The sequence below is a fragment of the Nerophis ophidion genome, linkage group LG09 (assembly GCF_033978795.1).
Source record: "Nerophis ophidion isolate RoL-2023_Sa linkage group LG09, RoL_Noph_v1.0, whole genome shotgun sequence".
In the NCBI taxonomy this organism is placed as follows: domain Eukaryota; kingdom Metazoa; phylum Chordata; class Actinopteri; order Syngnathiformes; family Syngnathidae; genus Nerophis; species Nerophis ophidion.
The window spans coordinates 75,040,552-75,112,640 of NC_084619.1; the positions used below are offsets into that span (position 1 = coordinate 75,040,552).

The 72,089-nt window shown below is 41.3% G+C and overlaps 3 protein-coding genes across 3 annotated transcripts in view; 2 read left to right on the top strand and 1 right to left on the bottom strand.

The window, feature by feature from the left end:
- pcsk2 (proprotein convertase subtilisin/kexin type 2) overlaps positions 1–1,263 on the top strand; it is a 65,453-nt gene extending 64,190 nt beyond the window's left edge. Inside the window, exon 12 of the mRNA XM_061911777.1 lies at positions 1–1,263. This exon is cut by the window's left edge and continues 558 nt beyond it. The gene's annotated coding sequence lies outside the window, so the exon portion shown is untranslated.
- Positions 1,264–15,685: 14,422 nt separating this feature from the next.
- Positions 15,686–43,842, bottom strand: LOC133559733 (filensin). The gene is made up of 8 exons (XM_061911778.1): positions 43,314–43,842; positions 30,130–30,190; positions 28,512–28,607; positions 27,867–27,959; positions 22,561–22,674; positions 18,622–18,842; positions 17,033–17,124; positions 15,686–16,963 (listed from the first exon to the last, which is right to left on the bottom strand). The coding sequence occupies exons 1-8, from the start codon at positions 43,682–43,684 to the stop codon at positions 15,957–15,959; spliced, it is 2,055 nt and encodes a 684-aa protein (XP_061767762.1). The 5' UTR covers positions 43,685–43,842; the 3' UTR covers positions 15,686–15,956.
- A 24,367-nt stretch (positions 43,843–68,209) lies between these two features.
- The window catches only part of prokr1b (prokineticin receptor 1b), a 6,721-nt gene continuing 2,841 nt past the window's right edge, over positions 68,210–72,089 (top strand). Inside the window, exon 1 of the mRNA XM_061911779.1 lies at positions 68,210–68,725. Coding sequence (XP_061767763.1) covers positions 68,280–68,725 — 446 coding nt within the window. The 5' untranslated portion in view covers positions 68,210–68,279. The remainder of the gene's footprint in view (positions 68,726–72,089) is intronic.

The following is a 72,089-nucleotide window of genomic DNA, read 5'->3' on the forward strand; positions in this document are numbered from 1 at the left end:
CCTCACTCTGCTTTTTCTACCTTGCAGTTCCCACCTCCAATGAATGTTCAGTGTTAGCAATGACGGTGTACCCTTCAGTGATCGGAGAAACATCATTTTTACACTCGGACACGCGGTCCTGGTCAAAAGTTTACGTACACTGGTGAAGAACATAATGTCGTGGCTGTCTCGAGTTTCCCATTTAGTTTCTGCAACTCTTATTTTTTTTGTGATAGAGTGATTGGAGCAAATAGTCCACCATACCTACTGTCAAGCATGGTGGTGGTAGTATTATGCTCTGGGCTTGTGTTGCTGCAAATGGAACTGGTGCTTTACAGAGAGTACATGAGACCATGAAATAAGAGAATTACCTCCAAATTCTGGTAGCCATCCACAAGCTTCTGCTTGAATTCTGACTACTCTTGACAAAATTTGTGCAGTTCAACTAAATTTGTTGGTTTTCTGACATGGACTTGTTTCTTCAGCATTGTCCACACATTTAAGTCAGGACTTAGGGAAGGCCAATTCTAAAACCCTAATTCTAGTTTGATTTAGCCATTCCTTTACCACAAAAAAAGGAGCAGTTTGGCCACAATACATAGCAATATGTTTGGAGGAGAAAAAGTGAGGCCTTTAATCCCAGGAACACCACACCTACTGTCAAGCATGGTGGTGGTAGTATTATGCTCTGGGCCTGTTTTGCCCACAATGGAACTGCTGATTTACAGAGAGTACATGAGACCATGAAATAAGAGAATTACCTCCAAATTCTGGTAGCCATCCACAAGCTTCTGCTTGAATTCTGACTACTCTTGACAAAATTTGTGCAGTTCAACTAAATTTGTTGGTTTTCTGACATGGACTTGTCTCTTTAGCATTGTCCACACATTTAAGTCAGCACTTAGGGAAGGCCATTCTAAAACCCTAATTCTAGCCTGATTTAGCCATTCCTTTACCACCAAATATGGAGCAGTTTGGCCACAATACCCGGCAATATGCTTGGAGGAGACAAGGTGAGGCCTTTAATCCCAGGAACACCACACCTACCGTCAAGCATGGTGGTGGTAGTATTATGCTCTGGGCTTGTGTTACTGCCAATGGAACTGGTGCTTTACAGAGAGTACATGAGACCATGAAATAAGAGAATTACCTCCAAATTCTGGTAGCCATCCACAAGCTTCTGCTTGAATTCTGACTACTCTTGACAAAATTTGTGCAGTTCAACTAAATTTGTTGGTTTTCTGACATGGACTTGTTTCTTCAGCATTGTCCACACATTTAAGTCAGGACCTAGGGAAGGCCATTCTAAAACCATAATTCTAGCTGATTTAGCCATTCCTTTACCACAAAAAAATGGAGCAGTTTGGCCACAATACATAGCAATATGCTTGGAGGAGAAAAAGTGAGGCATTTAATCCCAGGAACACCACACCTACTGTAAAGCATGGTGGGGGTAGTATTATGCTCTGGGCCTGTTTTGCTGCCAATGGAACTGGTGATTTACAGAGAGTAAATGGGACACTGAAAAAAGAGGATTATCTTCAAATTCTGGTAGCCATCCACAAGCTTCTGCTTGAATTTTTGACCACACTTCTTGACAAAATTGGTGCAGTTCAACAACATTTTTTGGACTTGTTTCCTCAGCATTGTCCACACATTTAAGTCAGGACCTAGGGAAGGCCATTCTAAAACCCTAATTCTAGCCTGATTTAGCCATTCCTTTACCACAAAATATGGAGCAGTTTGGCCACAATACCCAGCAATATGTTTGGAGGAGGAAAAGTGAGGCCTTTAATCCCAGGAACACCACACCTACTGTCAAGCATGGTGGTGGTAGTATTATGCCCTGGGCCTGTTTTGCCCACAATGGAACTGCTGCTTTACAGAGAGTAAATGAGACCATGAAATAAGAGAATTACCTCCAAATTCTGGTAGCCATCCACAAGCTTCTGCTTGAATTCTGACTACTCTTGACAAAATTTGTGCAGTTCAACTAAATTTGTTGGTTTTCTGACATGGACTTGTTTCTTCAGCATTGTCCACACATTTAAGTCAGGACTTAAGGAAGGCCATTCTAAAACCATAATTCTAGCTGATTTAGCCATTCCTTTACCACAAAAAAATGGAGCAGTTTGGCCACAATACATAGCAATATGCTTGGAGGAGAAAAAGTGAGGCATTTAATCCCAGGAACACCACACCTACTGTCAAGAATGGTGGTGGTAGTATTATGCTCTGGGCCTGTTTTGCTGCCAATGGAACTGGTGCTTTACAGAGAGTAAATGGGACACTGAAAAAAGAGGATTATCTTCAAATTCTGGTAGCCATCCACAAGCTTCTGCTTGAATTTTTGACCACTCTTCTTGACAAAATTGGTGCAGTTCAACGACATTTTTTGGACTTGTTTCTTCAGCATTGTCCACACATTTAAGTCAGGACCTAGGGAAGGCCATTCTAAAACCCTAATTCTAGCCAGATTTAGCCATTCCTTTACCACAAAATATGGAGCAGTTTAGCCACAATACCCATCAATATGCTTGGAGGAGAAAAAGTGAGGCATTTAATCCCAGGAACACCACACCTACTGTCAAGAATGGTGGTGGTAGTATTATGCTCTGGGCCTGTTTTGCTGCCAATGGAACTGGTGATTTACAGAGAGTAAATGGGACACTGAAAAAAGAGGATTATCTTCAAATTCTGGTAGCCATCCACAAGCTTCTGCTTGAATTTTTGACCACTCTTCTTGACAAAATTGGTGCAGTTCAACAACATTTTTTGGACTTGTTTCCTCAGCATTGTCCACACATTTAAGTCAGGACCTAGGGAAGGCCATTCTAAAACCCTAATTCTAGCCTGATTTAGCCATTCCTTTACCACAAAATATGGAGCAGTTTGGCCACAATACCCGGCAATATGTTTGGAGGAGAAAAAGTGAGGCCTTTAATCCCAGGAACACCACACCTACTGTCAAGAATGGTGGTGGTAGTATTATGCTCTGGGCCTGTTTTGCCCACAATGGAACTGCTGATTTACAGAGAGTAAATGAGACCATGAAATAAGAGAATTACCTCCAAATTCTGGTAGCCATCCACAAGTTTCTGCTTGAATTCTGACTACTCTTGACAAAATTGGTGCAGCTCAGCTAAAAGTGTTGGTTTTCTGACATGGACTTGTTTCTTCAGCATTGTCCACACATTTAAGTCAGGACTTAGGGAAAGCCATTCTAAACCCCTAATTCTAGCCTGATTTAGCCATTCCTTTACCACCAAATATGGAGCAGTTTGGCCACAATACCCATCAATATGCTTGGAGGAGACAAGGTGAGGCCTTTAATCCCAGGAACACCACACCTACCATCAAGCATGGTGGTGGTAGTATTATGCTCTGGGCCTGTTTTGCTGCCAATGGAACTGGTGATTTACAGAGAGTAAATGGGACACTGAAAAAAGAGGATTATCTTCAAATTCTGGTAGCCATCCACAAGCTTCTGCTTGAATTTTTGACCACTCTTCTTGACAAAATTGGTGCAGTTCAACGACATTTGTTGGACTTGTTTCTTCAGCATTGTCCACACATTTAAGTCAGGACCTAGGGAAGGCCATTCTAAAACCCTAATTCTAGCCTGATTTAGCCATTCCTTTACCACAAAATATGGAGCAGTTTGGCCACAATACCCGGCAATATGCTTGGAGGAGAAAAAGTGAGGCCTTTAATCCCAGGAACACCACACCTACTGTAAAGCATGGTGGTGGTAGTATTATGCTCTGGGCCTGTTTTGCCCACAATGGAACTGCTGCTTTACAGAGAGTAAATGAGACAATGAAATAAGAGAATTACCTCCAAATTCTGGTAGCCATCCACAATTTTGTGGTTGAATTTTTGACTACTCGTCTTGACAAAATTGGTGCAGTTCAACTAAATGTGTTGGTTTTCTGACATGAACTTGTTTCCTCAGCATTGTCCACACATTTAAGTCAGGACTTAGGGAAGGCCATTCTAAAACCCTAATTCTAGCCTGATTTAGCCATTCCTTTACCACAAAAAATGGAGCAGTTTGGCCACAATACCCAGCAATATGTTTGGAGGAGAAAAAGTGAGGCCTTTAATCCCAGGAACACCACACCTACTGTCAAGCATCGTGGTGGTAGTATTATTCTCTGGGCCTGTTTTGCTGCCAATGGAACTGGTGCTTTACAGAGAGTAAATGGGACACTGAAAAAAGAGGATTATCTTCAAATTCTGGTAGCCATCCACAAGCTTCTGCTTGAATTTTTGACCACTCTTCTTGACAAAATTGGTGCAGTTCAACGACATTTTTTGGACTTGTTTCTTCAGCATTGTCCACACATTTAAGTCAGGACCTAGGGAAGGCCATTCTAAAACCATAATTCTAGCTGATTTAGCCATTCCTTTACCACAAAAAAATGGAGCAGTTTGGCCACAATACCCAGCAATATGTTTGGAGGAGGAAAAGTGAGGCCTTTGATCCCAGGAACACCACACCTACTGTCAAACATGGTGGTGGTAGCATTATGCCCTGGGCCTGTTTTGCCCACAATGGAACTGCTGCTTTACAGAGAGTAAATGAAACCATGAAATAAGAAAATTCCCTCCAAATCCTGGTAGCCATCCACAATTTTGTGGTTGAATTTTTGACTACTCGTCTTGACAAAATTGGTGCAGTTCAACGACATTTTTTGGACTTGTTTCTTCAGCATTGTCCACACATTTAAGTCAGGACCTAGGGAAGGCCATTCTAAAACCCTAATTCTAGCCTGATTTAGCCATTCCTTTACCACAAAATATGGAGCAGTTTGGCCACAATACATAGCAATATGCTTGGAGGAGAAAAAGTGAGGCCTTTAATCCCAGGAACACCAAACCTACTGTCAAGAATGGTGGTGGTAGTATTATGCTCTGGGCCTGTTTTGCCCACAATGGAACTGCTGCTTTACAGAGAGTAAATGAGACCATGAAATAAGAGAATTACCTCCAAATTCTGGTAGCCATCCACAAGCTTCTGCTTGAATTTTTGACTACTCTTGACAAAATTGGTGCAGTTCAACTAAATGTGTTGGTTTTCTGACATGGACTTGTTTCCTCAGCATTGTCCACACATTTAAGTCAGGACTTAGGGAAGGCCATTCTAAAACCTTAATTCTAGCCGGATTTAGCCATTCCTTTACCACAAAAAATGGGAGCTGAAGGAGTGGTGAAGAAACGAGAAAGAAACGAGAAGGAGACACGAGAGAACAAACGGTGCATGCAACGAGGAAGAGAGCGAGACACGGAGGAGCGAGCAGTGCAAAAGTCTGCCTTTTTAGAAAAAATAAGAGTCAAACCTGCTCAAAGCTTGTCCTTCCTGGGTGGTCCACTGAACCCGAGCGGCGACAGGGAAAGTCGTCCACACAGTGAAACTTGCAATAAGAGCTGTGTAGAAATGATTGGAAACTAAGGACAGCCATAACATTATGTTCCCCACAAGTGTATGTACATTTTTGACCAGGACTGTAACGGTACATCCCGCTTCGATCGCCCCGCGCACCTGTCTCGTTCTCTTTCCGCCGACCGTTGTACAGTTTGTGACTGTAAATGAGTCCATGTCCGACTTGGACTTGAACACACCGCCAACAGAGCGCCGATGCTTCGATTTCTGTTCCATTATTTTCTTGGTGACCAGCTCTGTTTGTATGAAGCCAAGAGAGGAAGGTGAGATTCCTTTGCAGCCTGTAGTTGATCAAACCTTTGATGTACACCATGATAATAAATCTATTTAGCTGTTTATTAAAGCACTCCAGTGATTTGGAAGCATCAAGTTCTCCATGAAGGGGCGTTGGGGAAATAATGGAAAACACCAGTGGGAAAGTAAGTCAAAGTATTTGTCATTTATGATGTTTAAATTTGTTTTTGAGCGACATTTTTTATCCTGAATATTTGCTTTAATATACTACTGATAATCATATGAAAAGTACAGTTTGGACACATTTTTTTTTCTTTTATATTATTTTTTTGAATTTATTAAATAACGTTTATGACAACCTTTTTTTTCCAAAACACAGATAGAGTGGCCGTGCTGGCAAGTTGAGGGTTCCAGGTTCGATCCCCGCTTCTACCCTGCCTTGGGCAAGACACTTTACACACCGGCTCCCAGTTACACCCACACTGGTTTAAATGTAACTTAGATATTGGGTTTCGCTACGTAAAAGTGCTTTGAGTCACTAGAGAAAAGCGCTATATAAATACAGTTCACATTTTTATGATTTGATGGGGTCCCAGGGACCCCATTTTACAAATTCCTAGCACCAACACTGAGTACAGGCCGAAAGTGTTGGTAGATTGGCCGTGCCAGCAACTCCAGGGTTCCAGGTTCGATCCCCGCTTTGACCCTGCCGTTGTGTCCTTGGGCAAGACACTTTACCCACTTGCTCCCAGTGCCACCCACACTGGTTTAAATGTAACTTAGATATTGGGTTTCGCTATGTAAAAGCGCTTTGAGTCACTAGAGAAAAGCGCTATATAAATACAGTTCACATTTTTATGATTTGATGGGGTCCCAGGTACCCCATTTTACAAATTCCTAGCGCCAACACTGAGTACAGGCTAAAAGTGTTGGTAGATTGGCCGTGCCAGCAACTTGAGGGTTCCAGGTTCGATCCCCGCTTCGACCCTGCCGTTGTGTCCTTGGGCAAGACACTTTACTCACTTGCTCCCAGTGTCACCCGCGCTGGTTTAAATGTATCTTAGATATTGGATTTCGCTATGTAAAAGCGCTTTATAGTCACCAGAGAAAAAGCGCTATATAAATATAATTCACTTCACATTTTTATGACCTGAAAGGGTCCCAGGGACCCCATTTTACAAATTCCTAGCACCAACACTGAGTACAGGCTAAAAGTGTTGGTAGAGTGGCCGTGCCAGCAACTTGAGGGTTCCAGGTTCGATCCCCGCTTCTACCCTGCTGTTGTGTCCTTGGGCAAGACACTTTACTCACTTGCTCCCAGTGCCACCCGCGCTGGTTTAAATGTAACTTAGATAGAGAAAAAGCGCTATATAAATATAATTCACTTCACATTTTTATGACTTGATGGCATTTTACAAATCCCTAGCGCCAACACTGAGTACAGGCCGAAAGTGTTGGTAGATTGGCCGTGCCAGCAACTTGAGGGTTCCAGGTTCGATCCCCGCTTCGACCCTGCCGTTGTGTCCTTGGGCAAGACACTTTACCCACCTGCTCCCAGTGCCACCCACACTGGTTTAAATGTAACTTAGATATTGGGTTTCGCTATGTAAAAGCGCTTTGAGTCACTAGAGAAAAAGCGCTATATAAATATAATTCACTTCTCATTTTTATGACTTGATGGCATTTTACAAATCCCTAGCGCCAACACTGAGTACAGGCCAAAAGTGTTGGTAGAGTGGCCGTGCCAGCAACTCCAGGGTTCCAGGTTCGATCCCCGCTTATACCTTAGTCACTGCCTTTATGTCCTTGGGCAAGACACTTTATTCACCTGCTCCCAATGCCACCCGCACTGGTTTAAATGTAACCTAAATATTGGGTTTCGCTATGGAAAAGCGCTTTGAGTCACCAGAGAAAAGTGCTATATAAATACAGTTCACTTAACATTTTTATGATTTGATGGGGTCCCAGGGACCCCATTTTACAAATTCCTAGCACCAACACTGAGTACAGGCCGAAAGTGTTGGTAGAGTGGCCGTGCCAGCAACTTGAGGGTTCCAGGTTCGATCCCCGCTTCTACCCTGCTGTTGTGTCCTTGTGCAAGACACTTTACCCACCTGCTCCCAGTGTCACCCACACTGGTTTAAATGTAACTTAAATATTGGGTTTCGCTATGTAAAAGCGATTTGAGTCACTAGGGAAAAGCGCGATATAAATACAGTTCACTTCACATTTTTATGATTTGATGGGGTCCCAGGGACCCCATTTTAATAATTCCTGGCGCCAACAGTGAGTACAGGCCAAAAGTTTGGACACACCTCCTCGTTCAATGTGTTTTCTTTATTTTCATGACTATTTACATGGTAGATTGTCACGGAAGGCATCAAAACTATGAATGAACCCATGTGGAGTTATGTACGTAATAAAGAAAACATGTTCTACATTCTAGTTCCATCAAAATAGCCTCCCTTTGCTCTGATTCCGGCTTTGCACACTCTTGGCATTCTCTCCATGAGCTTCAACCTGGAATGGTTTTCACTTCACAGTTGTGCTTGAAGTTCATCCAGAGAATGCTAAGAGTGTGAAAAGCAGTAGTTTGAGCAAAGAGTGGCTATTTTGAAGAAACTGCAATATATTGTTTCACTTTTTTTTGTTAAGTACATAACTCCACATGTTAATACAGTTGTGATGCTTTCAGTGACAATCTACAATGTAAATAGTCATGAAAATAAAGAAAACACATTACATTAGCAGCTGTGTCCAAACTTTTGGCCTGTGCTGTATTTTAGATGTAGAAAATATTAAATATGTAATATTATAAGAATAAACTTTATCTAAACTAAATTTGGTGATCACAGGTTATGATGACTATGTGCGTATGACGGTGCTGGATTTTGTGAACTCATACAAAACTTTTCTTTGTTTTGGCACTAAAATGTTACAACTGTGAGTTCAAAGAGAAACGTGTGAGAGATTCCGGAACTACTCATAAGCCACAACATATGTAGGGTTTTTACGATGGTTAACAATCGAACCTGGAACCTTGAAGTTGCTGGCACAGCCACACTACCAACACTTTTGGCCTGTACGCAGTGCTGGCGCTAGGAATTTGTAAAACGGGGCCCCGGGACCCCATCAACGCTTGGGGTGCGAGAGGTCTCGGCTTCACATCCCGGACAAGCCCCCAATTATGTTCCAGATGATCGGGACTTACTTGTTCGATGGACTGCTTATTTAGCACACAGACATTAGCGCAAGTTAAGCGAGTCGCGGTGAACAAGCGGGGGAGAGAGCTTCCGGCTCTACCTCCAGGGCTTTGACATCTGGGCACCACTCGACTGACCAATCAGAGCTTATAACCAATCGGTGAATTAGTGAAGTTAATTATATTTTATATAGTAACTCAGAGCACTTTTACACAGTGAAAGCTGATATCTAAGTTACATTTAAACAAGTGTGGGTGGCACTGGGAGCAGGTAGGCAAAGTGTCTTGCCCAAGGACACAACGGCAGTAACTAGGATGGCGGAAGCGGGGATCGAACCTGGACCCCCCCAAGTTGCTGGCACGGCTACTCTACCAAATAGATGAAAGACTCAGTAAATTAAATACGTGCGAGGTTGTTACCAACCAGAAAAATACTCGGAGACCACAGACCTCCACTCCCATTAGTAGAACCAATCCTGAACCCTGACAGTGATCCATTTCTCACAAAAATGTCATCACTTATTTGTTATCCTATTTCTGACATTTCCCGAAAGTTTAATCAAAATGTTATCTACAGCGGAATGAAAGAACCGCTGTGAACCCTCCTGTCAGGCATCTACCCTTTTTGTCTCTGTGGGTGGAGGTGGAGTCTCTAACCGACACCAACAGAAAAGTAGAGGCTTGTAACATAAACGTAAAGCGACGTCATAGAAATGATTCAGTTAGCCCCAGACAAAAGTTGCAAGATATACCATTTGGAGTTATGTTCCATCCATCCATCTTTAACCGCTTATACAGAATTGGGTCGCTGGGACAACAGCTCTAGCTGAGACCCCCAGACTTTCCTCTCCAGAGCAACATTAGCATCAACTTCCCCCTGGGGAATCCCGAAGCATTCCCAGGCCAGAGAGAAAATGTAATCCCGCATCTGGTCCTTAGCCTGCCGCAAGTGAGGTCCGTGGGGTAGAAAGAGAGGCGACAAGGTCTGTGTCCAGGTGGGGGTCGAGGATCGAGGGAGGCAGTCGAGATCCAGGGCAACGGAAGGAAATCACTGTGGGCACAAGGGAGAAGACGGGGGACAAATCACACCACGGAGAGGAAACGCGGAGAGAGAGCATGAAGCTTGTTGCTTACGGTTCACCATCGAGAAACTAAGGTCCCGCAAGGTCGTAAGGTCCACTGGTCCTTATACCGCTCACCCTCATCTTTCCCAGGTGTGCAGATTGCTGGTGGTCTGCAGGCTTGTCGCTGCGTGGACGTGCTGCGCTCAGCGTGAACAAGGGCGTGTCCGAGCGCGTTGCCAGTAGAGGTCCCAGCAGAGGAAGCAAAGAGAGAGAGCATAAAGTTTGTTGCTTACGGTTCACCATCAAGAAACTAAGTTCCCACAAGGATCCGAGTTTTCACTGGTCCTTATACCACTCACCCTCATAAATCCAGGTGTGCAGATTGCTGAACGCCTGCAGGCTTGTCGCTGCGAGGATGTGCTGCGCTCAGCGCGAGCAGGGGCAGCTCCGGCTGCTGAGGAAAAAACGGATTTAAGTCCATGCCGTGACACTCGGGATCTTTGTGTGTCGTCTGCATGTTCTCCCCGTGACTGCGTGGCTTCCCTCTGGGTACTCCGGCTTCCTCCCACCTCCAAGGACATGCACCTGGGGATAGGTTGATTGGCAACACTAAAATGTTCCCTAATGTGTGAATGTGAGTGTGAATGGTGTCTGTCTATCTGTGTTGGCCTTGCGATGAGGTGGCGGCTTGTCCAGGGTGAACGCCGCCTTCCGCCCGAATGCTGCAAAATGGATGGATGCATGGACTTAAAAATATCTCATTCTCACGCTACTAAAACCATTTTTTACATAGATTTTTATTTTCCTTTCCTGAAGTCCTCTCGTTTGAAGTCTTCATAAGGTGTGCTGGCTAGCTCCAAAGGGAATAAGCGGTAGAAAATGGATGGATGGATGGATGGATGGATGGATGGATGCATGGACTTAAAAATATCTCATTCTCACGCTACTAAAACAGTTTTTTATGCAGATTTTTATTTTCCTTTCCTGAAGTACTTCCATTTGAAGTCTTCATAAGGCTTGCTGGCAAGATCCAAAGGGAATAAGCGGTAGAAAATGGATGGATGGATGGATGGATGCATGGATTTAAAAATATCTCATTCTCACGCTACTAAAACCGTTTTTTATGTAGATTTTTATTTTCCTTTCCTGAAGTCCTCCTGTTTGAAGTCTTCAATGTTTATTTATATAGCCCCAAATCACAAATGTCTCAAAGGACTGCACAAATCATTACGACTACGACATCCTCGGAAGAACCCACAAAAGGGCAAGGAAAACTCACACCCAGTGGGCAGGGAGAATTCACATCCAGTGGGACGCCAGTGACAATGCTGACTATGAGAAACCTTGGAGAGGACCTCAGATGTGGGCAACCCCCCCCCCCCCCTCTAGGGGACCGAAAGCAATGGATGTGGAGCGGGTCTAACATGATACTGTGAAAGTTCAATCCATAGTGGCTCCAACACAGCCGCCAGAGTTCAGTTCAAGCGGATCCAAGATAGCAGCGAGAGTCCCGTCCACAGGAAACCATCTCAAGCGGAGGCGGATCAGCAGCGTAGAGATGTCCCCAACCGATACAGGCGAGCGGTCCATCCTGGGTCCCGACGAGCGGTCCATCCTGGGTCTCGACTCTGGACAGCCAATACTTCATCCATTGTCATCGGACCGGACCCCCTCCACAAGGGAGGGGGGGACATAGGAGAAAGAAAAGAAGCGGCAGATCAACTGGTCTAAAAAGGAGGTCTATTTAAAGGCTAGAGTATACAGATGAGTTTTAAGGTGAGACTTAAATGTCTTCATAAGGTGTGCTGGCAAGCTCCAAAGGGAATAAGCGGTAGGAAATGGATGGATGGATGGATGGATGGATGGATGGATGGGCAAGCACATAGCATCTGCCGGCATTTGTTTTGTTTTTTGTCTGTCAGTCTACCCCAGGGCAGCTGTGGCTACTGATGTAGCTTACCACCACCAGGTGTGAATGAATGTTGAGTCCTACTCTTGTGTGAGCGCTTTGAATGTTTAGAAAAGCACGATATAAATCTAAGTTATTATCATTATTATTATTATTGTGCTCCATGAAGTCCCCTCAGTATCACAGCCTGTCTAAACGGACTCATGGAGACCTGGTTGCTCTGCGTTTGCGGCTTTTACGGACTCTCAAGAGCACAGGAGTGGAGACAAGCGTTGCCTCTCAGCGAGAACAGGGGAAGAGGGGGGCTGGGGGGGGGGGGGGGGGGGTCATTACAGTCATTACATTAGTGGTTTATTTTTAGAGCTGCGTCAAAGAGCGCTCTTCGGTTGCTCCATGTCGTTCAACTTCTGCAGTGCACTCACACCAGTTTCTCAAGGACGTGTAGTGAGTAATGTTTCATTGCTTCGCCATGTTGCATTATGTCCTACTAGACTTGAACACTAATGCTGTTTTCGTCCATCTTCTTCCACTTACTTGAAGTCGGCCTAGTGGTTGGAGTCATACTAAGGACTTTAAGAATGGGACCCATTACCTCCCTGCTTGACAGTCAGCATCAAGGGTTGGAATTGGGGGTTAAATCACCAAACATGATCCCCGGGCGCAGACACTGCTGCTGCTCACTGCTCCCCTCACCTCCCAGGGTGGGATCGAGGGTGGTGGGTCGAATGCAGAGAATAATTTTGCCACACCTAGTGTGTGTGGGTGTGACAATCATTGCTACTTTAACTTTTTAACTTTATCCATTTCGAGGCATTTCCAGGCCTGCTGGAAGACAAACTGTATTTTGTGGACCATAGGGCGCACTGGATTATGAGGCACACTGCCAATAAGCGGGTCTACTCAGGTCTTTTTTCATACAAAAGGCGCACCAGAATATTAGGCGCATTAAAAGGGTCCTATTATGTTTTTTTCTAAATATAAAACACTATCTTGTGGTTTACATAACAAGAGATGGTGGTTCTTTGGTGAAAATGTTGCATAGACCATTTTCAATCAATCAATCAATCAATCAATCAATGTTTATTTATATAGCCCCAAATCACAAATGTCTCAAAGGACTGCACAAATCATTACGACTACAACATCCTCGGAAGAACCCACAAAAGGGCAAGGAAAACTAAGTGGGCAGGGAGAATTCACATCCAGTGGGACGCCAGTGACAATGCTGACTATGAGAAACCTTGGAGAGGACCTCAGATGTGGCCAACCCCCCCCCCCTAGCGGACCGAAAGCAATGGATGTGGAGCGGGTCTAACATGATACTGTGAAAGTTCAATCCATAGTGGCTCCAACACAGCCGCGAGAGTACAGTCCAAAGTGGATCCAACACAGCAGCGAGAGTCCCGTCCACAGGAAACCATCCCAAGCGGAGGCGGATCAGCAGCGTAGAGATGTCCCCAACCGATACACAGGCGAGCGGTCCATCCTGGGTCTCGACTCTGGACAGCCAGTACTTCATCCATGGTCATCGGACTAGACCCCCTTTCTTAAAAAAATAAAAAAACAAAACAAAACAAAGTAACAGGATGAAAATACATTCCCTTTTTTTTTTTTTTCCGTCACGGAATTTTCCGGTTGGTCCTTCAAGTTTGGCATTTTCAAGTAGCTTTCTGACAATCGCTTCAGGATGTGCTGTTTTGTGTGCGGGTTGTATTTACGTGGCTCACCTTCGACGGCGTCTTCTCCCAGTCATCTTTGTTGTAGCCGTGTAGCGTGCAAGGACGGGAGTGAAAAAAGTGTCAAAAGATGGCGCTAACTTTTTTAATGACATTCAGACTTGACTTCGATCAATAACGGAGCAGCATCTCCTCATCCGTGGTTCACTTGTGCAACAACAACACCCGGAAATGTGTCCCGTGAAAAACAGTCCGACTGGATCACTTTAATAACTAAAGTTACTTGGGTGAATAATGTAAACTCACTACACCGTGTAGCCGTGTAGCGTGCAAGGACGAGAGTGGACAAAGTGTCAAAAGATGGCGCTAACTTTTTTAATGACATTCAGACTTGACTTCGATCAATAACGGAGCAGCATCTCCTCATCCGTGGTTCACTTGTGCAACAACAACACCCGGAAATGTGTCCCGTGAAAAACAGTCCGACCGGAACACTCTAATAACTAAAGTTACTTGGGTGAATAATGTAAACTCACCACACCGGTATGTTTTAGCGTCATGGCGAGTCAACTGACAGATGTAAGTAAGAACTTTACACTACTTTATATTAGAAATGGCAACAGTAGTGAATGCCACATAAGAAGCTATAAATAAAGAACAAACGGTTCAGTGTCTACACGGACTATAATGGCGCACGCGCTCAAATTTTCAGGATTTATGCAGATCCCAAATACACATTAGCAGGTACAAGAAGGTAAGAAAAGTTGTTTTTGCATAATAGTGTGAAACAAAATGCAACTAATAGGTGCCATTTTGCGGTCCTTCTAGACACACCGTAATAATACTCGTATGTTTAATGTGCCAACAATCCATCAAACGGTGCGGCTTCATTGCTTACCGAAGTCAAACTCAAAATATTTTGACAGATTTTTGAGCGCCGTGTGCAGTGATCTACATTCTCAATGGTAGTGTTTTTTACCGGCGTCATCTTGCAGTTTACACGTATCTCTTATGTATGACTGCCATACTGGTCCAACTTATCATTACAGCATGTACCAAATAAAATTGCTTCGAGGTCAGTAAGCACAACCAGAAATATGCCGTACATTAGGCGCAACCCTATAAAGCGCACTGTCGATTTTTGAGAAAATGAAAGGATTTTAAATGTGCCTTGTAGTCCGAAAAATACGGTAGTTTCTCCACCGTGTCCAGGGTCTTCCTTGTGGTCTCCTACTGGTCGGACGCGCCCCAAACACCTACGGGGGAATTCTGACCAGATGCCCGGACCATCTCATGACGTGGAGGAGTAGCGGCTTTACTTTGAGCTCCTCCCCGATGACAGAACTGCTCACCCTATCTCTAAGGCAGAACCACGCCACCCGATGGAGGAAAACTAATTTCGGCCGCTTGTACCCGTGATCTTGTCCTTTCAGTCATAACCCAAAGCTCATGACCAAAGGTGAGAACGGGAACGTAGGACAACCGGTAAATTAAGAGCTTTGTCTTTCGGCTTAGCTCCTTCTTCACCACGACGGATCGATACAGGGCCTGCATCACTGCCGACGCCGCACCGATCCGCCTGTCGATCTCACCATCCACTCTTCCCTCACTCGTGAACAAGACTCCGAGGTACTTGAACTAGTCCACAAACCCTGGATGGCGCTCTACCCTTTTCCGACTGGGACTCATAAGTGGTGATTTTCACTCCAGTCGCTTCAAACCCAGCTGCGAACTGATCCAGTGAGAGCAGAAGACCCTGGTCAGATGAAACCACCGGGATCACATCATCCGCAAAAAGCAGAGACCTAATCCTGCAGAAACCCAACTGTGGTCTTTCCATATTTACCAAATATATCAACGCCTTTACCAAGCTCTAACAGTTGTTTCCTTGGCTTCCACCGGTTTGTCTTCAGCACTGATGTTCCGCATGGTTCAGTTCTAGAAGCATGCTTCACATACGTGAAGAAAAATTGTCCAAACATCACATTGGCAAGCACTTTAGTGATGGAGGCAAGGAGATCACTTTGATTATTAAACCGTAAATAAATACCATAAAATGCAGATTGCAAGTACTAAATGGGGTTAAGACAACAAAGCATCATTTATGTTTGAGTAGTCTTTATTGAAGATGTCCAAGCAAATTAATACACAGCAAAATGGTTGTGGGGGTGGGGGGGGGGGGGGTTGTGGGGGGACAGTGCAGGCATCCAATTAAACCAATGAGCTCAAGAGGTTAAAATAAATGGGAGAATTGGAAAACCGAAGGATGGCACAGTTTTTCAGCTGTCTTCGCATTCATCTTTTTTAAGGTGGTACAGAGTAAATGTTTTCTTCCAAGTTTTCAGAAAGTTAAGGACTAAAGCGAGAGCATGGCTGTCAGGTAGAACAATGGTAATGGATCCAGAGCCCAAGCTGGAAAGTGTGATGGATTCTTGAAGTTTGGTCTTTAATGTTTCCTCTTGCTGGATTTCTCGATGGTAGTTTCCACCACCATGGACGTCTCCTCGTAACCTTTGAGTTTGCGGCCGTCGGAGAACTTCTCCACAGACTCCACCACCACCTTTTCGTAGCTCATGGCATCTGGGGTAAAGCTACTGGAGCTGGAGCTGGAGCCGGAGCCGGAACTGGAGCCAGAGCTGGAGCTGGTGCTGGTGCTGGTGCTGGAGCTGGAGCTGGAACTGGAGCTAGAGCTGGTGCTGGGGGCCCGGGGTGTTGATTTTGGAGAAGCCCTGCTTGGTCCATCATCATCTTTGTTCTTCTTTGGCTTGGTGGGATCCCCAGTTGGGTCTTTAGGTTCAGGAGATGGCTGGACTGGGCCTGGATCTTTAGGTGGAGGGTCAGGCTCTTCATTCTTCTTGACCTTGCCTTTGCCGCCAGTGTCCTTCCCTTTTCCTCCACTGGCATCTTCCTTACTCCCCCCAGCGTTAAAAGGAGGGGTTGGACCAGGAAGTTTAGGCTGAGGAGGTTCAGGGGACAGTGTGCTCCGTCCTAGAGGTTGGTCTTTGATTGTGACAACGATGTGTCCGGAGGATGGTGTGGAAGTGTAGAAGCAAGGGTCCAGGTGGCTTCCTTCGCCGCTCACGAGGACGTAACGCCCCTTTGTGTAGAAGTCTGCGATCGGCTCAGGCTTCCTGTACTTCCTCATTCGATCCCTGACGATGTTGCACAGCGTGTCAAACGCCTTGCTGATCTGCGCTCCATCTGGCACATCCTGCGGAGATACTCCAGCAAACACGGGCCTCTCCTCGGTCCTGCTCACACTCTCCTCCTGGCCTTCAACCAAGGGCGTCTCCTTGGCATCTTCCTCTGGAGTCTCCCCAGCGGCGCCTCGGTCCACTTGACCATTGTCAATCACGTCTCTTGGGGTTAGCTCCTTCTTCTTTTGGACTTTCTTGGCCATGATCTTTTGACGGGGCTTTACGTTGCTGATGTCTTGTATAGCAAGAGTGATATCTATGAACACATAATGCCTTTTAGTGGTTAGCCAGGAGTAGATTTGCACAGTTGATATACAGCACTTACCTCGCCCCCTGTTTGAGGCGGAGGGGGTGTGAGAGTAGTGGTAGCTGGTGGTAAACAGGGTGATGGGGCTGCCGATTATTGCGGAGTTCAACCTGTGAATAAAGAAAAGACCAGAAGTTGTCAATGAACATTAGTACTGAAACCTTTTCTCACTGCCTTTGAAGTTCTAAATGAATGTCACCAAGGAATGGGGGAACGTTTAGACTTTTGGGGTGAAATCTAAACCGTAACAGAGCGTTTTCCGTTCGGGCTCCAGTACTCTGGAATGCCCTCCCGGTAACAGTTTGAGATGCCACCTCAGTAGAAGCATTTAAGTCTCACCTTAAAACTCATCTGTATACTCTAGCCTTTAAATATAACTCCTTTTTAGACCAGTTGATCTGCCGCTTCTTTTGTTTTTTCTCCTATGTCCCCCCCTCCCTTGTGGAGGGGGTCCGGTCCGATGACCATGGATGAAGTACTGGCTGTCCAGAGTCGAGACCCAGGATGGACCGCTCGTCGGGACCCAGGATTGACCGCTCGCCTGGTTCGGTTGGGGACATCTCTACGCTGCTGATCCGCCTCCGCTTGAGATGGTTTCCTGTGGACGGGACTCTCGCTGCTGTCTTGGATCCGCTTGAACTGAACTCTCGCGGCTGTGTTGGAGCCACTATGGATTGAACTTTCACAGTATCATGTTAGACCCGCTCCACATCCATTGCTTTCGGTCCCCTAGAGGGGGGGGTTGCCCACATCTGAGGTCCTCTCCAAGGTTTCTCATAGTCAGCATTGTCACTGGCGTCCCACTGGATGTGAATTCTCCCTGCCCACTGGGTGTGAGTTTTCCTTGCCCTTTTGTGGGTTCTTCCGAGGATGTTGTAGTCGTAATGATTTGTGCAGTCCTTTGAGACATTTGTGATTTGGGGGTATATAAATAAACATTGATTGATTGATGGTGTAACCGGTGGGTAAGTGTAATCCACAATTCCAGGACTGTGTCGTCAAATATTTTTCAGGGACTCACTTCACCCTGTTGTGCTAAAATTTGTTTCAGTCTGACAAGTATGCCGTCAGCTACATGAGCCACTGACTATTTTCTGCCTTAGGTTGGTTCTGTATCAAAGGCACAGGAGAATAAACGCCTTATTTGCAGAAACGTTGCTTGATTTCTGCGTGAAACAGGCTAAAACTTGAAATTGGATCTTTCTGAGACTTTTTGGACACCTGCAAGCTTGCAACTTTGTGGGATTTGTTTAAGTAGTCCTTCAAAGGGCCTGTTGCACAAAATGAGTTCGATGAAACCCAAAAAGCGAAGAACGAGCTGGAACTCAATTCTCTGTCACAGAGTTCCTGCATATTTGCCAAGTGTAGGCAGACATAACAGAGGTCCTGGCCTTTATTTGCCAAAGAACCCAGTGAAAGGTTAAAGTTAGGCACAACATGAGTATTGAACGTCATACCCTAATCCGAGGATCATATCTCAGGTTGTGTCGTTCAACAAGCGTGAAAGGGTTCTACAGATTGTAGTCGACATCCAGATAGTTCCTTCATATTCAATTGGACATTTCCCCAAAATGACGTGGCAACCCTCATCCGAGGTTTGCGCCTACCTGTTATCCTCGTTCTCGATGATCCTCTTGTATCGCTCCAGCTCGTTCTCCAGAGACGTCTGGTACATGGCCAAGTGGCGACACTCGCTGGTGAACTTTTCCAAGCACCTTTCCGCTTCTTCGATCTCCTTGCGCAGGGACTCGATTTGCTCGTTGTACAGCTGGATCTCATTGTCGAAACTCTCCTGGGTGCCCCTGATGGCCTGCTCCATCATGGCAGCCTGAGAGAGACACACAATTGTGCGTTTTTAATCAAGACTCTCTGATTGAGTTATTTGTGAGTGTTAAAAATGCCCGGGAGGATATTTAACACGGTCATCAATTCGGCACATGAGCGTTGTGTTGCTAATTCAGTATGGGGTGTGTCGAGAATTTGAGCATGACTTAGGAAGTACACCGTACACGGCGTATGGAAGTGTAGGGAAGCTAATTTTTGTGATTATTGTCAAGGCGTACATACAACACATAATTAGGTTATGCAGACATTTGTAACAAATTCGGCCTTGCCTGACATCTAGTGGTGAATGTTTGTTATTGGCATATTGGCAAGAAGGAGAAAACTGATTAGCCCATCCATCCATCCATTTTCTACCGCTTATTCCCTTTTGGGGTCGCGGGGGGCGCTGGCACCTATCTCAGCTACAATCGGGCGGAAGGCGCCAATATTTGTTATTATTTAATACGCAAAAAAGGGGGGAAATATCTATAAAATACTGTTAATATGGCAAGAAAAAATATGAATATGATGAATTTCAAATATATATATATATATATATATATATATATATATATATATATATATATATATATATATATATATATATATATATATATATATATATTAACAAATAAATGGAGACTAGCAACAACTTAATTTTTGTAATATTGCTACCAATCAGTCAGTAGCTAGTCTTGATTCAATTATTGTTTTGTATTTGTAATTTTGTATTAATACACTTGGATGTTATCCAAGTTACAGTATTCACTATGATTGCGGGATATTTTAATGTTATTGTGGTTTTGCTGACATCTAGTGGTGAATGTTTGTTATTGGCATATTGGCAGCAAGGAGAAAAAATATTTGGCAATATTTGTTACTATTTAATACACAAAGAAGCTGGAACACATCTCTAAAATATTGTTAATATGGCAAGAAAAAATATTGACATGATAAATTTCAAATATATTTATTAAAAATAAATGGAAACGAGCGACAACTTAATTTTGTTGAGCAATTGTTGTAATGTTGCTACCAATCAGTCAATAGCTAGTCTTTTTTAATTATTGTTTTTAATTTTTAATTACTGTACTAATACACTTTAATGTTATCCAAGTTACAGTATTCACTATGATCGTGGGATATTTTAATGTTATTGTGGTTTTTGCTGACATCTAGTGGTGAATATTTGTTATGGGCGTATTGGCAGGAAGGATACAAATAATTAGCCAATATTTGTTATTATTTAATAAACACAGAACGGGGGAGAAAATCTATAAAATATTGTAATATGACAACAGAAAAATATTGATTTAATTAATTTCAAATATATTTATTAACAAATAAATGGAGACTAGCAACAACTTAATTTTGTTGAGCATTAAGTTTTTGCTAGTTAATAAAAATATTTGAAATTAATTGTATCAATATTTTTGTTTTGTTGCTACTCAGTATCTGGTCTTGTTTTAATCATTGTTTTGCATTTGTAACTACTGTACTAATACAGTGTTACAATTGCATCCAAGTTGCAGTATGTAATATGATAGTGAGATATTTTCATGATAATTTGGTTTTTGCTGACATCTAGCGGCTGTTTTGTGCCACTGCACCATTATAAAGACAGGTCTGTATAATAAAGGACACATAAATAATAACAAATATATGAAAATATTACATTAGATATATTCTCATAATCATACAAAATAATTAAAAAATAGCTATGTTTCTCGCACGATTGATATAATTTCGCCACCATTGTGGTATTTTATTATTATTAATTAACTGGCAGTTAATTAGTTGGTTGTCTCACAAGAAGTTATACTGTACAGTTACTAGTGAAATACAAATAATATAACAAATATTATTTTTATCCAAGATGATGTTCATAATACAAACGAAATTATTATGACACAGAAAGGGATATAATAATAATAGTATTTAAGTCATACTTATTATTATTATTATTATTGTATTAGTGTTTTTTACATACATACAATAATAATATCAATATTAATGTGTGAGTTATAACAATAATAATCATATTTGTAATATAATATTATTACAAATTATTATAGTATTATTATTGTTATTTTTATAATAATATAATATTATTATTGTTTTATTTAAAAAAAAACACTTTACATTGAGTAAACAACCTCAAAGTGCTACAGTGTATTAAAAAAGTTAAAGAAAAAGGTAATAAAAATAAATAAAAACACAAACTAGTATGCATATATCTAAAAAAAAAGGCTTTTTTAAAAAAGAAGGGTTTTTAAGCCTGAGTACTTTTAAGAAAAAGAGCTTATCTACAGGGCTGTGCTGCCACACAAAACAGAGAAAGGACAGGGAAAGTCGACAAGGACACATCCAGACAGGTTAAAAAAAACGTATTTGGAGGAAACACCCTAAGGCGGGGCTGTAAACTCATTTTGATTGATTGATTGATTGATTGATACTTTTATTAGTAGATTGCACAGTACAGTACATATTCCGTACAATTGACCACTAAATGGTAACACCCCAATAAGTTTTTCAACTTGTTTAAGTCGGGGTCCACGTTAATCAATTCACTGACAACCTGGGATTAATCATGATTAGATTTTGGTACTTAGAACTTGCTTAAAAATCCTAAATAAAAGTGACAAGCAGATATAAAACTGTTTGTTTTCATCTCACAAAATAGTTTTGCAATACAGAATATAATAATAAAATTGGTGTTTGTTGTTTGGCTTTTGTGTATTTTCTGATTATGTTTGGACTCTGCCGATCCCTTTGTTTGTGCATTTCCTTGTTTATGTTCGTCACCATGGCTTCATCATCTGTTTCACCTGCACTGGGGCCAGGTGCACACCTGTCTTTGATTAGTGTTTGGTATTCAAGACCGCCTGGAGTTCTTTCTGGACGGTTTGTTTGCTCATGCCACAGTTACGTGTGTCTTCTCTGTTTGATTTCAGCCTGCTAAGTTTTAGCTTAGCTTCCTCACACTTCAAAGGACTTTGAACTCTATCCTTGCTAGCGATTAGCATTTCTCTGTCGGTGCTAAGGCACACCTTTATTTTACCCTTTTGTCAAGTGTTAATTTGTATTTTTATATTGAAAGCAGCTCCTATCTTCATCCTGCTTGCTCCTGTCCTGTGGCATCTTGAGGTGATACCACTCGCGCATCACAATGCGAGCCACACGTTACAATTGGCATCATCAGATAGTCTCGAAGTTTAAAATATGCATTTTTTTTTTCTGTCGAAATTTAAAGAACGAATGCATTTAGTAAAAAAAAAATAGTATTACATTGAAACCTATTTTTTCCCAGGCTTTGCAGGCCAAACAGAGTTATAAAATCATTATTTGAGCATATTAAGTATATAATTCATTATTAGGTCAGTGTTACAAGTAAGTAATGAATACACATTCTCATTAAGATAAGTGAAGTAAATTATATTTATATAGCGCTTTTCTCTAGTGAATTAAAGCATTTTAAATTGTGAAACCCAATATCTAAGTGACATTTAAACCAGTGTGGGTGGCACTGGGAGCAGGTGGGTAAAGTGTCTGGCCCGAGGACACAACGGCAGTGACTAGGGAATCGAACCCGGAACTCTCAAGTTGCTGGCACGGCCCCTCTAGCAACCGAGCTATAAACGGCTTTTTATTGTCCGTATTGAAGGAACGCAAAAAGATTAAATTGATGCAAAAAGCAGCAGTCGCCATGGCAACACGCTCACCTCGGCCTGCAGACGCTGCTTTTGCGCCTGCAGCTGACAGAGGGCGCTCTTGTACTCCTCCAGCTGACTCAGCAGGCCGGGCAGTCGGCGTTGGGCCAACAGCTTCTCTTCTTCCTTCACAGGGAGAAACCACAGCAGTGTTAAAATACAAAAAAAAACTAACAAAAAATGAAGATATTTCATGGGAAACAGCTCTCGCCACGGAGTCATCACGATTATGTGTCCTGACAAGGCGACGGGCAGGGTTTAGTGCGCCCGTATATCTGTTTTTAGCAGATAACCTCACAATAATGTCTGATTGAATGCTTAAAAAAGGAAGGGAATTAAAATAGTTTTTACCGAATGAGACACCTAGAAAGTACATGTAAATAAAGAATGTTTACAATATTCACTAAGAACGATAAAACACTGAATATTAACAACATATGAATATATGACACATTTTACAATCAAGCGAAAATGCAATAAACAGCAAAATATGACTCGCCACAGTCATCAGGATTATGTGTCCTGACAAGGCAAAGGGCAGGGCTTAGTGTGCCCGTGTACCTTGGCTAGCTTGTATTAATGCAGGTCTGGGCAGTTATTTTGACTCGGGGCCAAATTTCAAGGAAAAATGTGTCTGTTTTTAGGAACATTAATACAAAACTTCACAATAATGTCTGATTGAATGCTAAACAATGGAAAGGAATTAAAATAATTTTTACTGAATGAGACACCCAGAAAGTACATGTAAATAAAGAATGTTAACAATATTCTCTATGGAGGATAAAACACTGAATATTGACAACATATGAATATATGATAGACCTGGGCAAATTAAGGCCCGGGGGCCACAAGCGGCCTGTAAAACTTTTCAATCCGGCCCACCGGACAGTCCCAAATATTTCTTTTAGATCTTTAACTGTAAAGTGTTGCTGCCATTATGATGTGCAGTCATGTTTCAAATGAGCATAAGTCTTGAACTACACAGCATATTTCAACGGTTGGAGTCTGCGCTTTTGCTTGATATTTTAGTGACTAATGTTGTCCTTATACCAATATTATTTTGATACTTTTTCTGTACTTTTTCGATACTTTTCTAAATAAAGGAGACCAGAAAAAATTGCATTGTTTGCTATATTTTAACAAAAAATCTTAAGGTGTGGCGGACCTGTGCTTTTCAAAGGCGGTATGGTACCGAATATGATTCATTAGTATCGCTTTACTATACTAATACCCGTATACTGTACAACCCTACTAGTTACTATGGTAATCAGAGCGAGCCTGAAATGTGGCTGTCAGGGACAGACGTGAAAGGAGATTTTTACAAGAAAGTTCTAAAGCTTAGTGATGTTTCACATATATCAGATTGTAGGTGTTTTTTTGTTTTTTTACCCTTCACGTTTATATTTTGCTTTGTTTTTTGCTTTTTTGTTTCATTTAGAAAAATATGTCAATTAAGAGCGGATGTGTTCTCAATATTCAGGGTTTTATCGTTCGTAGAAAAAATACAATTCCATTCCCTTTTTTAAGGAGGTCTGTCTTAACATTTTTAGCATTCAATCAGACTTCATTGTGAGGTTTTGTATTAGTTTTCCTAAAAAATAGATATACCGGCCCCCCAGATACATTTTTTTCTCTAAATTTGGCCCCCGATTAAAAATAATTGCCCAGGCCTGATATATGACATATTTTACAATCAAGCGAAAACGCAACAAAAACGCAACAAACAGCAAAATATGAACGCGAAGGGTAAAAAAAGTTCCAAAAAACACCTACAATCTGATACATCGCTAAGCTTTAGAATTTTGACTCGGGGGGCCAAATTTCAAGGAAAAAATGTGTCTGGGGTCCGCTAGATCTGTTTTTAGGAACACTAATACAAAACCTCACAAAAACGGAATGGAATTAAAATAGTTTTTACCAAATGAGACACCCAAATGTACATGTAAATAAAGAATGTTTACAATATTCACTATGAACGATAAAACACTGAATATGACATATTTTACAATCAAGCAAAAACGCAACAAAAATGCAACAAACAGCAAAATATGAACGCGAAGGTTAAAAAAATTCCAAAAAACAACTACAATCTGATACATCGCTAAGCTTTACAATTTTGACTCGGGGGGCCAAATTTCAAGGAAAAAATGTGTCTGGGGTCCGCTAGATCTGTTTTTAGGAACACTAATGCAAAACCTCACAATAATGTCCGATTGAATGCTAAAAAAAACACCTTAAAAAACGGAATGGAATTAAAATAGTTTTTACCAAATGAGACACCCAAATGTACATGTAAATAAAGAATGTTTACAATATTCACTATGAACGATAAAACACTGAATATTAACAACATATGACTATGTGACATATTTTACAATCAAGCGAATATGCAACAAAAATGCAACAAACAGCAAAATATGAACGCGAAGGGTAAAAAAATTCCAAAAAACACCTACAATCTGATACATCGCTAAGCTTTAGAATTTTGACTCGGGGGGCCGAATTTCAAGGAAAAATGTGTCTGGGGTCCGCTAGATCTGTTTTTAGGAACACTAATACAAAACCTCACAATAATGTCTGATCGAATGCTAAAAAAAACACCTTAAAAAACGGAATGGAATTAAAATAGTTTTTACCGAATGAGACACCCAAATGTACATGTAAATAAAGAATGTTTACAATATTCACTATGAACAATAAAACACTGAATATTAACAACATATTTTACAATGAAGCGAAAACGCAACAAAAATACAACAAACAGCAAAATATGAACGTGAAGGGTAAAAAAATTCCAAGAAACAACTACAATCTGATACATCACTAAGCTTTAGAATTTTGACTCGGGGGGCCAAATTTCAAGGAAAAATGTGTCTGGGGTCCGCTAGATCTGTTTTTAGGAACACTAATACAAAACCTCACAAAAACGGAATGGAATTAAAATAGTTTTTACCGAATGAGACACCCAAATGTACATGTAAATAAAGAATGTTTACAATATTCACTATGAACGATAAAACACTGAATATTAACAACATATGACTACAAGACATATTTTACAATCAAGCAAAAACGCAACAAAAATGCAACAAACAGCAAAATATGAACGCGAAAGTTAAAAAAATTCCAAAAAACACCTACAATCTGATACATCGCTAAGCTTTAGAATTTTGACTTGGGGGGCCAAATTTCGAGGAAAAATGTGTCTGGGGTCCGCTAGATCTGTTTTTAGGAACACTAATACAAAACCTCACAAAAACAGAATGGAATTAAAATAGTTTTTACCGAATGAGACACCCAAATGTACATGTAAATAAAGAATGTTTACAATATTCACTATGAACGATAAAACACTGAATATTAACAACATATGACTTAATGACATATTTTACAATCAAGCAAAAACGCAACAAAAATGCAACAAACAGCAAAATATGAACGCGAAGGTTAAAAAAATTCCAAAAAACACCTACAATCTGATACATCGCTAAGCTTTACAATTTTGACTCGGGGGGCCAAATTTCAAGGAAAAAATGTGTCTGGGGTCCGCTAGATCTGTTTTAGGAACAGTAATACAAAACCTCACAATAATGTCCGCTTGAATGCTAAAAAAAACACCTTAAAAAACGGAATGGAATTAAAATAGTTTTTACCAAATGAGACACCCAAATGTACATGTAAATAAAACACTGAATATTAACAACATACGACTATATGACATATTTTACAATCAAACAAAAATGCAACAAACAGCAAAATACGAACGCGAAGAGTAAAAAAATTCCAAAAAACACCTACAATCTGATACATCGCTAAGCTTTAGAATTTTGACTCGGGAGGCCAAATTTCAAGGAAAAATGTTTCTTGGGGGCCGGTATATCTGTTTGTAGGAACACTAATACAAAACCTCACAATAATGTCTGATCGAATGCTAAAAAAACACCTTAAAAAATGGAATGGAATTAAAATAGTTTTTACTGAATGAGACACCCAAATGTACATGTAAATAAAGAATGTTTACAATATTCACTATGAACGATAAAACACTGAATATTAACAACATATTTTACAATGAAGCGAAAACGCAACAAAAATGCAACAAACAGCAAAATATGAACGTGAAGGGGAAAAAAATTCCAAGAAACAACTACAATCTGATACATCGCTAAGCTTTAGAATTTTGACTCAGGGGGCCAAATTTCAAGGAAAAATGTGTCTGGGGTCCGCTAGATCTGTTTTTAGGAACACTAATACAAAACCTCACAAAAACGGAATGGAATTAAAATATTTTTTACCGAATGAGACACCCAAATGTACATGTAAATAAAGAATGTTTACAATATTCACTATGAACGATAAAACACTGAATATGACATATTTTACAATCAAGCAAAAACGCAACAAAAATGCAACAAACAGCAAAATATGAACGCGAAGGTTAAAAAAATTCCAAAAAACAACTACAATCTGATACATCGCTAAGCTTTACAATTTTGACTCGGGGGGCCAAATTTCAAGGAAAAAATGTGTCTGGGGTCCGCTAGATCTGTTTTTAGGAACACTAATGCAAAACCTCACAATAATGTCCGATTGAATGCTAAAAAAAACACCTTAAAAAACGGAATGGAATTAAAATAGTTTTTACCAAATGAGACACCCAAATGTACATGTAAATAAAGAATGTTTACAATATTCACTATGAACGATAAAACACTGAATATGAACAACCTATGACTATGTGACATATTTTTCAATCAAGCAAAAACGCAACAAACAGCAAAATATGAACGCGAAGGGTAAAAAAATTCCCCAAAACACCTACAATCTGATACATCACTAAGCTTTAGAATTTTGACTCGGGGGGCCAAATTTCAAGGAAAAATGTGTCTGGGGTCCGCTAGATCTGTTTTTAGGAACACTAATACAAAACCTCACAAAAACGGAATGGAATTAAAATAGTTTTTACCGAATGAGACACTCAAATGTACATGTAAATAAAGAATGTTTACAATATTCACTATGAACGATAAAACACTGAATATTAACAACATATGAATATATGACACATTTTACAATCAAGCAAAAACGCAACAAAAATGCAACAAACAGCAAAAATCTGATACATCACTAAGCTTTAGAATTTTGTCGTAAAAATCTACCAGGTGGTGAAGCTTGATGTGTCCCCCCCCGGGGGCCTTAATTTGCCCAGGTCCGCATTAATGCATCAGGCAGCAACTCGGAGGCCAGTGACCTCATCAACGCCCGACTTGGCGTCCCGGGGGGGCTCGCGCTGGCAATTATTTGGCCGGCCTTCTCACCTCGGAGATGCCCGCTGACACGGGAGGGACGAGCGGAAGTGTTTGGTTGATCTGCTGCAAAATGTTCACGTAGGTCTGGATCTCTGCAAGGTTCTGTGGTGGGAGAAGAAGAAAAAACACTGAGTTTGTTATTTTATTATTAGGGACTGAATGACAGTGGACCCTATTGTTTTTCTAAGGTTTTATTATTCTTTATTATACCGCCGCCTCTTTGAGCTGTAATTTGACCCCCTTAACATAATTCAAAACTCACCAAATTTGTCACAAACATCAGGACTGGCGAAAATTGCCATCTAATCAAAGAAATTGCGTGAAGAAGCCTACAATAAAACAAGAACGGTTGTTTTGTTGTATATATTATTGTTATTACATATGTTGACCAGTGGGGGAGCACTTCTAAAACCGACACAGTCAATTCAAAAAATCCCGCCTTTTTGAGACCACCTTCATTTTGACAGATTTCACCACCAGAAGGCGCAAATGAGACATTTTCTTAGATGCAATGGTTTTCCGTATCGGGACCATGATTTATGTCATCACTTGTTCGCCGGTCCTCATATGGAAGATACTTTACAAAAGTACTTTTTTTAAGAAGGAAAAGTACGGTGCAAACTACTGATAAGGTTTTCCTTTAGTGCCGCTGACCTTCCTGTGCCGGTCTCTGGTGGAGGTGATGTCATCCTGCAGGAACTGAGACTGGATTTGATGCTCCAGATTTTTCAGCAGGGCGCCGTCGGCCTCCTGGGGGGGGGGGGGGGGGGGGGTCACCATAATTATTTTACATTTAAATATATTGCTTAAACCTAAATATATTAAGTTTGAGGGACTCTATATTTAGTTTAGTTTAAATTTATAATTTAATTAGGATTTTTTTTACCAGTATAATTGAACCAAAACATTTTTTTCAATTTGAATATTGACCGCAGAAGTAAATATTATACAAAACAAATAGTGATAATGATAATAATAACAGTTAATATATTGTATTTGACTTGTTTTTATTTAATTGCATTTAGCAAGTACTGTAAATGTATCATTATATTAAAAAAATAAAATGAACATTTTTAAAATGTTTTTTCAACAATAACTGATATTGTAATTATTCTTGTTTTTATAAATAACTCATTTTTCTAACTGCAGTCAATATAAAATATAATATATACTCAGGGTTTGGAGATATATTTTTGTATATAGTTTAAATAGTTATTTTACTTTTGAATATATGAATCAATCCTTAACTTTTTTTTTTAAGTTTGAGAAACTATATTTTTAGCTTAGTTTAAATTTATATTTCAATTAGGATTTTTTTATCCGTATTATTTAACTAAAAAATGTTTTTATTTCAATTTAAATATTGACCGGAAAGGTAAATATTATACAAAACAAATAGTGATAATGATAATCATAACGGTTAACATATTGTATTTGACTTTTTTATTTATTTAATTGGACTTATGATGTACTGTAAATGTATCATATTTAAAAAATTAAATGGAAAGTTTTAAAATGTTTTTTCAACAATAACTGATATTGTAATTATTCTTGTTTTTATAAATAACTAATTTTTCTAACTGCAGTCAATATAAATATAATATACACTCAGGGTTTGGAGATATATTTTTGTATACAGTTTAAATAGTTATTTTACTTTTGAATATATAATTCAATCCTTAACTTTTTTTTTTTAAGTTTGAGAAACAATATTTTTAGCTTAGTTTAAAATTATATTTTAATTAGGATTTTTTTTATCCGTATAATTTAACAAAAAAATGTTTTTCAATTTAAATATTGACCGGAGAAGTAAATATTATACAATATTATAGTGATAACGATTATCATAACAGTTAATATATTCTATTTTACTTTTTTATTTATTTAATTGGACTTAGGACATACTGTAATTGTATCATTAATTGAGTTGGTAATTTTGTTTTTGTAAATATATAAGCTGAAAGGATGGTTAGTATTTGAAACAAACAAAAAATACATAAATATATATGGTGTATGTTTATTTTCTGTAAAATATATTTTTATTCAACATTTCCTGTTACATTTACAATTAATTCATATATACATGATTAAAATGTTCAAAAATTGACTTTTTTAAGATTTTCATTAATTTTAGTCTGATTATATTTTTACATAATTTATCATGTAAAAATAGAATGATTCAAAACATTTAATAAGTGAAACAATCTTTGAGTGATGCTGTGTACTTTGTCCTACAAATATTGCAAATATTTGTTTTCTATGAGTACATTACCTTGTTCAGCTGTTCCAAAGTTCCCCTGAGCTGCTCTTGATAATCACATTCATTTCTGTATCTGCAATAAAAAAAGAAGAGAAAAAAACAATTATATTTTGTCATACGTTTGAAAAAATATAGAGCACACTATTTTGTTCGTTTAAAAAAAAACGATTGGGACATATCCATTTTTGTAAAAAAGGGTCTTGCACTTCATGAATACATGTCAATCCTAAGATTGCACAATGTTTTGATGCTTTAAAGTGATGTCTGTCAGCCCAAAGTGTTGCTTTTATACTCAGGTGCAAATTGACTTGTGTAACGTGATGGAAAAAAAATGGACGACAACTGTGGCCTTTGGTCCTGCTAGACCTCTATAGCCCTCGCAAAAATGACTAATGATCTATTGCTAACGATGGACTCTGATGCATCATCTATGTTGCTGCTCCTCCATCTTAGCGCTGCTTTCGATACTGTCGATCATAATATTTTATTAGAACGTATCAAAACACGAATTGGTATGTCAGACTTAGCCCTGTCTTGGTTTAACTCTTATCTTACTGATAGGATGCAGTGTGTCTCCCATAACAATGTGACCTCGGACTACGTTAAGGTAACGTGTGGAGTTCCCCAGGGTTTAGTCCTTGGTCCTGCACTCTTCAGCATCTACATGCTGCCGCTAGGTGACATCATACATGTTAGCTTTCACTGTTATGCTGATGACACCCAACTCTACATGCCCCTAAAGCTGACCAACACGCCGGACTGTAGTCAGCTGGAGGCGTGTCTTAATGAAATTAAACAATGGATGTCCGCTAACTTTTTGCAACTCAACGCCAAAAAAACGGAAATGCTGATTATCGGTCCTGCTAGACACCGACCTCTATTTAATAATACAACTTTAACATTTGATAACCAAACAATTACACAAAGTGACTCGGTAAAGAATCTGGGTATTATCTTCCACCCAACTCTCTCCTTTGAGTCACACATTAAAAGCGTTACTAAAACGGCCTTCTTTCATCTCCGTAATATCGCTAAAATTGGCTCCATTTTGTCCACTAAAGACGCTGAGATCATTATCCATGCGTTTGTTACGTCTCGTCTCGATTACTGTAACGTATTATTTTGGGGTCTCCCCATGTCTAGCATTAAAAGATTACAGTTGGTACAAAATGCAGCTGCTAGACTTTTGACAAGAACAAGAAAGTTTGATCACATTACGCCTGTACTGTATATACCTTTATATACATATATACATACATATATACCTATACTGTATATACCTTTATATACATATATACATACATATATACCTATACTGTATATACCTTTATATACATATATACATACATATATACCTATACTGTATATACCTTTATATACATATATACATACATATATACCTATACTGTATATACCTTTATATACATATATACATACATATATACCTATACTGTATATACCTTTATATACATATATACATACATATATACCTATACTGTATATACCTTTATATACATATATACATACATATATACCTATACTGGCTCACCTGCACTGGCTTCCTGTGCACTTAAGATGTGACTTTAAGGTTTTACTACTTACGTATAAAATACTACACGGTCTAGCTCCATCCTATCTTGCCGATTGTATTGTACCATATGTCCCGGCAAGAAATCTGCCTTCAAAGGACTCCGGCTTATTAGTGATTCCCAAAGCCCAAAAAAAGTCTGCGGGCTATAGAGCGTTTTCCGTTCGGGCTCCAGTACTCTGGAATGCCCTCCCGGTAACAGTTCAAGATGCTACCTCAGTAGAAGCATTTAAGTCTCATCTTAAAACTAATTTGTATACTCTAGCCTTTAAATAGACTCCCTTTTTAGACCAGTTGATCTGCCGTTTCTTTTCTTTTTTCCTCTGTCCCACTCTCCCTTGTGGAGGGGTCCGGTCCAATGGCCATGGATGAAGTACTGGCTGTCCAGAGTCGGGACCCAGGATGGACCGCTCGCCTGTGTATCGGTTGGGGACATCTCTGCGCTGCTGATCCACCTCCGCTTGGGATGGTTTCCTGCTGGCTCCACTTTGGACTGGACTCTCACGGTTATGTTGGATCCACTATGGATTGGACTTTCACAATATTATGTTAGACCCACTCGACATCCATTGGGGGGGACCACATATGCGGTCCTCTCCAAGGTTTCTCATAGTCATCCTTGTCACTGTCACCGATGTCCCACTGGGGTAAGTTTTTCCTTGCCATTATGTGGACTCTACCGAGTAGGTCGTTGTGGTTTGTGCAGCCCTTTGAGACACTTGTAATTTAGGGCTATATAAATAAACATTGATTGATTGATTGATGACCCTGATCAGAACCCATCATGTATAGCGACGAGCGTGCTTCTTATTTGTGCAGTAAAAATGTGCTTCTTCAAAGGAGATAAACAAGACATTCTCGCTGAAGAGGAAGCCTGAAAGCATTTTATATTCTGCTCAAGTCGTCGATGTCGTGTTCCGCGCAACAAAAGGATATTCTGTCGTGGAGCTGGGGATGCATGACAGTTTTCTACAACACGACACTTTAATGTGCAGCCTGCATTCTTATTTTCCACTTGACGTTTGTGACACGGTGGCTGTTGGGGTGTTTACAATCCCCACGGAATTTGATATGCCTTTTTAGCCGCTGCCAGACATTAGCAAGCCCAACTAAATGGAAAGTATTGTACACACTTTCAACAAGAACTGCACTTTTTTTAAAACTTGGCTTATCGTTTATAATCAAGAACACTTTTTATTTTTCAATGTTTTTATTTTTATTTTAAAGACTATAAAGGCTTGAATTGTAGCCTTCAAAGCCCTCGAAGACAACTTCAAAACCCTCCATCAATGTTTTATATCCACACTGCAAGTCTACATTTAAAATAGTAACAGACACCTTCATAACAATATGTAATATGTACAATATACACACTGCAAGTCTATATATAATGTAGTAAAAGACACCTTCATAACAATATGTAATATGCAAAATATACACACTGCAAGTGTATATTTATAATATATGTAGCAGTAGACACCTTCATAACAATATGTAATATATTTTGTATATGCACTGCAAGTATATATATATAATATACTAAAAGACACTTTCATAACACTAAGTAATATGTACAATATCCACACTGCAAGTCTATATATAATGTAGTAAAAGACACCTTCATAACAATATGTAATATGTACAATATCCACACTGCAAGTCTATATATAATGTAGTAAAAGACACCTTCATAACAATATGTAATATGTACAATATCCACACTGCAAGTCTATATATAATGTAGTAAAAGACACCTTCATAACAATATGTAATATGCAAAATATACACACTGCAAGTGTATATATATAATATATGTAGCAGTAGACACCTTCATAACAATATGTAATATGTTTTATATATGCACTGCAAGTATATATGTAATATACTAAAAGACACTTTCATAACACTAAGTAATATGTACAATACACACACTGCAAGTCTATATATAATATTTCCTTGAATTGCCGCCGGGGTGCTAATTAATATAAAATCCCTTCTTACTCCTGCGTTTACAAAAGGCATGCGGTAAAAGTAAGCATGCGCTAATTATTTTACGACCTCTTCTCACTCCGACACTTACCAAAGGCATGCAGTAAACATTTGAGTGTGATGTAAGCATGGACCTTCAATCCTACTAAATAGCTCCTAATCTTCTTCCCTTTACGCGATTTAAATTACCGGTATTGAAATCATCCTCCTCCATTTTGAAAATGATGACAGGGGAATTGTCACGAGTTTGACCAGGCGGTAATACTAAGCATGCGCTAATTATTTTTGGAAGCGAGTTTGACTCGGCAGTAATTCAGGGCAGGCGCATACTATATGTCCTGCGGCAATTCAAATAAATACGGTATACATATATGATGTAGTAACAGACACCTTCATAACAATATGTAAAATGTACAATACACACACTGCAAGTATATATGTATGTATGTGTATATATATATATATATACATATATATATATGATGTAGTAACAGACACCTTCATAACAATATGTAATATGTGCAATATACACACTGCAAATATATATATACATATATATATATATATATATATATATATATATATATATATATATATATATATATATATATATATATATAGTAACAGACACCATCATAACAATATGTAATATGTACGATATACACACTGCAAATATATATATATATATATATATATATATATATATATATATATAGTAACAAACACCATCATAACAATATGTAATATATTCCATATTTACTGTATTTTGACCATTTTAATCATTTCTGGGACTGATTTTGTCCGTGTATTAATTTCTGTTTCCATAGCAACACACCTCTGACTTCTGGCAACAAATTTGTGTCCAACGTCTGGACTCAAACACGAGTGTGTTTTCTAATGATTGCAGACTGGGTAGCAGACAACGAAGGCAGCTCTTTTTGGTCAAATGAGGATTCACCACCTTATCTTTTTGAAGCTGAACATACTGCAGCTTATAGAAGCGAGCACGAAGGCAGAGTGATCAACAATTATCAGGACAATTTTTACATGTTAGACTACAAAAAAACCAACAACCCTTTTGTCTTCTTGTCTGTCATGATCATTGTGAACTTTAGACAAAATCCCCCCCAAAATTGCATCTCACCATTAACCATAGGGCCGGGCGGGGTTTGTTATCGGGCCGCAGTGGTGCTCGATTGTAATGATGGCCGTAACTACCGTTGAGGACAACAAGGTCATGTCTTTAATGTTTTTTTAGGTGATGAAAGAATGACGACATGACTGACTGTAAATATATTTTGGGAGGACAAAGGAGTGCTAAGGAAATCTTGGGTCCCCAGTCATGGTTGAAAGTTGGTATCTTTTGTAAATGTATTTATTTATAATGTTTGAATCGTAGAATATGCTAAAATTCAGGTTATTAATAGAAAAGTGGAATTTAAAAAAAAAATCATGCTAATTATCAAAAATGTTGGATGAGCGATAGAGAGTTAGTCCGACATCAGACTGTTATAATTGTTCCTTTTTGACTGTACTTAAATGTATAATAGACTGTATTTACATTATTCACAGGTGAATATTGCTGTATAATAGACTGTACCTAAATTATTCACAAACTGTAGTTGCTGACAGTTGTTTTTTGAAGTGTTCCTGAGCCCATGTGGTGATATCATTTACACACTGATATCAGTTTTGATGCAGTACTGCCTGAGGGATTGAAGGCAGTGATTTCTCCAGATTTTCTGAACCTTTTGACGATATTACAGACCTTAAATGGTGAAATCCCTAAATCCCTTGCAATAGCTCTTTGAGAAATGTTGTTCTTAAACTGTTTGACAATTTGCTCACACATTTGTTCTCAAAGTGGTGACCCTCAGCCCATCCTTGTTTGTGAATGACTGCTTTTATACACGATCATGGCACCCTCCTGTTCCCAATTAGCCTGTTCACCTGAGGGATGTTCCAAATAAGAGTTTGATGAGCATTCCTTAACTTTTTTGCCACTTGTTACAGCTTTCTTAAAACATGTTGTAGGATTCAAATTCCAAATGAAGTAAGTATCTTGTCTTTCGACTCTGTTCGATTGAATATAGGATGCAAAGGATTTGCAAATTATTGTATTCCGTTTTTATTTACTATTTACACAACATGCCAACTTCACTGGTTTTGGGTTTTGTACTTTAAATACTCGAGTTTATTCTTGCCTCCAATCCAAGCACCTCTCCCCACCCTTGCCCTTGAATCGGCGCATCGGTTGGCTTACTTGTTGGTACTTCAGGGGTTTTGGGTTTTGTACCTTAAATACTCGAGTTTATTCTGGCCTCCTCCCAAATTCTTGAATCGGCGCATCGGTTGGCTTACTTGTTGGTACTTCAGGGGTTCTGGGTTTTGTACCTTAAATACTCAAGTTTATTCTTGCCTCCTCCCAAATTCCAAGTATCTTTCCCCACCCTTGCTCTTGAATGGGAGTATCAGTTGGCTTACTTGTTGGTACTTTGCTGGTTTTGTGTTTTGTACCTTAAATACTCAAGTTCATTCTTGCCTCCTCCCAAATTCCAAGAACCTTCATCCACCCTTGCTCTGGAATCGGCGTGTCGGTTGGCTTACTTGTTGGTACTTTACTGGTTTTGAGTTTTGTACTTAAAATACTCAAGTTTATTCTTGCCTCCTCCCAAATTCCGAGCACCTTTCCCCACCTTTGCTCTTGAATCAGCGCATCGGTTGGCTTACTTGTTGGTACTTTGCTGGTTTTGAGTTTTGTACCTTAAATACTCAAGTTCATTCTTGCCTCCTCCCAAATTCCAAGCACCTTTCCCCACCCTTGCTCTTGAGTCGGCGCATCGGTTGGCATACCTTTTGGTACTTTACTGGTTTTGTGTTTTGTACCTTAAATACTCAAGTTTATTCTTGCCTGCTCCCAAATTCCAAGCACCTTTCCCCACCCTTGCTCTTGAATCAGAACATCGGTTGGCTTACTTGTTGGTACCTCACTGGTTCTGGGTTTTGTACCTTAAATACTCAAGTTTATTCTTGCCTCCTCCCAAATTCCAAGCACCTTTCCCCACCCTTGCTCTTGAATCAGCGCATCGGTTGGCTTACTTGTTGGTACTTCAGGGGTTTTGGTTTTTGTACTTAAAATACTCAAGTTTATTCTTGCCTCCTCCCAAATTCCGAGCACCTTTCCCCACCCTTGCTCTTGAATGGGAGTATTGGTTGGCATACCTTTTGGTACTTTACTGGTTTTGGGTTTTCTACTTTAAATACTCAAGTTTATTCTTGCCTCCTCCCAAATTCCAAGCACCTTTCCCCACCCTTGCTCTTGAATCAGCGCATCGGTTGGCTTACTTGTTGGTACCTCAATGGTTTTGGGTTTTGTACCTTAAATACTCAAATTCATTCTTGCCTCCTCCCAAATTCCAAGAACCTTATTCCACCCTTGCTCTTGAATTGGCGCATTGGTTGGCTTACTTGTTGGTACTTCAGGGGTTCTGGGTTTTGTACCTTAAATACTCAAGTTTATTCTTGCCTCCTCCCAAATTCCAAGTATCTTTCCCCACCCTTGCTCTTGAATGGGAGTATCAGTTGGCTTACTTGTTGGTACTTTGCTGGTTTTGTGTTTTGTACCTTAAATACTAAAGTTCATTCTTGCCTCCTCCCAAATTCCAAGAACCTTCATCCACCCTTGCTCTGGAATCGGCGTGTCAGTTGGCTTACTTGTTGGTACCTCACTGGTTTTGGGTTTTGTACTTAAAATACTCAAGTTTATTCTTGCCTCCTCCCAAATTCCGAGCACCTTTCCCCACCTTTGCTCTTGAATTGGCGCATTGGTTGGCTTACTTGTTGGTACTTTGCTGGTTTTGAGTTTTGTACCTTAAATACTCAAGTTCATTCTTGCCTGCTCCCAAATTCCAAGCACCTTTCCCCACCCTTGCTCTTGAGTCGGCGCATCGGTTGGCATACCTTTTGGTACTTTACTGGTTTTGTGTTTTGTACCTTAAATACTCAAGTTTATTCTTGCCTGCTCCCAAATTCCAAGCACTTTTCCCCACCCTTGTTCTTGAATCAGCGCATCGGTTGGCATACCTTTTGGTACTTTACTGGTTTTGGGTTTTCTACCTTAAATACTCAAGTTTATTCTTGCCTGCTCACAAATTCCAAGCACCTTTCCCCACCCTTGCTCTTAAATCAGCGCATCGGTTGGCTTACTTGTTGGTACCTCAATGGTTTTGGGTTTTGTACCTTAAATACTCAAATTCATTCTTGCCTCCTCCCAAATTCCAAGAACCTTATTCCACCCTTGCTCTTGAATTGGCGCATTGGTTGGCTTACTTGTTGGTACTTCACCGGTTCTGGGTTTTGTACTTTAAATACTCAAGTTTATTCTTGCCTCCTCCCAAATTCCAAGCACCTTTCCCCAGCCATGCTCTTGAATCGTCGCATTGGTTGGCTTACTTGTTGCTAGTTTGCTGGTTTTGGGTTTTTTACCTTAAATACTCAAGTTCATTCTTGCCTCCTCCCAAATTCCAAGCACTTTTCCCCACCCTTGCTCTTGAATCAGAACATCGGTTGGCTTACTTGTTGGTACCTCACTGGTTCTGGGTTTTGTACCTTAAATACTCAAGTTTATTCTTGCCTGCTCCCAAATTCCAAGCACCTTTCCCCACCCTTGTTCTTGAATCAGCGCATCGGTTGGCATACCTTTTGGTACTTTACTGGTTTTGGGTTTTCTACCTTAAATACTCAAGTTTATTCTTGCCTGCTCCCAAATTCCAAGCACTTTTCCCGACCCTTGCTCTTGAATCGGCGCATCGGTTGGCTTACTTGTTGGTACTTCAGGGGTTTTGGGTTTTGTACTTAAAATACTCAAGTTTATTCTGGCCTGCTCCCAAATTCCAAGCACTTTTCCCCACCCTTGCTTTTGAATCAGCGCATCGGTTGGCTTACTTGTTGGTACTTTGCTGGTTTTGGGTTTTGTACCTTAAATACTCAAGTTCATTCTTGCCTCCTCCCAAATTCCAAGAACCTTATCCCACCCTTGCTCTTGAATCGGCGCATCGGTTGGCTTACTTGTTGGTACCTCACCGGTTGTGGGTTTTGTACTTTAAATACTCAAGTTTATTCTTGCCTGCTCCCAAATTCCAAGCACCTTTCCCCACTCTCGCTCTGGAATCGGAACATCGGTTGGCTTACTTGTTGGTACCTCACTGGTTTTGGGTTTTGTACTTTAAATACTCAAGTTTATTCTTGCCTGCTCCCAAATTCCAAGCACCTTTCTCCACCCTTGCTCTTGAGTCGGCACATCGGTTGGCATACCTTTTGGTACTTTACTGGTTTTGGGTTTTCTACCTTAAATACTCAAGTTTATTCTTGCCTGCTCACAAATTCCAAGCACCTTTCCCCACCCTTGCTCTTGAATCAGCGCATCGGTTGGCTTACTTGTTGGTACCTCAATGGTTTTGGGTTTTGTACCTTAAATACTCAAATTCATTCTTGCCTCCTCCCAAATTCCAAGAACCTTATTCCACCCTTGCTCTTGAATTGGCGCATTGGTTGGCTTACTTGTTGGTACTTTGCTGGTTTTGGGTTTTGTACCTTAAATACTCAAGTTCATTCTTGCCTCCTCCCAAATTCCAAGCACTTTTCCCCACCTTTGCTCTTGAATCAGCGCATCGGTTGGCTTACTTGTTGGTACCTCAATGGTTCTGGGTTTTGTACCTTCAATACTCAAGTTTATTCTTGCCTGCTCCCAAATTCCAAGAACCTTTCCCCACCCTTGCTCTGGAATCGGAACATCGGTTGGCTTATTTGTTGGTACCTCACTGGTTCTGGGTTTTGTACTTTAAATACTCAAGTTTATTCTTGCCTGCTCCCAAATTCCAAGCACCTTTCCCCACCCTTGCTCTTGAGTCGGCACATCGGTTGGCATACCTTTTGGTACTTTACTGGTTTTGGGTTTTCTACTTTAACTACTCAAGTTTATTCTTGCATGCTCCCAAATTCCAAGCACCTTTCCCCACCCTTGCTCTTGAATCGGCGCATCGGTTGGCTTACTTGTTGGTACCTCAATGGTTTTGGGTTTTGTACCTTAAATACTCAAATTCATTCTTGCCTCCTCCCAAATTCCAAGAACCTTATTCCACCCTTGCTCTTGAATTGGCGCATTGGTTGGCTTACTTGTTGGTACTTCACCGGTTCTGGGTTTTGTACTTTAAATACTCAAGTTTATTCTTGCCTCCTCCCAAATTCCAAGCACCTTTCCCCAGCCATGCTCTTGAATCGTCGCATTGGTTGGCTTACTTGTTGGTAGTTTGCTGGTTTTGGGTTTTTTACCTTAAATACTCAAGTTCATTCTTGCCTCCTCCCAAATTCCAAGCACTTTTCCCCACCCTTGCTCTTGAATCAGCGCATCGGTTGGCTTACTTGTTGGTACCTCACCGGTTTTGGGTTTTGTACCTTAAATACTCAAGTTTATTCTTGCCTGCTCCCAAATTCTAAGCACCTTTCCCCACCCTTGCTCTTGAGTCGGCGCATCGGTTGGCATAGCTTTTTGGTACTTTACTGGTTTTGGGTTTTCTACTTTAACTACTCAAGTTTATTCTTGCCTGCTCCCAAATTCCAAGCACATTTCCCCACCCTTGCTTTTGAATCAGCGCATCGGTTGGCTTACTTGTTAGTACCTCAATGGTTTTGGGTTTTCTACTTTAACTACTCAAGTTTATTCTTGCATGCTCCCAAATTCCAAGAACCTTATCCCACCCTTGCTCTTGAATCGGCGCATCGGTTGGCATACTTTTTGGTACTTTACTGGTTCTGGGTTTTGTACTTTAAATACTCAAGTTTATTCTTGCCTCCTCCCAAATTCCAAGCACCTTTCCCCACCCTTGCTCTGGAATCAGAACATCGGTTGGCTTACTTGTTGGTACCTCACTGGTTCTGGGTTTTGTACTTTAAATACTCAAGTTTATTCTTGCCTGCTCCCAAATTCCAAGCACCTTTCCCCACCCTTGTTCTTGAATCAGCGCATCGGTTGGCATACCTTTTGGTACTTTACTGGTTTTGGGTTTTCTACCTTAAATACTCAAGTTTATTCTTGCCTGCTCCCAAATTCCAAGCACCTTTCCCCACTCTTGCTCTTGAATTGGCGCATCGGTTGGCTTACTTGTTGGTACTTCACCGGTTCTGGGTTTTGTACTTTAAATACTCAAGTTTATTCTTGCCTCCTCCCAAATTCCAAGCACCTTTCCCCAGCCATGCTCTTGAATCGTCGCATTGGTTGGCTTACTTGTTGGTAGTTTGCTGGTTTTTGGTTTTTTACCTTAAATACTCAAGTTCATTCTTGCCTCCTCCCAAATTCCAAGAACCTTTCCCCATCCTTGCTCTTGAGTCGGCGCATCGGTTGGCATACCTTTTGGTACTTTACTGGTTTTGGGTTTTCTACTTTAAATACTCAAGTTTATTCTTGCCTGCTCACAAATTCCAAGCACCTTTCCCCACCCTTGCTCTTGAATCAGCGCATCGGTTGGCTTACTTGTTGGTACCTCAATGGTTTTGGGTTTTGTACCTTAAATACTCAAATTCATTCTTGCCTCCTCCCAAATTCCAAGAACCTTATTCCACCCTTGCTCTTGAATTGGCGCATTGGTTGGCTTACTTGTTGGTACTTCACCGGTTCTGGGTTTTGTACTTTAAATACTCAAGTTTATTCTTGCCTCCTCCCAAATTCCAAGCACCTTTCCCCAGCCATGCTCTTGAATCGCCGTATTGGTTGGCTTACTTGTTGGTAGTTTGCTGGTTTTGGGTTTTTTACCTTAAATACTCAAGTTCATTCTTGCCTCCTCCCAAATTCCAAGAACCTTATTCCACCCTTGCTCTTGAATTGGCGCATTGGTTGGCTTACTTGTTGGTACTTCACCGGTTCTGGGTTTTGTACTTTAAATACTCAAGTTTATTCTTGCCTCCTCCCAAATTCCAAGCACCTTTCCCCAGCCATGCTCTTGAATCGCCGTATTGGTTGGCTTACTTGTTGGTAGTTTGCTGGTTTTGGGTTTTTTACCTTAAATACTCAAGTTCATTCTTGCCTCCTCCCAAATTCCAAGAACCTTTCCCCATCCTTGCTCTTGAGTCGGCGCATCGGTTGGCATACCTTTTGGTACTTTACTGGTTTTGGGTTTTCTACTTTAAATACTCAAGTTTATTCTTGCCTGCTCCCAAATTCCAAGCACCTTTCCCCACCCTTGCTCTTGAATCAGAACATCGGTTGGCTTACTTGTTGGTACCTCACTGGTTCTGGGTTTTGTACCTTAAATACTCAAGTTTATTCTTGCCTCCTCCCAAATTCCAAGCACCTTTCCCCACCCTTGCTCTTGAGTCGGCGCATCGGTTGGCATACCTTTTGGTACTTTACTGGTTTTGTGTTTTGTACCTTAAATACTCAAGTTTATTCTTGCCTGCTCCCAAATTCCAAGCACCTTTCCCCACCCTTGCTCTTGAATCAGAACATCGGTTGGCTTACTTGTTGGTACCTCACTGGTTCTGGGTTTTGTACCTTAAATACTCAAGTTTATTCTTGCCTGCTCCCAAATTCCAAGCACCTTTCCCAACCCTTGCTCTTGAATCAGCGCATCGGTTGGCTTACTTGTTGGTACTTCAGGGGTTTTGGTTTTTGTACTTAAAATACTCAAGTTTATTCTTGCCTCCTCCCAAATTCCGAGCACCTTTCCCCACCCTTGCTCTTGAATGGGAGTATTGGTTGGCATACCTTTTGGTACTTTACTGGTTTTGGGTTTTCTACTTTAAATACTCAAGTTTATTCTTGCCTCCTCCCAAATTCCAAGCACCTTTCCCCACCCTTGCTCTTGAATCAGCGCATCGGTGGGCTTACTTGTTGGTACCTCAATGGTTTTGGGTTTTGTACCTTAAATACTCAAGTTCATTCTTGCCTCCTCCCAAATTCCAAGAACCTTTCCCCATCCTTGCTCTTGAGTCGGCGCATCGGTTGGCATACCTTTTGGTACTTTACTGGTTTTGGGTTTTCTACTTTAAATACTCAAGTTTATTCTTGCCTGCTCCCAAATTCCAAGCACCTTTCCCCACTCTTGCTCTTGAATTGGCGCATCGGTTGGCTTACTTGTTGGTACTTCACCGGTTCTGGGTTTTGTACTTTAAATACTCAAGTTTATTCTTGCCTCCTCCCAAATTCTAAGCACCTTTCCCCACCGTTGCTCTTGAGTCGGCGCATTAGTTGGCATACCTTTTGGTACTTTACTGGTTCTGGGTTTTCTACTTTAAATACTCAAGTTTATTCTTGCCTCCTCCCAAATTCCAAGCACCTTTCCCCAGCCATGCTCTTGAATCGTCGCATCGGTTGGCTTACTTGTTGGTAGTTTGCTGGTTTTGGGTTTTTTACCTTAAATACTCAAGTTCATTCTTGCCTCCTCCCAAATTCCAAGCACCTTTCCCCATCCTTGCTCTTGAGTCGGCGCATCGGTTGGCATACCTTTTGGTACTTTACTGGTTCTGGGTTTTCTACTTTAAATACTCAAGTTTAATCTTGCCTGCTCCCAAATTCCAAGCACCTTTCCCCACTCTTGCTCTTGAATCAGAACATCGGTTGGCTTACTTGTTGGTGAACTCGTCCAGCATGCGGCAGGCGTCCCTCAGCTCCCTCTCCAGCTTGCCGTGGTCGGAGGTCAGCTCTCGGATGCGCTGCCTGTTGACGTCAATCTGCTCCCTGAAGGTCTCCTCCAGGCCGCTGGCCTCCTCCATCCTCTGCAGGGTCTCCAGCTGCTTACGGAACACGGCGTTGCGCTGCTCCAGCACCCGAGCCCGGTTGATGTAGCGGGCGAAGCGGCTGTTGAGCTCCTGGAGGTTCTCCCAGCCTTGGATGGCGGAGATGCCGGCCGAGTCCTCCTCGGGCTCCTCGTGGGAGACATCCGAGCGCTCGTACTTTTCCTTGCGCACCTCCCTGCGCAGGTAGCTGGTCTTGAACATGGTGCTCAGCGTCGGTTGGCGTCTCTTGCTCGTGTCGGCTTCTTTATCGTGCGAAAACCAGGGTGCTCACCCTCGGCTGTCTCATGCTGGACTAAACGCCGCTCAGCACTGGTTGGCAGCGAAATAGCTCCCAAAAAGCTGCCCCCCGGGCAGTGGTGGACACTTGTTATGAGCCTGGGGCCTTCCAGAGTTGATTGTTGTCTTTTGTGGTGCAGATTACAAAAGCCTTTCCAATGATGACAAAGCACAACGGCTAAAAAACCCCACAAAGCTCTGGGGTCTTTTGTTGTGCTTGTCGGTCAGCTGCTTTCTAGATCCGTGGATGATGAGGCAGGTTTGAGAAGTTTCATGCATGATGTTTGTGTGGACAGCCGAGTAAAGATGCAGCGTAATCTTATTTAGATGCAGAACCTTCTTTGGAGAAGGACAAAAAAAAGTGTTGTGAGGCTTATTTATTTCAATAACATTGAATCAACTTGGAATTTTATGAATTTGTCCCAAATGTTGTTTTAAGGGGACTGCACATTTTGGGGAATTTTTAATATCGTTCACAATCATTATGAGTATGGCTGGGCGATATGGCCTTTTGTTAATATCTCCATATTTTGAAGCCATGTCACGATACACGATATATATATCTCGATATTTTGCCTTATATTGTGCATATAATCACAGCAGTATGATGATTCTATGTGTCTACATTCAAACATTCTTCTTCATACTGCATTCATATGTGCTCATTATAAACTTTAATGCAGAGAAGGAAAGCACAATAAAGTCAATTTTATCAAACAGTTATTAAGCAGTGGCACAATCTTTCATGTCATTTCCAAAACAGAAAGAGCAAGATTGTCAGAGACATTTTAAAACAAGCTATTAGTGCACTTTTGTGCATGATGTCACTAAGATGACTAATCAAAACAACACTAAAATAAAGTGCGCTTTTTGTACAGAACGCCACTACAATAGTTTAAAACAAATAAAGTGCACTTTTGTGCATGATGTCACACAAGATATTTCCATCCATCCATCCATTTTCTTCAAATTATCTCAGGTTGAGTCGCGGGGGCAGCAGCCTAAGCAGGGAAGCCCAGACTTCTCTCTCCCTAGCCATTTCGTCCAACTCTTCTCGGGGCATCCCGAGGCGTTCCCAGGCCAGCCAGGAGACATAGTCTTCCCAACGTGTCCTGGGTCTTCCCCGTGGACGTGCCCTAAACACCTCACTAGGGAGGCGTTCGGGTGGCATCCTGACCAGATGCCCGAACCACCTCATCTAGCTCGGCTTTACTTTGGCGGAGCTTTTCACCCTATCGTCAAAGGGGAACATTATCAGCAGACCTATGTAAGCGTCAATATATACCCTGATGGTGCAGAAAAAAGACCATGTATTTTTTTAACCGATTTCCGAACTCTAAATGGGTGAATTTTGGCGAATTAAACGCCTTTCTGTTTATCGCGCTGGAGGCGATGACGTCAGAATGTGACGTCGCCGAGGTAACACACCCACCATTTTCATTTTCACATTACAAACACCGGGTCTCAGCTCTGTTATTTTCCGTTTTTTTGACTATTTTTTGGAACTTTGGAGACATCATGCCTAGTCAGTGTGTTGTCGGAGGGTGTAACAACACTAACAGGGAGGGATTCAAGTTGCACCACTGGCCCCAAGATGCCAAAGTGTCTGCCGCCAGACCCCCATTGAATGTGCCAGAGTGTCTCCACATTTGACCAAAGTGTCTGCCGCCAGACCCCCATTGAATGTGCCAGAGTGTCTCCACATTTGACCGGCGATGCTAAAGTAGACATGGCACACAGATGTATGGATAACCTGCAGATGCATTTGCAACGATAGTCAACGAAATCACAAAAGTGAGTTTTGTTGATGTTGACTGCCAGCTAATCGATGCTAACATGCTACGCTAATCGATGCTAACATGCTATTTACCGGCAGTGCTAAAGCAGACATGGTACAGAGATGTATGGATAACCTGCAGATGCATTTGCAACTATATTACGTTTCCTTCCACCCACATTTAATGCGAAACAAACACTTACCAATCGACGGATTTGAGTTGCTCCAGTGTCAAAAGATGCGAAAGTCCTGATCGTTTGGTCCGCACATTTTACCGGCGATGCTAACGCAGCTATTCGGCCATGCTATGGCTATCAATAGCGTCAATAGCTATTTGCTTAATAATTTCAGTTTCTTCTTCAATATTTTCATACTCCAACCATCTGTTTCAATGCATTCGTAATCTATTGAATCGCTTAAGCCGCTGAAATCCGAGTTTGAATCCGAGCTAATGTCGCTATATCTTGCTGTGGTATTCCCATTGTTTGTTTACATTGGCAGCACTGTGTGACATCACAGGGAAATGGATAGTGGTTTCGAAGATAGCGAAAATAAGGCACTTTAAAGCTTTATTTAGGGATATTCCGAGACCGGTAAAATTTTGAAAAAAAATTCAAAAAATACAACAAGCCACTGGGAACTGATTTTTATTGTTTTTAACCCTTTTGCAATTGTGATAATGTTCCCCTTTAAGGGAGAACCCCGCCACTTGGCGGAGGAAGCTCATTTGGGCCGCTTGTACCCTTGATTTTGGCCTTTCGGTCATAACCCAAAGCTCATGACCATAGGTGAGGATGGGAATGTAGATCGACCGGTAAATTGAGAGCTTTGCCTTCCGGCTCAGCTCCTTCTTCACCACAACGGATCCATACAGCGTCCGCATTACTGAAAACGCCGCACCGATCCGCCTGTCGATCTCACCATCCACTCTTCCCTCAATCGTGAACAAGACTCCTAGGTACTTGAACTCCTCCACTTGGGGCAGGGTCTCCTCCCCAACCCGGAGATGGCACTCCACCCTTTTCCGGGCGAGAACCATGGATTCGGACTTGGAGGTGCTGATTCTCATTCCGGTCGCTTCACACTCGGCTGCGAACCGATCCAGTGAGAGCTGAAGATCCCGGTCAGATGAAGCCATCAGGACCACATCATCTGCAAAAAGCAGAGACCTAATCCTGCAGCCACCAAACCAGATCCCTTCAACGCCCTTTTGCCTTCTTGTCATTATTAATGATTGTAAACGTTAGGCGCAATTCCAAAAAAAAGAGCAATTCACTATCAATTATTTCTTAAAATTCCCCAAAAAATTATGTATTGTTTTTTTTTAACTCGTTTTAAACCAAAGGAGAACTTCACTCCTCGGGGAATGTTGCCCTATAATTCCCAATCTTTATGAGAGACAAGAACACATTTGTCTTTTTTTTTAAATAAATGTAAATAAAAGTCTGCTTACAAGGAACAGATGGAGCCATGATGTCATAGTGTTTATTCTGAACATAAAACCCAATAAATAACCATCTAAAAGCACCAACAATACTGCATATACATTTTTTTGGGGCGATATTGTTATGATAAGCCATAACATTAAGGAGTTTTAGCGATGACATCGTCAGCTGGTCAACTGCTTTCCTGTCTGGAATCTTGTGTCAGTAATTATCGATTTTAAATCACTTTGATAGTTAAATGATGTGGAAATAATCGTTCATATTGGTGGGTTGAAGCCCCCCTTTTTTTGGGTGGGGATTATGAGTCATTCTTCATCTAAACCAGGGGTCACCAACACGGGCACCAGGTCGCCCGCAAGGACCAGATGAGTCGCCCGCTGGCCTGTTCCAAAAATAGCGCAAATAGCAGCACTTACCAGTGAGCTGCCTCTATTTTTTAAATGTTATTTATTTACTAGCAAGCTGGTCTCGCTTTGCTGGACATTTTTAATTCTAAGAGAGACAAAACTCAAATAGAATTTGAAAATGCAAGAAAATCTTTCACTCTTCAGGAGTTCTTTAATAGCCTTCAAAATTGGCACAAATAAACCACTTCCACAGAAGTCGTATATTATTTGTCTTGTGCATATTCTCCATAAGACACCAGAGAGCTTTGAGTCCGTCCATATTTGTTAGTTACGAGAGGCCGCAAAAAGTGGAGCGCGGCTTAGATTAGCGATCTTGGCCGGTTGACGGAAATAAAAGCTGCTGTTTAGCCCGACGTTCAGGGCTTCTGGGCCGTCAGCGAGGATGAGCAACTAGCCCCCCGATGTTCTGCAGATAATAAAATCTAATAGGGACACTTTGAGCCTGTAGTCGTGACTCGAGTGCGTTGGGAGTACGAAGATTGACGGTCACTTCATTTTTCTTTCAGAATTTAGACCGTGTCCTAAATGACTTGAATCGTGAAAGGTGGAGTGTTCACTGGAGAAAGACTAGCCACACTCTTGAAAATAAGGTAGTTAGTCGACTCTGGACAGCCAGCACTTCCTCCATGGCCACCGGACCTGTGTCGTTCCCCTTCCAGAAGGGAGAGGGGGGCAGAATAGAAAAAAAAAAGAAACGGCAGATCAACTGGTCTAAAAGGGGGTCTATTTAAAGGCTAGAGTATACAAATGAGTTTTAAGATGGGACGTCAATATTTCTACTGAGGCAGCATCTCGAACTGTTACCGGGAGGGCATTCCAGAGTACTGGAGCCCCAATAGAAAACGCTCTATAGCCCACAGACTATTTTTGGGCTCTGGGAATCACGAATAAGCCGGAGTTGTTTGAAGGCAGATTTCTTGCCGGGACATATGGTACAATACAATCAGCAAGATAGGATGGGCTAGACCGTGTAGTATTTTATACCTAAGTAGTAAAGCCTTAAAGTCACAGACTCAATGGTCTTTCGAGACCGCGATGACCGATGATGAAGGGGCCCTATAATCCGATGAAAAAAAAGCAAAAATAGACCATTTATCGGCAGTACGCTTTATAATCTGGTGCGCCCCATGGTCCTCTAAAATACGGTGTATAAAGCTGTAATTTTGGCCAGAATGCAGTCGCAATATTACAAGAAAAATGGTATTGTCATGTCTTTGTGATCATCAATCAATCAATCAATGTTTATTTATATAGCCCCAAATCACAAATGTCTCAAAGGACTGCACAAATCATTACGACTACAACATCCTCGGAAGAACCAATGTTCTTCTTAATTATGTTCTGTTTTGTTTTTGACTCCATTAGTTACTGTTTTTTGCACACTCTAGTTTGTTTTAGTTTCCATGACAACCATCAGTTTCACCTGGCTCATTTGTTTGGACTCACGCACCTGTCAATAATCACAGCACTATTTAAGCCTGTAGTTGCCAGGCAGTCAGCCTGGTGACACACCTTGTTAATCATGCTGATGATCCATGCTGCGCTTGTTCATACTCTTTTCTGGTTTCAAGTAAGTTTTCGTTATTCAGGCCATAGTTTTGTTTTATGTCCATAGTTTACGTTATAGTAATAGTTTTTGTTTTCTCAGCCAAGTTTCGTACCTGTAAGCGCCATTCGTTTGTTCCTTTTTTTGAGTTCAGATTAAGAGATGTAATTACCTTCACCTTCAGTCGATTTGCACCACGGGGAAACAAACCGCACCATAGTCTACACCTTGACAGATGTAATTTTTTCAGAAAAAAATAATTAAGCAGTTCCAGTCTTAGGAGAAAAACGTTGACTTTTTCTTTGTAATGTTATGATTTTATTGGTGTGGTGTACTAGTGGAGACGGACGACATTGATCCCACAAGCCTGTTTTTGTATTGCAATGGTTTTGCAATAAAAATATACCGTATTTCCTTGAATTGCTACCGGGTATATAGTATGCGCCTGCCTAGAATTACTGCCGGGTCAAACTCGTTTCGCAAAATAATTAGCATATGCCTAGAATTTCCGCCGGGTCAAACTCGTCACGTCACGAGTGACACTTCACCTGTCATCATTTTCAAAATGGAGGAGGCTGATTTCAATCATTTGAAATCGCATAAAGGGAAGAAGATTAAGAGCTATTCAGTAGGATTTAAGGTCCAAGCTATTGAATATGCTAAAAAGAACAGTAAGCAGCTATGTTTTATTAATATACCGTAGCTGCGTGTGTCAAATATGAGTCATTAAATGACTCCCGCCTCCTGGTGGTAGAGGGCGCTAGTGAACCTTCTTGCGACTACTCGGCTGCAGAAGAAGTGACAACAAGCAGCGATCGTTTATTTTTTCCTCTCGCTTGCACTTTTAACATGGAGGATTACATATCTAAAATAAAACAGTTTTCTAAACTGGACTTTCAATGGAAGCAGGAGGTAATAAAGGAAGATCTCCATTGAGACGGAGAGACTTTTAAAACTGAAGAAAGATAAGGAAGACTACCATGAACAAGTTATCGATGCTTTTGATCAGAAGGAGCTGCGCATGGACTTCATTTATAAGTAAAGGTAAGACCATAATTGTTGCGATCCGCTACTTGGATCACCACATATGGTTTATACTTCCAGTTGTTGTATCACTGTTATTCTACACTCTTACTTCCTGTTTTGTCAGTCACCATGGTTCACTCATCAGTCCACCTGCTAGTCTCGCCCCGCACACCTGCTAATAATTATCACCCTCCTATTTAAGCTCACTTTTTCTGTTTACTCATTCTGGGACTCTAATTTGCCTTCGAGCAACATTCACGACTGTTTACTACCCGCATGTATTTTCTCGCTAGCTCTTACGCTAGGCCACTCGATATTCCAGCTTTCATGCTGAATATGTTTTGTTTTACTCTTTTGTGTGCTTCGTGCCAAGTATAGTTTTTGTATTTTCTATTCCTAGTTTTCATGCTAGCGCCCTTGGTTTATTTTTGTCTGTTAGCTCCAGTGTTTTTTTTTATAGTCTGTTTTTGTTAAGTGTAATAAATCATTTACACTTACCGTTGCTGTGTTCATGCCGACGCATCCACGAAGGGACCAATTTGGCATCACTATGCCAACCAGTCGTAACAATAATAACGTTTTTTTAATAAATGTGCTTTTAATGATGGTATCCTTACATCACACTCAAATTTTTAAGCGCAGGCCTAAATTTACCGCATGCCTTTGGTAAGTACCGGAGTGAGAAGAGGTTTTAAATTAATTATTGAAATTGAAAGAAATACGGTAGTCGCTACCAAACTCCATCTGTCTTTTGTCAATATACTTCTGGTTTGTAACCACACAAAACAATCCTCTTAACCACATTCACCTGACTACTGATGACTGATCAGACAGTTAGAGAGCAGGTGAAGGAGTGTACCAAGCAGAGTGGGGAGTGGGTGATTTGTCCTCATAACTATTACATGACTGCACACGGTCAGTTCGATCGCATGCTGCTTGAAAGCAATCTTTGGGCAAATGGGACGAAATTGTAGGAGCGTGGATGAAACAAAGAAGAGTGGTGCTCCTGGCTTTCCATCACAATAAAGAATTGATCGGTAGAAGTCATCAGCGCTCCTGCCTGTCGCTTGTTATCTGACGTTCCAAATGGTTTGACCGCAAAGACGTTGGTTTGCAGCATCCAGACACTCTCCTCCCCCACTGCGCTCCTGCTTCTTTCGATGAGTTGCAACTTGAATTAAATATTCCCACTCACAAGATAAATGACATAATTTGATGCAAATTAGGTGTTAAGAGTCTCATACTTGAGCATACGATTATGTCGCCAAGCGCTTTGATGGCGACCTGTGACAATATGAACACTGCCCGGAAATAATCACAATTAAGAACAAATGCAAATGGATGCTGGATGCTGTGGGGCTGTCTTGGTTGACAAGACTCTGCAGCATCGCGTGGACATCGGGGGCGGTACCTCTGGATTGGCAGACCGGGGTGGTGGTCCCTCTCTTTAAGAAGGGGGACCGGAGGGTGTGTTCCAACTATCGTGGGATCACACTCCTCAGCCTTCCCGGTAAGGTTTATTCAGGTGTACTGGAGAGGAGGCTTCGCCGGATAGTCGAACCTCTGATTCAGGAGGAACAGTGTGGTTTTCGTCCTGGTCGTGGAACTGTGGACCAGCTCTATACTCTCGGCAGGGTTCTTGAGGGTGCATGGGAGTTTGCCCAACCAGTCTACATGTGCTTTGTGGACTTGGAGAAGGCATTCGACCGTGTCCCTCGGGAAGTCTTGTGGGGAGTGCTCAGAGAGTATGGGGTATCGGACTGTCTTATTGTGGCGGTCCACTTCCTGTATGATCAGTGTCAGAGCTTGGTCCGCATTGCTGGCAGTAAGTCGGACACGTTTCCAGTGAAGGTTGGACTCCGCCAAGGCTGTCCTTTGTCACCCATTCTGTTCATAACTTTTATGGACAGAATTTCTAGGCGCAGTCAAGGCGTTGAGGGGTTCCGGTTTGGTGACCACGGGATTAGGTCTCTGCTTTTTGCAGATGATGTAGTCCTGATGGCTTCATCTGGCCGGGATCTTCAGCTCTCACTGGATCGGTTCGCAGCCGAGTGTGAAGCGACCGGAATGAGAATCAGCACCTCCAAGTCCGAGTCCATGGTTCTCGCCCGGAAAAGGGTGGAGTGCCATCTCCGGGTTGGGGAGGAGACCCTGCCCCAAGTGGAGGAGTTCAAGTACCTAGGAGTCTTGTTCACGAGTGAGGGAAGAGTGGATCGTGAGATCGACAGGCGGATCGGTGCGGCGTCTTCAGTAATGCGGACGTTGTATCGATCCGTTGTGGTGAAGAAGGAGCTGAGCCGGAAGGCAAAGCTCTCAATTTACCGGTCGATCTACGTTCCCATCCTCACCTATGGTCATGAGCTTTGGGTCATGACCGAAAGGATAAGATCACGGGTACAAGCGGCTGAAATGAGTTTCCTCCGCCGGGTGGCGGGGCTCTCCCTTAGAGATAGGGTGAGAAGCTCTGCCATCCGGGAGGAGCTCAACGTAAAGCCGCTGCTCCTCCACATCGAGAGGAGCCAGATGAGGTGGTTCGGGCATCTGGTCAGGATGCCACCCGAACGCCTCCCTAGGGATGTGTTTAGGGCACGTCCAGCTGGTAGGAGGCCACGGGGAAGACCCAGGACACGTTGGAAGACTATGTCTCCCGACTGGCCTGGGAACGCCTCGGGATCCCCCGGGAAGAGCTAGACGAAGTGGCTGGAGATAGGGAAGTCTGGGCTTCCCTGCTTAGGCTGCTGCCCCCGCGACCCGACCTCGGATAAGCGGAAGATGATGGATAATTGGATGGATGGATGCAAATGTAAAACCCTCACTTAATCATAACAAAACTGATGGAACGGAGTATAAAAGTGTAAAGATGATGACTATGGTGCGGTTTGTTTTCCCGTGGTGAAAAGCGACTGAACCGGACACGAGGTGAAGGCAATGACGTCTTTTAATGAATCCATCAAAAAGTGAAAACAAAAGGCGCTCACAGCGAAGGTACAAAACTTGGCTAAGAAAACAAAAACTATTACTATAACGTAACCCAGGGGTCAGCAACCTTTTTGAAAGCAAGAGCTACTTCTTGGGTACTGATTAATACGAAGGGCTACCAGTTTGATACACACTTAAATAAATAGCCAGAAATAACCAATTTGATCAATTTACCTTTAACTCTATGTTATTATTGATAATTAATGACATTTATCTTTGTGGAAACACTGATCATCTTAATGATTTCTCACATAGAAACAGATAAATATTTTTATAAATATATTTCGACTCTTTAAAATTCAAAATTCAAACACTTGCGATTTAGGGCTGTCTAAATAAACATTGACTGATTGATTGACGATTTGTTAAGTCACAACGGACTTAAATTTGGAATTATTTGCGGGCGACACGACTGCATTTTGTTTAGCAGAAAACACACAGAAGCTAATACAAATACTAACAGAAGTTCAAGTACAAGTTCGAATGTTTTGTAAAATTGGCTTTTCACTCTAAATTGTCTGTGACTGGTTCTTAAACCTGCGGGGCAGACAGTCCGATGTGATCCGAAATCTCAAGAGTGTCCACAGTTCTTCCTGCATCCTCCAATCATGTGTGGCAGCTTTGGGGCATACTTGCCAACCTTGAGACCTCCGATTTCGGGTGGTGGGGGGCGTGGTTGGGGGCGTGGTTAAGTGGGGAGGAGTATATTTACAGCTGTTGTGTGTGCAGTTGTGCACTGTACTCTCTAAAAGCCGTAGATGTTATCGTTACATATGCATGATTGATTGATTGATTGATACTTTTATTAGTAGATTGCACAGTTCAGTACATATTCCGTACAATTGACCACTAAATGGTGACACCCCAATAAGTTTTTCAACTTGTTTAAGTCGGGGTCCACGTTAATCAATTCATGGTACAAATATATACTATCAGCATAATACAGCCATCACACAAGTTAATCATCACAGTATATACATTGAATTATTTACATTATTTACAATCCGGGGGGTTGGATGAGGAGCTTTGGTTGATATCAGAACTTCAGTCATCAACACAGAAATATACATTGAAACAGTGTAGGTGTGACTTAGTAGGATATGTACAGCCAGCAAAAAACATAGTGAGTTCAGAAAGCATAAGAACAAGTATATATTTTAGAAATACATAATTTACATTATGTTATTTACAATCCGGGAGATGGGATGTGAGTGGAGGAAGATATTAGTAAAGGGTTGAAGTTGCCTGGAGGGGTTGCGGTGCATGTACAGTAGATTGCAGTATTGTGCTGTTTACGGCAGACAAACTGCTTTAGGGTAGACGAAAACGTGACTGCTGTTGTTGTGTGTGGTTACCGTGCTGAGAGGACGTTAATGAAACTGCCTAACAATAAACCCACATAAGAAACCAAGAACTCGCCCTCCATCATTCTACAGTTATAACGTCACTGGGCAGACACGCTGTTTATATTGTGGGAAAGCGGACGTGAAAACAGGCTGTCCCCACTCAGGTCTGCATGGAGCTGGAGGGGGCGTGGCCTCCAGCTCTGTCTGAATTTCGGGAGATTTTCGTGAGAAAATTTGTCCCGGGAGGTTTTCGAGAGAGGCGCTGAATTTCGGGAGGGTTGGCAAGTATCCTTTGGGGTCCTTTGAAGACCGCCAGCAACTTCCAATTTGTCGACAAACCAGAGCAAGGCTTACTCCAATCAGCAGACGTCCTGTTGTCATAATTCCGAATATGTAGACATCTTCACGTCCTCGACTGGAAGGGTCGCCAGGCACACGGGACTCCTTCTTCTCCCAAGAGTCCGTAACGACCGGCAGTTAGATAGTTCCAATGTTTAGATTTAGATAGCAGTGCAGATAGAGGCAAGACACAAGTTTAGACAAGACAAGACAAAGAAGCAAGCAGGCGAGATAAGGGAGAGGAAAGGGGAGTGTCAAGGGTACAATAAATCACATTTCTAGGTGTGATAATAGAAGATACACTCAACTTGGAATTTCATTTAGTGCGATGAAAAAAAATCCTGATGTACAGTTGTGATCAAAAATATTCAACCCCCACACAATTTTGGTGTTTTAGCAAGTTGGACATTTATTCCGTATTTTGTTTATAGTCATATCAAATAAAGATGTGTCAAATGCAACTTCAATTGTAACACTGTATTTTACAAAATAGCAAAAAAGGACATTTTTCTTAATATCTCATTGACAAAATGATTCAACCTCTTGAAGATCATAACTCTTAAGAACATAATTTGAATAAGGTCTTTTCAATCAGGTGTTGAAAACACCTGTAGATGTGATTAGAACCAAAACGAGCAACAATTAAACTGATTGAAAAAGACTGTGATGCTCAGCTTCTTGTAGATGCTCAATGGTGTATTTGCAACATGGTGAAGTCCAGGGAGTGGTCAAAGAAGTCAAGAGAAGAAGTAATTTCTTTTCATAAGAAAGGATATGGATATAAGAAAATAGCAAAGACATTACACATTCCAAGAGATACAGTTGGGAGCATAATTGGCAAGTTTAAAGCTAAAGGCACAGTGGAAACACTACCTGGGCGTGGTAGAAAGAGGATGCTGTGTGCGTACAGTGGTGAAAACCCCCCGGGTAACAGCTGAGGAACTACAACAGGACATTGCAGAGGGGGGAACGCAGGTGTCGTCCCAGACAATAAGGTGCGCACTACGAGATGAAGGCCTCCATGCCAGAACTCCCAGGCGCGCCCCTCTTCTGACTACCAGGCACAAGAAAAATAGACTCAAGTATACCAAAAATCATCATGACAAACCCCAAAGGTTTTGGGAAACTGTTCTATGGAGTGATGAGACAAAAGTGGAACTCTTTGGGCCCATGAATCAACGTTATGTCTGGAGGAGAAAAAAGGAAGCTTAGAAAGAGAAGAACACCTTTCCTACTGTTAAGCATGGTGGGGGGTCAATCACGCTCTGGGGCTGTTTCTCTGTTTCAGGTACCGGGAATCTCCAGCGCCTTCAAGGCATTATGAATTCTATTTCCTAGCAGGATATATTAGCTGCAAATGTCATGAAGTCAGTAAGGAAGCTGAGGCTTGGGAGACGTTGGACCTTCCAACAGGACAAGGATCCCAAGCATACCTCCAAATCAACATCAGAGTGGTTGCAGAAGAAGGGCTGGAAGACTCTGGAGTGGCCAGACCTAAATCCTCTAGAAAAGCTGTGGTGGGACTTGAAGAAGGCAGTTGCAGCACACAAGTCCAAGAATATGAATGAACTGGAGGCCTTTGCCCAAGAGGAATGGGCTCAAATACTGGAGATGCTTGCAAGAAGCTTGTGTATCACCTTTGAAGGATGTCATTACTGTTCTACTAAGTACTAAAGATGCATGGAACTTTGAAGGATGTCATTACTGTTCTACTAAGTACTAAAGATGCATGGAACTTTGAAGGATGTCATTACTGTTCTACTAAGTACTAAAGATGCATGGAACTTTGAAGGATGTCATTACTGTTCTACTAAGTACTAAAGATGCATGGAACTTTGAAGGATGTCATTACTGTTCTACTAAGTACTAAAGATGCATGGAACTAGGGGCTTGAATCATTTTGTCAATGACATATTAAGAAAAATGTCCTTTTTTGCTATTTTGTAAAATTCAGTGTTACAATTGAAGTTGCATTTGTCTATTTGACACATCTTTATTTGATATGACTAGAAACAAAATACGGAATAAATGTCCAACTTGCTAAAACACCAAAATTGTGTGGGGGTTGAATCATTTTGATCACAACTGTATATCTTATCCCCCGGGAAGAGCTAGACGAAGTGGCTGGAGATAGGACTTCCCTGCTTAGGCTGCTGCCCCCGCCACCCGACCTCGGATAAGCGGAAGATGATGGATGGATGGATGTATATCTTAAACCCTATATTGAAATATCTATAACATATTCAGCTAATTATGTGAATCTTGACCTATTAGTAACTATGTTTTCATGTAAACTGTATTTATTTGTTTGTGTTACTGATCGAGTACAGGAAGTGAACAAATGTGCTGGTTGAGATTTAACAGGGTCTGCTTCCTCCTACTCCTTTGAACACATATTTAATGTGCTTCGAAATAAGCTCCTACATTCCATAACCATAACCATATTTTTTCTCCCAAGCGAATGAGGAGGAACCTTGAACTGCATCCCGAGTGACAGTTACTCGCTGGCTAGGCCGGAAATTTGTGTCTGAAAGATAATGGTGCGTTTTAAAATATGCACATTTTATTGAAGCGCTAAAAGCTCTTTATAATGCAGTGTTAAGGCTGCACTGAAATGGGAATGTTTATCTACCATCGCTATGTCAGGCTGCCATCTTGACTATGACCTCTAGTCCATTTTGGTACTGATCTGGTCCACTATGCCTGCTACCTGGTTGTGTTCACCATTCATATTATCGAAACCCCCTATTGCGATTAGTTATGCGGTCTTTTTTGTCAAGGACATAAAACTTAATATAATTTTTGCAAATACAAATGATTATACAACCATTTCAAAGCAGGTTGTAACACATAATTGTATTAGTCACGCTCGAGAAAGTTTCGATGTCGACAAGGGGTGTAAGGATTAATCAATACACATATTTATATTCCTTGGACTTAAATACATCCATCTGTGCTCGGCAAGTTTGCTTTCCGGAAGATAGGTATCGATCACACATTGTATTTTCAAGGAAATTAATAGATTTTATCGATACTAAAAAGAGGAATCATTTGTTTTAAAAATGGCAGTGTTATGATCCGCTGCCCGGATCATATTCTGATTAGATTTTTGAGTCATTTGTGTTTTCTGTTGGTTTTGAACTCCTTCGGTTCCGGTTTGTGCACCTCTGAGTTGGTTACCATAGTTACTTATTTTCACCTGCCGCTTGTTCCGGGCGCACACCTGTTTTGTATTCACTGACATTATTTAAGCCTGCCTTTTCCAGTCAGTCAGTCTGGCTTCCTAATTTGCAACATGCAACAAATGACGACTTTTGTTACCAACTCTGTACCTGCTAGTTTCCCCGCTAGGCTCTTTTACATGTTAGCTCCCACGCTAGCCCCTTTGTTTTTTGCCTTCTGTGCTTTGAGCAAGTTTTTCTTTCAGATTTAGTTTGTCTTAGATTAGGTGAAACAGAAAAATGTCAAATTTTGCAAGAATAAATTTGTTCTGTTACAGGCGTTAAATTTGAAAGAGACATAACCTTGATGGAGTTTGAATGATTGATTGATTGATTGAAGGATTGATTGAAACTTTTTTAGTAGATTGCACGACTCAGGACGGACATTCTAACCACTTGGTTGATTGCGATGATTATTAAATTCCTATAATTAAACGTAAATATTTTCTAAATGTTGACAAAGAGGATGAATCCGCCCATGCAGAAGGTTTATTAATCATTTAAAAAGCAAATATGATCGATACTCAGCAGGATCAATTTGAAGGTGGAGTCTTGAGTCAATGATGTAGTGCAGAATGATTTTCCCCATCAGGTCACCTCTCGGAGCTGTTTGCTGTACCTGATGTATGTCCGGGACAAAAGCCGGCAGCCGGCAACAAGTTAGAAGCAGTAACTCAAGGTTGCAAAGGGTTTTGCTGCCATAAAACATCCTTCATGGGCCAGTGGAGTGGAAAACACAATCCAGGGATGCCCTCGCTGGGATGAGAGCCCAATAAATGTTGCTATCTCAGCTTCTTTGTGTGGCCCCCTAGTGGCTCTAAGTCTAGCACACTTTTGTGTATTGTTCAAAACCCTAAAACTATGGAGGGGTCTTAAAATCACTCACAACAGAAACATAAATTGCTACTAAGGACAAAAGATAAGTGGTCATCTTGGGCACGATTTAGCTCATTTGGAAGAGAGGCTGTGCCGGCAGATCTAGTCTTGGACTTGGATTGGTCAGTTCTAGTCTTAGACTTAGATGGGTCAGGTCTAGTCTTAGACTTAGAGGGGTCAGATCTAGTCTTAGACTTAGATGGGTCAGGTCTAGTCTTAGACTTAGATGGGTCAGATCTAGTCTTAGACTTAGATGGGTCAGATCTTGTCTGAGACTTAGATTGGTCTGATCTAGTCTTAGACTTAGATTGGTCCGATCTAGTTTTAGACTTAGATGGGTTAGGTCTAGTCTTAGACTTAGATGGGTCAGAGTTAGTCTTAGACTTATATGGGTCAGATCTAGTCTTAGATTGATCCAATCTAGTCTTAGACTTAGATTGGTCTGATCTAGTCTTAGACTTTGATTGGTCAGATCTAGTCTTAGACTTAGATTGTTCAGATCTAGTCTGAGACTTAGATTGGTCAGGTCTAGTCTTTGACTTAGATGGGTCAGGTCTTACACTTGGATGGGTCAGGTCTAGTCTTAGACTTAAATGGTCGGATCTAGTCTTAGACTTAGATTGATCCAATCTAGTCTTAGACTTAGATTGGTCTGATCTAGTCTTAGACTTAGATTGGTCCGATCTAGTTTTAGACTTAGATTGTTCGGATTTAGTCTTAGACTTAAATGGGTTAGGTCTAGTCTTAGACTTAGATGGGTCAGAGTTAGTCTTAGACTTATATGGGTCAGATCTAGTCTTAGATTGATCCAATCTAGTCTTAGACTTAGATTGGTCTGATCTAGTCTTAGACTTGGATTGGTCAGATCTAGTCTGAGACTTAAATTGGTCAGGTCTAGTCTTTGACTTAGATGGGTCAGGTCTTACACTTGGATGGGTCAGGTCTACTCTTAGACTTAAATGGTCGGATCTAGTCTTAGACTTAGATTGATCCAATCTAGTCTTAGACTTAGATTGGTTAGATCTGGTCTTAAACTTAGATTGGTCAAATCTAGTCTTGGACTTAGTTTGGTCTGATCTAGTTTTAGACTTAGATTGGTCAGATCTAGTTTTAGACTTAGATTGGTCTGATCTAGTTGGATTTAGATTGGTCGGATTTAGTCTTAGATTTAGATGGGTCTGATCTAGTTTTAGATTTAGATGGCTCGGATCTATTCTTAGACTTAGATTGGTCAAATCTAGTCTTAGACTTGGATTGGGCAGATCTAGTTTGACATAGGTCAGATTTCGTCTTAGACTTAGATTGGTCAGATCAAGTTTTAGACCTAGATTGGTCAGATCTAGTCCTAGACTTGGATTGGTCAGATGTAGTTATAGACTTAGATTGGTTAGATATAGCCTTTTACTTAGATTGGTCAGATCTAGTTTGACTTAGATTAGGCAAAACATAAAAATGTCCCAATTTAGCAAGAATGAAGTTGTTCTGTTACGAAGACGTTGAAGTTTAAAGTGACATAAACTTGATGGAGTTTGATTGATTGATTTAAGCTTTTATTAGTAGATTGCACAGTACAGTACATATTCCCTACAATTGACCACTAAATGGTAACACCCCAATAAGTTTTTCCACTTGTTTGAGTCGGGGTCCACGTTAATCAATTCATGGTAGCGACGGTTGCAATATTGGGTCAATAAAGTTTTAACATTATGAGAAAATATCAACAAAGAAGAAAAATGTGTAATCTTACAAGAAAAAGTTTTAGCATTATTTTGGAGAAAAGGAAATCTTACAAACACCAAGTTTTTGTAGAAAAATCTTTGAAAGAATGCAATCATAATATTACAAAAATGCATCAAAATGTGATGTGATGAAGTCATAAAAATATCGTAAAGTAGTATTTTTTTTTTCATAAGCTTGCAAGAACTAACACTGTCACGGTAAAATAATCCAAAAAAAAAAGTATTCCAAGAACTATTTTTCCAAGAAACAAGTGTCATAACTCTCCATGACACTTTTGGTCTTGTGTTTATCTTCCTGTGCTCTTCTTTTCTTCTGTCCTTTTTCTCGTGTGTCTTTCATTCGGTGCCACTTCATCTTTGACCTGATGGCGGCCTCCTCATGTGTCCCTGATTGCCAATCAGGACAAACCTGGTGCCTCACAGCTGCCAATCAGGATGATTATTGTGTTTACATTCCCTTGGAGAGGGCTGCATCGTTTAGTACGCTATTATTATTACGCTATTATTATGTGTCTTCTATTCTCATGCCCATGCTCCTACATGTGAAGTCCTGGTTTCTATAACCTACCTCTCATGTGACTGCTGGCCATACGCAGTGTGCCTCTTGTACACTAGGGGGCGATTGTGGTCATTTCAGCTACTTGGAATATACAAACCCCGTTTCCATATGAGTTGGGAAATTGTGTTAGATGTAAATATAAACAGAATACAATGATTTGCAAATCCTTTTCAAGCCATATTCAGTTGAATATGCTACAAAGACAACATATTTGATGTTCAAACTCGTGCCAAAGTAGTTGGGAAAGGGCATGTTCACCACTGTGTTACATCACCTTTTCTTTTAACAACACTCAATAAACGTTTGGGAACTGAGGAAACTAATTGTTGAAGCTTTGAAAGTGGAATTCTTTCCCATTCTTGTTTTATGTAGAGCTTCAGTCCTTCAACAGTCCGGGGTCTCCGCTGTCCTATTTTACGCTACATAATGCGCCACACATTTTCCATGGGAGACAGGTCTGGACTGCAGGCGGGCCAGGAAAGTACCCGCACTCTTTTTTTACGTAGCCGCGCTGTTGTAACACATGCTGGCATTGTCTTGTTGAAATTTTGTGGGTTCTTCCGAGGATGTTGTAGTCGTAATGATTTGTGCAGTCCTTTGAGACATTTGTGATTTGGGGCTATATAAATAAACATTGATTGATTGATTGAAATAAGCAGGGGCGTCCATGAAAAAGACGGCGCTTAGATGGCAGCAAATGTTGTTCCAAAACCTGTATGTACCTTTCAGCATTAATGGTGCCTTCACAGATGTGTAAGTTACCCATGCCTTGGGCACTAATGCACCCCCATACCATCACACATGCTGGTTTTTACACTTTGCGTCGATAACAGTCGGGATGGTTCGCTTCCCCTTTGGTCCGGATGACACCATGTCGAATATTTCCAATAACAATTTAAAATATGGCCTCGTCAGACCACAGAACACTTTTCCACTTTGCATCAGTCCATCTTAGATGATCTCGGGCCCAGAGAAGCCGGTGGCGTTTCTGGATGTTGTTGATAAATGGCTTTCGCTTTGCATAGTAGAGCTTTAACTTGCACTTACAGTTGTAGCGACCAACTGTATTTAGTGACAGTGGTTTTCTGAAGTGTTCCTGAGCCCATGTGGTGATATCCTTTAGAAATTGATGTCGGTTTTTGATACAGTGCCGTCTGAGGTATCGAAAGTCACGGTCATTCAATGTTGGTTTCCGGCCATGCCGCTTACATGGAGTGATTTCTCCAGATTCTCTGAACCTTTTGATGATATTATGGAGCGTAGATGTTGAAATCCCTAAATTTCTTGCAATGTCACTTTGAGAAAGGTTGTTCTTAAACTGTTTGACTATTTGCTCACGCAGTTGTGGACAAAGGGGTGTACCTCGCCCCATCCTTTCTTGTGAAAGACTGAGCATTTTTTGGGAAGCTGTTTTTATAGCCAATCATGGCACCCACCTGTTCCCAATTAGCCTGCACACCTGTGGGATGTTCCAAATAAGTGTTTGATGAGCATTCCTCAACTTTATCAGTATTTATTGCCACCTTTCCCAACTTCTTCGTCACGTATTTGCACACAAATAATTTTTTTAATGAGTTTGAACATGAAATATGTTGTCTTTGTAGCATATTCAACTGAATATGGCTTGAAAAGGATTTGCAAATCATTGTATTCTGTTTATATTTACATCTAACACAATGTCCCAACTCATATGGAAACGTGGTTTGTATCATATTTTGAGAATCAATCCAATCTTAGGGAAAACGTCGGTGTGATTATCACATGTGAGAGAGACAAATTACTGACTTAACGCGCATCGATTGGGTGACTTCCTGTGAAGGTGACTTGACGAGGCTCAAAGTGTGCATACATCACATCACCAGCTCACAATGATGGCCGAGGAGCTCCTAAACCTTTTGGCGCCCTCCCACACACACACACACACACACACACACACACACACACACACACACACACACACACACACACACACACACACACACACACACACACACACACTCTCCTCCCCCTCCCTCCTCAGCATCACCATTTGAAGCACAGGAGGAACAACTTTATGTTGTCTCTGAGAAGGAGGCGAGCGGAGAGGAGGCTCGTAACGAAGGATGCTGACAGACTCCGGCCAACCAGGAAAGACCTCTGATTGCTCTTTTAATTAACTTGTCTACCTGCAATATTCACCGGTAAGTCCTTTTAAATGTCACCTTTTACTTTTCTAATGAACCTGCATGGTTTGGTTTCTAGAGTCGCATGTTGCTCTTTAACGCCGTCCTAGGGGCTTCTTGGACTTCCTTCAAAGATGTGTGAAAATGTAAAAAGATGAAGAAAAAATATATACCGTTTTTCCATGAATTGTCGTCGGGGCGCTAATTAATTTAAAACCTCTTCTCAATACTGTGCTTACCAAAGACATGCGGTAAAAGTAAGCATGCACTAACGTGGCGTGCGCAACCCGAGGGTCCCTGGTTCAATCCCCACCTAGTACCAACCTTGTTGTGTCCTGAGCAAGACACTTCACCCTTGCTCCTGATGGGTGCTGGTTAGCGCCTTGCATGGCAGCTCCCTCCATCAGTGTGTGAATGTGTGTGTGAATGGTTAAATGTGGAAGTAGTGTCAAAGCGCTTTGAGTACCTTGAAGGTAGAAAAGTACTATACAAGTACAACCCATTTATCATTTATTTACCCATTTAACTATTTTAAAACCTCTTCTCTCTCCGGCACTTACCAAAGGCATGCAGTACAAATTTGAGTGTGATGTAAGGATACTATCATGAAAAGCACATTCAATAAAAAAAAAAAAAACGTTATTATGGTCTTACCTTTACTTACCTTTACTTATAACATGACATAAACCTTCCTAATTGTTAGCAATCCCACCGTTTATGTTACACATGCTTCACTGATGAAAGTATTTAGTAAGCAGTGTTTTGTCCGACCAATTTCTGCCATCCTTGAACTTATCGTAGTTTGTTTTACATGCACAACTTTCTCCGGCGCTGCCGCAGAAAGACCTGTTTTATACCACTCCTTCTTCGGCTCGTTTTTGACCACCAAACATTTTATGCTGTGCCTTAGGGTTGCAATTAACTCGGATACCTGCAATATTCACCAGTAAGTCCTTTTAAATGTCACCTTTTACTTTTCTAATGAACCTGCATGGTTTGGTTTTTAGAGTCGCATGTTGCTCTTTAACGCCGTCCAAGTGGCTTCTTGGACTTCCTTCAAAGATGTGTGAAAATGTAAAAAGATGAAGAAAAAATATATACCGTTTTTCCATGAATTGTCGTCGGGGCGTTAATTAATTTAAAACCTCTTCTCAATACTGTGCTTACCAAAGACATGCGGTAAAAGTAAGCATGCACTAACGTGGCGTGCGCAACCCGAGGGTCCCTGGTTCAATTCCCACCTAGTACCAACCTTGTTGTGTCCTGAGCAAGACACTTCACCCTTGCTCCTGATGGGTCCCGGTTCGCGCCTTGCATGGCAGCTCCCTCCATCAGTGTGTGAATGTGTGTGTGAATGTGGAAGTAGTGTCAAAGCGCTTTGAGTACCTTGAAGGTAGAAAAGTACTATACAAGTACAACCTATTTATCATTTATTTACCCATTTAACTATTTTAAAACCTCTTCTCTCTCCGGCACTTACCAAAGACATGCAGTACAAATTTGAGTGTGATGTAAGGATATCATCATGAAAAGCACATTCGATGAAAAAAAAACGTTATTACGGTCTTACTTTTACTTACCTTTACTTATAACATGACATGAACCTTCCTAATTGTTAGCAATCCCACCGTTTATGTTACACATGCTTCACTGATGAAAGTATTTAGTAAGCACTGTTTTGTCCGACCAATTTCTGCCATCCTTGAACTTATCGTAGTTTGTTTTACATGCACAACTTTCTCCGGCGCTGCCGCAGAAAGACGTGTTTTATACCACTCCTTCTTCGTCTCGTTTTTGACCACCAAACATTTTATGCTGTGCCTTAGGGTTGCAATTAACTCGGATGCCTGCAATATTCACCGGTAAGTCCTCTTAAATGTCACCTTTTACTTTTCTAATGAACCTGCATGGTTTGGTTTCTAGAGTCGCATGTTGCTCTTTAACGCCGTCCTAGTGGCTTCTTGGACTTCCTTCAAAGATGTGTGAAAATGTAAAAAGATGAAGAAAAAATATATACCGTTTTTCCATGAATTGTCGTCGGGGCGTTAATTAATTTAAAACCTCTTCTCAATACTGTGCTTACCAAAGACATGCGGTAAAAGTAAGCATGCACTAACGTGGCGTGCGCAACCCTGGTTCAAATCCCACCTACTACCAACCTTTTCACGTCCGTTGTGTCCTGAGCAAGACACTTCACCCTTGCTCCCGATGTGTGCTGGTTCGCGCCTTGCATGGCAGCTCCCTCCATCAGTGTGTGAATGTGTGTGTGAATGTGGAAGTAGTGTCAAAGCGCTTTGAGTACCTTGAAGGTAGAAAAGCGCTATACAAGTACAACGCATTTTTCATTTATTTACCCATTTAACTATTTTAAAACCTCTTCTCTCTCCGGCACTTACCGAAGGCATGCAGTACAAATTTGAGTGTGATGTAAGGATACCATCATGAAAAGCACAGCCGTTTCCAGTCCTGTACCCCGCATGCCCCGCCTCGCTGTCGGACTGTAGGCCACGCCTCCTCACCGCCATCTTGGGCCAGGCCCCGGGGTGCCCTGCCTCGCTGTTGGACTGCAGGCCACGCCTACTCGACGCCATCTTGCAGCAGGCTACGGTGCGCCTTGCCTCGCTGTCGGACTGCCGGCTCCGCCTCTCCACAGCGGGGTACACCCTGGACAAGGCGCCACCTCATCACAGACTCCCCTGGTTTCTGGAGTATAAACATTTGGGGTTTAGGCAGCACCAACCGTCGGACTAGATCTGACCGATCTGAGTCTATGAGCAAGAACTGATGAAGCCCACTCAGATGAGCGGCGAAACGTCTTCCAAGACAAACCAAGCAGTCTAGTTGTGAACGATTGAACGCCCTAAGATTGATTGATTGATGGATTGAACATTTTATTAGTAGATTGCACAGTACAGTACATATTCCGTGCAATTGACCACTAAATGGTAACACCCGAATACGTTTTTTATCTTGTTCATGTCGGGGTCCACGTTAATCAATTCATGCTTCGTTCAATGTGTTCATTGTGTTGAGATCCACTTTTTGGATCCTCCACATATTATTGTTTATTGTTCCATTTTCATTTTCACTCTCCATCTGATCCTATTATTTCCTGTTTAAGTCGGTCACCATGGTAGCTTATCAGTTTTCACCTGTTTCTCACGGCCCTGCACACCTGTCCTCACTAATCACCTGCCTTATATAAGCCTGCATCTTTTCTTGTTCAGTCTGGGATCCAAGTTTGTTTTCACACAACAGTATGTCTGCATTTCTAGTTTGCTTACACGCAACTAGTTTCCTCTGATCATTCCTGTGTATTATTCCAGCTCTCATGCTGAAGATTTGTTTTTCTGTGCCTTCGAGACAGTTTTAGTTTGTCCATTTCTATTCCTAGCTTTTATGCTAGCGTCCTTTGTTTGTTTTATTCTACTAGCTCTAGCACAGGGGTGCCCACACTTTTTGTGCAGGCGAGCTACTTTTCAATTGACCAACTCGAGGGGATCTACCTCATTTATATATATCATTTATATTTATTTATTTATGAAAGAAACATTTTTGTAAACAAGTTAAATGTGTTTAATGATAATACAAGCATGTGTAACACATATAGATGTCTTTCTTTCACAAAGACAAGAATATAAGTTGGTGTATTACCTGATTCTGATGACTTGCATTGATTGGAATCAGACAGTAATGATGATAACGCCCACATTTTCAAATGGAGGAGAAAAAAAGTTGTCCTTTCTGTACAATACCACATGAAAGTGGTTGGTTTTTGGCATCTAATTCATCCAGCTTCCATACACTTTACAAGAAAAACATTGGCGGCAAATTCCGTAGCTTGCTTGATTGACATTCACGGCACCCGAGGGTCTTGTGAGATGACGCTGGCTGCTGCCAGTTCATTATTATGAAAAAATGACAGAGAGGAAGGCAAGAAACACTTTTCATTTCAACAGACTTTCGCGCCGTCCCTTCCGTCCAAACTCTAAAGGCCGACTGCACATTTCCTATCTTCACAATAAAAGCCCTGCTTCATGCTGCCTGCGCTAACAAAATAAGAGTCTCAGAAAGCTGGCGTGCACAAGTGATGTGCACGCCAGCTTTCTGAGGGATCGCTTGTGCACGCCAGTTTTCCGAGACTCTGTATTTAGTTAGCGCAGGCAGCATGAAGCAGGGCTTTTATTGTGAAGATAGGAAATGTGCAGTCGGCCTTTAGAGTTTTGACGGAAGGTACGGCGCCAGAGTCTGTTGAAATAAAAAGTGTTTCTCGCCTTCCTCTCGGTCATATTTTCATAATAATGATCTTGCAGCAGCCAGCGTCATCTCACAAGACCCTCCGGTACCGTGAATGTCATTTAAGTGACGTCTTGGTGAAGATTGATGATCACTCATTTTTAGCTCTATTTTTTTTAAAAGCCTGGCTGGAGATGGACTGACACACCCCCCGCGGTCGACTGGTAGCTCGCCATCGACGTAATGGGCACCCTTGCTCTAGCATTTGTGTTATATAGCTCTTTTTGTTATTTAAATACATCTGTTTATCTTACCTTTGCTGTGTTCAATTTCGACGCATCCTCGAGGGAATCGAACCCGGCATCACAATGTCGAACAGACGTAACACATTGTATTGCTCAGGCTTTATTAAGCGGACATTGCTATGTTCCATGTCTGAGTCTATAGTTGTCATCGCACTAGTCCTCCTTTTCCACGTCATTGCCACACTTTACTCAAGTTTTGTCCGATTCTTGAAGTATTTTCTCCCCGCAAAATTCAGGTTGCCCTCCACATTTCATATCTGGGGCTTCAGGTTGTGCGATTTCATGGGTCAAATGTCACATTATCACCATCCTCACCACCACCGCATCCTGTCAGGCGCGCCTGCCTCCTCAATAACTCCAGCCGTGTAATTTGTTTCTCTCATGTTTATACGGCATGAATAATGCGTCCGACCTTCTCTCCCCTTCGAAGGTGAAGCTCCAAAGATGCTTCTCCGGCCGGCGTCCTGCTTTGTCGGAGGAGCTACGCTGCACCGCAAAAGCCTTTTGGTTTTTCTATCCTAATTTTTCCTGTGGCAAGCTGTTCAAATCCAGACGACATGAGCGGGTCGAACGTCAGCCACCTGCTGACGGCGCCATCAAGTGGCAAGTTGGATCACTACTTAGAAAACTACGATTTGGACTACGGCATTCCTCCCGATGAGATCCCGGACACCACGCAGGGCCAGGCCTTCTTCGTCGCCACCATCATCATCGGCGTGGTGCTCGTCTGCATCATACTGGTCTGCGGCTTGGGGAACTTCATCTTCATCGCCACCTTGACGCGCTACAAGAAGCTTCGCAACCTCACCAACCTGCTCATCGCCAACCTGGCCATCTCGGACTTCCTGGTGGCGGTCGTTTGTTGTCCCTTCCTGGTGGACTACTACGTGGTCAAGCAGCTGTCGTGGGCTCACGGCCTGGTGCTGTGCGCTTCCGTTAACTATCTGCGCACCGTGTCGCTCTACGTGTCTACAAACGCCTTGCTCGCCATCGCGGTGGACAGGTGAGTCCGTCGGGGAACTCCTTCATGCCAGTCATACTTCCCGTACTTATGGTGTAGGGATGTGCGATACCAAGGATTCTCTTTTTGATCCGATATCGAGAAAAATTCTGGTTGGTATTGACGATACCGATTCCATAACATTCTGAAAATATACATAATTCGTCTGTTAAAAAGTTGTGTGTTTGCAAAATAATAAAAGAAATATTAAAAATGTAAATAAAGGGGCAAAAAAATGTTGAAATTTAATAAGAAACAACCAATATTAATAATAATATCATGTTCGTCCTTCGTTTTCGAAGATGACCAGGTGACTTCACGTTGATTTGTGTGTGCGAAGATGGCTGATGAGGCCAATCCTTGCACGGAATGACCGGCTGCAGTGAGGACAGGTTATGGCTGGGGTTGGTTGGCTGAGAGGGAGGAACAGTCTCTTGTCTTGCGGAGCTGTCGTTTCTGTTCGGCTTCATGAATCCGTTTTTCCTCGAAGTCTGCTACACCATGCCAGACTGCAGGGCGCCAGTTTGAACGGTGTTGGGCAACGGCTTCCCAGGTCTCTGGGTCCAGACCACAGCCTTTGAGACTGGTTTTTAGGGTGTCCTTAAAGTGTTTCCGCTGTCCGCCGCGTGAGCGCTTTCCATGGTGCAGTTCACCGTAAAGAAGCATTTTTGGTAGGCGTTCGTTTGACATCCGGCAGACGTGGCCAGCCCATCTCAGCTGGGAACGCTTGAGGATGGCATAGATGCTCTCCATCTCAGCCCTGTGGAGGACCTCAGTGTCTGGGATCTTGTCCTGCCAACTGATATTGAGCAGCTTCCTGAGGGATCTCATGTGGAAGGCGTTAAGTTGATTAGCATGAAGGCTGTATACAGTCCAGGTCTCACAGGCATACAGCAGGGCAGGTAGAACAACAGCACGATAGACCTTTAGTTTGGTCCGTAGGCTTAGCCCTCTGCGCTCCCAGACAGAACCGCGGAGTCGGCCGAATGCAGCACTTGCATGCGCTGTCCTATGCGTGACTTCCTCGTCGATGTTGCCCATGCGTGACAAGGTGCTACCCAGGTAGACAAACTTTTCAGCAGCTTTGAGGTCCTCACCATTCACGCTGACGAGGGGCTCAGTGTACGGGTCTCCAGGAGCGGGTTGATGCATCACCTCTGTTTTCTTTGTACTGATGGTGAGTCCAAAGTCTGAGCATGCTGTGGCGAAGCTGTTCATGCTCAGTTGCATTTCCACCAAGGATTCTCTTTTTAGAATAGAATAGAATAGAGTTTTATTGTCATTATTGCAATGAACAGGTTCAAAGAACAACGAAATTGGAGCAGCTCCTCCTAAGGTGCATATACAATATGGTAGTATAAATAGTAAAAAAAAAAAAAAAAGATAGATATGACAGATGTATCTATGTATATGTATCCACACAGATGCATATCTGCATGCATATGAATACATATACACACATACCGAGAAAAATTCTGGCTGGTATTGACGATACCGATTCCATAACATTCTGAAAATATACATAATGCGTCTGTTAAATTTTTAAAAGTTGTGTGTTTGCAAAATAATAAAAGAAAGATTAAAAATGTAAATAAAGGGGCAAAAAAATGTTGAAATTTAATAAGAAAAAAACTAATATTAATAATAATATACTTAGTCACTTATTCACAGAGGTGGGTAGTAACGCGCTACATTTACTCCGTTACATCTACTTGAGTAACTTTTGGAATAAATTGTACTTCTAAGAGTAGTTTTAATGCAACATACTTTTACTTTTACTTAAGTATATTTATAGAGAAGAAACTCTACTTTTACTCCGCTCCATTTGTCTACATTCAGCTCGCTACTCGCTACTGATTTTTATCGATCTGTTAATGCACGCTTTGTTTGTTTTGGTTTGTCGGACAGACCTTTAAATTAGGATCTATCACATGCCTGCGTTTCACCAATCAAATGCAGTCTCTGGTGACGTTTCACCAATCAAACAGAGCCAGGCGGTCACATGATTTCTTTTTTATAAACCTTTATTTATAAATTTCAACATTTACAAAGAGCTGAAAATAATAATCAAAGTAAGCACACAAACAGTACAAAACAGTATAAAAACCGTACAAAACAGCGCCAGGTGGTTGTAAATTCAAAGTAACTAAAATAGAATGCAAAATATATATATATATATATATATATATATATATATATATATATATATATATATATATATATATATATATATATATATATATATATATATAAAATTAACAAAGTGCAACGCCATAGTCTCACTGAATCTCAGTAAATAAGTTAAATTTGGAACACAGCATCATCGTTTTTACAGATATTTGCTTGTTAAAGGGGAACATTATCACAATTTCAAAAGGGTTGAAAACAATAAAAATCAGTTCCCAGTGGCTTGTTTTATTTTTTGAAGTTTTTTTCAAAATTTTACACCTCCCGGAATATCCCTAAATAAAGCTTTAAAGTGCTTTATTTTCGCTGTCTTCGAAACCACTATCCATTTCCCTGTGACGTCACACAGTGCTGCCAATGTAAACAAACAATGGGAATACCACAACAAGATATAGCGACATTAGCTCGGATTCAGACTCGGATTTCAGCGGTTTAACCGATTCAACAGATTACGCATGTATTGAAACAGATGGTCGGAGTATGGAGGCAGATAGCGAAAACAAAATTGAAGAAGAAATTGAAGCTATTGAGCGAATAGCTATTGACGCTATTCGGCCATAACGTGGGTGTACCTAATGAAGTGGCCCATAGCATGGCTGCCTTATTAGCATCGCCGGTAAAATGTGCGGACCAAACGATCAGGACTTTCACATCTTGTGACACTGGAGCAACTTAAATCCGTCGATTGGTAAGTGTTTGTTTCGCATTAAATATGGGTATCTAGTTTCAAATGTACATACAGCTAGTGTAAATAGCATGTTAGCATCGATTAGCATAGCATGTTAGCATCAATTAGCTTGCAGTCATGCTGCAACCAAATATGTCGGATTAGCACATAAGTCAACAACATCAACAAAACTCACCTTTGTGATTTGGTTGACTTAATGGTTGCAAATGCATCTGCAGGTTATCCATACATCTCTGTGCCATGTCTGTCTTAGCATCGCCGGTCAAATGTGAAGACACTCTGGCACATTCAATGGGGGTCTGGCGGCAGATTTCTTGCCAGTGGTGCAACTTGAATCCCTCCCTGTTAGTGTTGTTACACCCTCCGACAACACACCCACGAGGCATGATGTCTCCAAGGTTCCAAAAAATAGTCGAAAAAACGGAAAAAACAGAGCTGAGACCCAGTGTTTGTAATATTTTGAAAATGAAAATGGCGGGTGTGTTACCTCGT

What these genes read in the sequence shown, in the direction of transcription:
- LOC133559733 (XM_061911778.1), bottom strand. Translation starts at nt 43,684, where the DNA reads ATGTTCAAGACCAGCTACCTGCGCAGGGAGGTGCGCAAGGAAAAGTAC. An exon ending in TGTCAGCGGGCATCTCCGAG is followed by an intron (nt 22,675 to 27,866) that starts GTGAGAAGGCCG and finishes CTCCCTGTGAAG; the next exon opens with GAAGAAGAGAAGCTGTTGGC. An exon ending in CGCCTCAAACAGGGGGCGAG is followed by an intron (nt 16,964 to 17,032) that starts GTAAGTGCTGTA and finishes ATGTGTTCATAG; the next exon opens with ATATCACTCTTGCTATACAA.